This window comes from Centroberyx gerrardi, chromosome 19, assembly GCF_048128805.1.
Source record: "Centroberyx gerrardi isolate f3 chromosome 19, fCenGer3.hap1.cur.20231027, whole genome shotgun sequence".
In the NCBI taxonomy this organism is placed as follows: domain Eukaryota; kingdom Metazoa; phylum Chordata; class Actinopteri; order Beryciformes; family Berycidae; genus Centroberyx; species Centroberyx gerrardi.
In genome coordinates, this window is record NC_136015.1 from 13,074,037 (window position 1) to 13,146,125 (window position 72,089).

General features: G+C 42.1%; 1 protein-coding gene across 1 annotated transcript; it reads right to left on the reverse strand.

Moving 5' to 3' along the window:
• Positions 1 to 27,357: 27,357 nt before the first annotated feature.
• On the reverse strand, positions 27,358 to 50,923 carry triqk (triple QxxK/R motif containing). The gene is made up of 4 exons (XM_071909054.2): positions 50,763 to 50,923; positions 47,685 to 47,760; positions 38,704 to 38,789; positions 27,358 to 29,690 (listed from the first exon to the last, which is right to left on the reverse strand). The coding sequence occupies exons 2-4, from the start codon at positions 47,743 to 47,745 to the stop codon at positions 29,583 to 29,585; spliced, it is 255 nt and encodes an 84-aa protein (XP_071765155.1). The 5' UTR covers positions 47,746 to 47,760; positions 50,763 to 50,923; the 3' UTR covers positions 27,358 to 29,582.
• Between the last annotated feature and the right edge of the window lie 21,166 nt (positions 50,924 to 72,089).

Sequence of the window (72,089 nt, forward strand, 5' to 3'; positions counted from 1 at the left end):
TAGACTATCTACTAGTTAGAGCCAATATGTTTACTGCGGTCTTGCGGGATATCTCAAAAAGCGCATGTATTCAAATTGCTCTGAAACTTTAAGTTGCAATTTGGATTGCTCTTTTTTAATCCAGGATCAATGATCCCTTCTGAACTGCATTAAAGTGTTGTCCAATCAGAACAGAACTAGAAAACTCAACTGAAGTGACTCAGAAGTTAACTGAAGACAGTGAGAATCAGAATGCTGAGAATTTAAAATATGCAGGTGTGATGGTACGGGGCGTCAGCTTTATCATTCACCGGGTCTTCAGTGAGGATCAGTCGGGACCCCAGAATAACCCTTTGTCTTTCTCGCAGAACGGTCTGCATGCATGGGAAGATTTTGTACGGGCAACCCTCCCGCAGCCCCTCGCCATGAGCCATACCAGGCACGCTCCCTGCCACAATACACACATCATCTGTTACACACTCCAGGAATTGTCGAGGTGCGCAGCAGCAGGCGTCAAGCCGCAGACAAGTCATACATCTTCTGTGTTTCACTTGGAGGAAGCGGTCGGGGCAGTGGACAGCATCTGTGTTGGTGTGTGTGTGTGTGTGTGTGTCTGCTTGTGCACGCATATTTTTTCCTGCATCTGACAGTGTGTGTGTGTGTGTGTGTGTGTGTGTGTGCACATTGGTGTACCTGTGTCCATCCATGTGTGCGTCAGCCCATGTTTATCCCCGTGTCTCAGACAAAAGAGCCCATTGGTTCATGTGGAAAAAAGAGGACTTAAGAGGGGAGGAGGGGGTGCTGGATCTTATCATTCAGTGGTTTAACACTATCCAGACCGCTGCTTGCTAACTCTAGGCAGCAAATTAGGAGCTGGGAGCTGCCGACTGGGCTTGTGACAGGGACGTGATGGAGAGCAGGCGGGCTGGGCCGCTTCATGGCCTGCCTGGACCGTGATAGGAAAGGAATGCTACCCACATAGAGCTAGAATAGCTAGAGCACAGGTTCTGAAATGTGTATTGTTGGCGTACCATCACAGGTCTATATATGTGCATGCAATTTGAAAAAAGAAAAGAAAAGAATGAAAAGATACTTCATTAATGTAGGAATACTCTCTTCCCGGCCATCTGTTGCCTAAGCCAAAATGTTTTATGGGTGTGCAGTTTGTTGAGTCTATACAGTGTATTTCTATAGTTGGGTATATAGGGTTAGCTGAAAGATAGGGCTCCCAGCCTTGGATCTGTGGTCCTGGGAAGAAAGCTCACACACACACACACACACACACACACACCCACACACACACATACACACCCTGTCTGGGGGTCAAGCCAAGAGACGCCACCCCACCTCATCACAATACACACATTCATACACACAAATGTACACAAAGCACTTACACACATACAGTGCATGAACACGCATGCTTTCACACATTCACACTCACTCTCTCACACACACACACACACACACACACAAACACACGCGCTATACCTCTTCAATGTTTTTGACTTTACATTCCATACCATGACAGTCTGACCCCCCGTCGACTCCCATTTGCCCTGCTAGAACCTTGAATCTAAAGTTATTTCCCTCCTCCATCTCCCTCTCTGTGTCTGCCTCTCTTCCTCTCTCTTTCTTTTTCACTCTCTCTCTCTCTCTCTCTCTCTCTCTCTCACACACACACACACACACCTACACACACACACATACACACACACTCATACACAGACACAAATTCTAGACCTGGCATACACAGGGAGAGGCGTCTGAGTCCCTCTGTTCATTTTGGACTTGTGTCAGGTTAGAAGCCATCCTTCACTAGTCGTCTGCAAACCACAGAGCAAAACACCTTGGCTGGACTGAGGACTTTGGCAAGACGCCATCAACTTTTTCCACAGGCTGGCTCAGCTTTGAAGAATTATGGTCATCATGGCAATGCTTTCTTCTCTTCTCTAGCCTCTTCAGCTCTCCTAGTGAGGTACATTTTGTTTGTATTTTTGTGTTCTTATATTTGTATAAAACTTGTTTGTTGTCAGTTTGTTTTTCTGAGGAATCCTTTTGCTATCAACTGTTTGGTACTTGAAAGCGGTTGTCTTGAATTGAGGGCCTTCCCTTTCAAAACAGAGACAGTCAAACAATTACACCGCCCACGCCTATGTAGTAGTCAAGACGCTCTTCAGAAAATTCTGGATGTTAACTTCGGTTCATACATGCCCAGAAGAATAAAAATGCTGAAGGGATCTTATACACTCATAAAATGCTCGCACATTCAACACAATGTCCCTGAAGCTGTATTTCACACAATAAAATGTGATTTTGCTTTTGCAGTTTTCTTCTTGGTAATATACAATACAACCCAGTTTTATTTTAACAGCTTGTTCTCAAATAAGTCCGATGTATCCCTGGAGATCACACACATTCACACACACACACACGCACGCACACACACACACACACACACACACACTATAATTTCTAACACTGGTGATACGTTAATAGGGAAAGTTCCAAACTACTCTTATATTAACTTCAACTACTTTTATATTATGGCGATGAAGATGGATGACTATGGTTTTGTGAGTGCGCTGACAAATCAAGTGTGTTATATTTTATATATGGCATGAATGTTGTTTTTTAATGTTACAGTGTAGTATGTGTGTGCGTAGGTGTGTATGTACATCTGTGTGTGTGTTTGCTCAGTCAAGCAGGCTTGAAGCCAGCCGTCCCTCATGTGATCCTGTGTCTCCAGGCCTTATCAGCGGCACTTTGTCGTCCCTGCCTCCCTGTCAGTGCTGTGTGTCTGCACCACCTCTCTGTCTGATAGCCAGCAGCAGCCTAAATACACCTGCACTCTGTCACAGCGCCACTGCTAGGAACCCAGTAGTTTATTTGGCCATGTGAATTTTGAAATTAGCCTTCTGCACTTTAATAACATTGGAAATCAAAATAGAGGCCTACTGTGTTTTACTTGAATGATTACATATTTTACTTTGGTATACAAACCTTTCCAGGCTCAAAATATGCAACAGTTCTGCAAAGCTCTGTCTTTGTCTTCAAGCAAGTTAGTGATAAAAAATGTGTTTGACAAACATTGCAGTTAAATCGGTGTATAAACTGCAGTGAAAAAAATGCCTTTAAAGTACTGAGATAATCCATTGTCTGACCATGGGAACATCCACCCTTTCTTCCTGTTTGTCATTGTGTACTGTGTGTTGTTTTTGCTGCCTTTGTTAATCCATTGTATGAGAAGTACAGTAAGAAAGATCTACTGTGTTGTGCTGTACTCTACTCTACCCAAATCCAGCCCACTCTGCTCTACTCCAAGCCACCAAACGTTTATCATATTGTTCCTTGTATTTCCTTCCACTGTACCCATTGCCCTCCTCCATTCCACCACTCCTCTCTCTAATACAGTCTATATATCTTTTCTCTCCATCCCTTCATCCCACTGCTGCTCTACCTTTCAGCTCCAGACTCTGTCTGGTTTTCATCAACTGAACCCGTTGGCACCACATTGACGCCCACCAGGCGAGCTACAAGCTAGCAGCCTGCGGTGGCTGATAACCTGCCCCGAGGCTGCCCCAAGCCCAGTGCCTTTCCCTTTGGATGGAACACACGAGAACAGGCGAGAACAGAATAGAATAGAATAGAATAGAATAGAATAGAATAGAATAGAATAGAATAGAATAGAATAGAGAGCAATTCCAGTTCTCGCCTGTCCCATTTAGTCTTAGTATATCATTAGTCTTGATGAGATATAGTGGCCTAGAATTGGAGGAATAGACTTGTGACTAGGGGATGGGGGAAGGAGTAACAAACAGTGTTGAGGTGCCCTTGAGGAAGGCACTTGACCCCTAACTGCTCCACTGCAGCTGCTCATTGGCCAGCAGCAGAAGACTGTGGAGCAGGTCGCAGATGTGAATATCTGTAACCGTATGAATGTGAAGCAGAGCATTGGTGAAAAAGAGCAAGTGTGCTCAGTCAAGTTTCCCTTGGGAGGAAGCAGGGGGAGGACCCAGGTTCAAGACCAGCAGGCATCTGCCCTGCTTAAGTGTCCTTGAGTAAGACACTGAATCCCTACCAGCGCCATGGGTGCTGTCCCCTGCACTCACATCTCCCTTTGGAGGGGGCAAACAGAAAGAGAATTTCCCACAAGGGTAGTATCACATTATTAACGTATAACTGCAATACATAGCTTCCTTGCCTGTTATGGATGTGGCCTCTTTGCCCAGTATGGTATCCAGGGTGCAGCGGCCTCACGGTGCCCCTGCACCCTGGTGACAGACGAGGAACTGCCAGTTAAGGGTGACAGCCACTGATGATGGCAACAGACAGTACAGCGCCAGGGGGGCTATTTACAGGCTGCACGCCGTCATGGGTGAAGTGGTGATTGAGTGTTGTGGTGTGTCTGTGAGTGTGTGTTTGTCTTTTTGTGTGTGTCTGCGTGTGTGTGTCCGTGCGCAAAGAACAAACAAACCCTGAGGCAGGGTCAGGTATGTTGGAATGAAATTAAAGTTTAAAACAATTGCCTTAAAATAGCCGCAGGCTGCTCTCTGATGTTGCATAAACAAAGACAACCACCATACGCAGACAACTCAAGTGCACATTAATCACTGCAGGTATTTGAAAATATTGCATTTTCGAATCGATTGTTGCCTAGCTCCTCCATATACGTGTCGCTTCACATGACTTTTCACAGTCTTTGTTACTCCACTTAAGGTCTGAGATAGTGATGAACAACCAACAAACTTCCAGAAGCCACTGACAACATAATACAGCCAAAACACTTTCCACACTCCAGCGTCTCTTTAAAATCAATCATCCTCCACAAATCACACTCTCATGGTTTCCCCATCAACCTTGCGTCCAACTATTTGTCATCCTCTCATGCAAAACACTGCACCGTATAACACGACAGACAGATCTCAATAGAAGACAGAGGAACAGACACTGGAGAGTTAGATAAGTACTCTAACAGAGCTGGTGGAACAATAGTGTGGTGTCCAGGATATTGCTCTCTGCCCTCTGCACCTTCACCGGCAAATAGAAAAGGGAGTGAGAGACAGTAAGTGGTTTAAGATGTGTGTGGTGAGATGTGAGAGGAGCACGCATCTGTGTGTGGGCGGGATAGAAAGTGAGTGTGTCCGTGTGTGTGTGTGTGTGTGTTAGGAAGGATGAGTGCATACATCTGTGCTCGTTTAAGCTTCTTTCCATATATCTGTATGTGCAGATGTGCATACGTTCTGAATGTCCAGTTTGTGTTTGTGTATTTCTGTCCGTTTGAATGTGTCTGCCCACACATGTATGCGTGTGTGTGTGTGTGTCTGTGTGTGTGTGTGTGTGAGAGAGCGAGTGGCCTACATTGTGTAGGCTATGCACCAGCTGTGTGGGCCATGTGGAGGAGGATGTATCTGGGGGTCAGGAGCTGGCAGCTGGCAGGGAGGGAGGCAGTCCAGCGCTCTGTCTAGAGGCCCAGACATTAGGAGCTGCTTTAACACTGAGATGGGAACTTGTGTGTGTGTGTGTGTGTGTGTGTGTGTGCATGCATCTGTGAGAGGGCAGTTCTGTGTGTGCTTGTGAGAGAAAGAGAGAGCAAGACAAAGAATGCGAGCAGTGGTGTAAGCATGCATGTCTATCAAATCAGCTAGCACATTAACACATTAACAACAATGAAAACACACACTCCCACCACATCAGAGTGCCTGTGTGTTGACGTAGTTGCCGCACACAGCCGGCACACACACACACCCGACACCCAAACACCGTGTTGAGTTCCGGGCTGGGCGGTCATTAACACCTTTGACAGGCATCTGGTTTTCCTCTGACATCACTGATGGTTTTGACCTCTGGAGCGGCGGGGTCACGGACGGGCCGAAGCCACCGTTGTCCTCACATTCAACTTATCCGATATACAGAATAACAGAATGATGTTGCAATTAATAGTTGGTGAACGTTTCCTCGATTACATGATTTACATACTGTGAAAATCATCTGAAGAAGGCACATTGTCTCGCAAGTCAGCTGCTGTCAAAACATTAATTTAGTATTACAAGCTTTATTAAAGTCTGTAAGTGACCCAAAGATAAACAATGAGTCAACATTTTCATTTGCATAACATTACGTACATCTATAATAGAAAGACATGGTATTTGATACAGCATTTTAGTGTGTCAATATTCATAAACCTTTTACTTCAGTCATACATTCATAAAGTTTTATGAGGATATTCAAAATCAATGATACTACATTAAACACACAGATTAGCTCATAATAGCTTGTGCCATTAACTAAATTGCAGCCATGAAGGGTCAGTTTCTAGTTTCCTTCATGAAGATACAAAAATGTGTTATTAGCTTGTTATAAGAGCTTTCCAATGGCTCAAATGCTATTATACCACATTATTATTCACAGTAACTGTACCCCATAAGCGTTACCCAATATTCAGTATGTTTTAATACCTAACAAACCAAAGGCTCACTCCAATCAAACCTCTAATCATTATTGTCAGTGACTCCCAGAGGTGGATGTAATGTGTCTTGTTCCCTGATAAAGCTCCTGTGTGCTGGCAGGTCTAGAAATATGCCGCAACATCTGTGAAGCTACTCGGGGTCTTAACGTTTCACTCCCCTCCCAGCTAAAGCAAACAAGGGGAAACATATTGGGAAGGAATTAAGGGTAGATTTGAGAGGGGCTGTATTGTTAAGCCTTCACCAGCGACTTGTCTGTTTCAGTCAATGTCTACAGACGGCCTGACCTGGCAACCACTTTATGGACCTGGCAACCCCAGCCAAGATTTGTGAGGTACTGATTGCAAGGCCTGGAGGTTTCATATCTACATCTATACTGTGCTGTGTGTTGAGGGCTTCTCCATCAGGCTGTGTGTGTGTGTGTGTGTGTGTGTGTGTGTGTGTGTGTGAGAGATGGTTGTTAATGGAGAATGAAAAACGGTAGAGAATGAAAAACAGTGGCAAAGAGAGACTGAGTGTAAAAACGTGGTCAACTGAGGTCTTGAGACACAACACACACACATACACACACACACAGCGTACACGCTTCATCACCTTGCCCTAATCTTTGCCTCCTTCATCATGTACACACCAATACAGCCCCCCGCTATACGTCCCAATATAGACACACACACACTCTCAGATACATAAGGGTCTTCCACCACTAGCCCCCCTCGCTCCCAGACACACACACACTGGTAGACAGACGGACACCCGCTCATTTGTTCATTTGCTAGCTGAAAAACCGAACAGATGACGGCTTCTCCTCTCGGCGCGGCGCCGGTAGTGGTGGTGGCGGTGGCGGCGGTTGGCGGCGGTGCGCTCATCATTCCACAAAACCCCAGCCAGATGTCCCCGAGCCTGGGAAGCAGGTGGGCCGGGGCCCCCCTCTGCCGCACCGCGACGGAGCTGGCAGCTCTTCAAACCTGCTGGGTATAACCTTTAATTCACATGCTTTTCCTGGCACGGCGGGCCGAGGGGCTGCCATCTGCCCGGCCTGTTGTGGTATACAGACAGAGAGACAGAGCAAGTGAGAGCGGGAGGCAGAGAGAGAACGCGCACGAGAAAGAGTAGATATGTGTGTGTGTGTGTGTATGTGAGTGTGTGTAGGGGGGGGCAGGGAATGACCGAGTTGCCCAGAGGCCACCGCACACGAGTGCTGCTCTGGTGGTCCATCAATTTTGCCCAGCAGAAGACCTCCTCGGTCCATGAGGCACACACACACACACACACACACACACACACACACACATAATGCTGAAAGCATAAATATTTTTCATAAGACAGACAGCTATATTCAATCCAGAAATTAATATTTACTTAAAGCTAATTATTCACCATCACACATACTAACTTATAATGCCCCACCAGTATCTGGACTGAATAAACATTATGATGGAGTTTAAAATATGCCCCAATAAAATATGCCCCCAATAACGACATACAATGACATATTATTGCATCAAATATCAACACCTTGTGAGTGAATACATTATTGGTGTGTAGCTTCTCCATACAGATGCTCGCCAGATGCAGGGATTTCCACTTGAGTCAAAAACAACTTAGGTTATTTTACAGTACCGCCTTCATCTGTGAGCTAGCAGAACATTTATTGCCTTTCAGTGCACTCCATCATGGAGGAAGGGCTATATGCTGTTTTGTTCAGAACAGATGTCATTAATAATCCCAAACATAATGAAAAACAGCTGATCCCTGAGTCCTAATACAGTCAACAAACATGGCAACACTAACCCTGGAGGTGAGCTGAAAAAACAGGGCTGCATGAGATTTACACACAGGGAAAACCACATTACAATGTTAGGAAATATTGCCAGACCAAATTAACTGATATGATCTTGGGAAGAGTCAAAAAACAAATTGAAAGTGTCTTATCTCTTGATGTGGGGTAAATCTCATGGAATTGTTTTTGCGCATAGTTCCCATTTTGATTTCTCTGCATCCAGGTTGTTAAAATGTTTTGAAATGATACGAAGATGTTTGAATTGACAGGTTTGAGAAATAATGGACCATTTTATTATGAATGGAAACACTACAGTTAAGGCTCAAATTATGTTTGGGAAGGGATTAATGAAACCAAATCAAGTGCTGGACATGAAACAGAATAGTTACTGGTAAAACTTTTTAGATACCTATAATTGAATTCTTGACACAAAAAAGAATATAAGTATAAATAATATAATATATACAACCTGTACTGTCTTGAAGCATGGCTGCACACAAAAATGTAATTTACAGCATCTGAACACCACTCATCTGAAAATTATACACCACTTTACACCATGCCACCCATAAAACAGTCCACTGCCTATGACATTATCCCCATCAATTGTAGTGATAGTAATACTAAAAATATAAGATAATAAGAAGATAATATAATTGATCATTGAATGAGATTAAGATGTTGTTGCATGCATCATCATAGATTTCTACTTATGCATGGTGGCATATTGCCGTTTGAATATGCAAATCCATGTCTGGGTGTGATCTTGCACAAGACAGTTTAAACTAATTCTTGTCCCTTCCCTGCTCCTTACAGCTTCAGAGGAAAACGGAGATAAAGAGAGTGTGTGTCAGAGGAGCGGAGAAAGAGAGGAGGAAAAATAGAGTGAGTCAGATGCAGGGAATTAAATAAAGAGAAAGAATGATAAAGGCAGAGTGAAAGAGAGAATCAGAGTGTGGGGGGGGGGGTAATCAGACTGAGAGAGAGGAAAAGAGGGAACAGAGAAGATGGATGGTGAGCAATACACAGCACAAGCGAGAGATAATGAATAGTAAGAAAACGCCAGATATAGAAAAAGAGGGAGAAATGGAGAGAATAGTGAGAGAGCAAGAGAGGGGTGCTGCAGAGAGGCAGCCACAGGCCTGCTGTGCGGTGCATGGCGGAGGCTCATCATTCAGCTAATTATGATCAGGCTTTTCCCTGCAGGCACAGCAGCGCTGGAAATGGAAAGTCTTTGTTCTCCCACACCCCGATGGAAGCGATGGGGCATGGCGCCATGCAGATGAGATGTGTGTGTACATACATACACACACACACACACACACACAAACACAAGCAAGTGTGCAGCCTCATTAACACTAGAACATGCACGCACTGTGCTTACTCCCACACATACATACATACATTCTTGTGTACAGAGCTGAGAACACACACACAAACACGCACAATCACCATTCACACAGCACTTCTCTCTTAATGCGTGTTGCCAGCCGTTTATACACACCCCCCACATACACACACACACACACACACACACACACACGCACACACACACACACACACCTCCCTCCCACCCTCACTCATAATCATAATCATGCAGTGCCACACAAGTGTACACACATGAATAAATATGGACACAAGGGAGTGCACACACACACGTACACACACACACACAAAAGTGTACACAGACATATTAGATTCACCTTTTCAATAAAAATGCATACATAGGAACAGTACGATGATTGCTACATCGTTTATATCAATTGAGTGTCCCTATTGAGCAAAGTCATCCATCTCTATTATAGAACCACGTAGACTTCCTATGGAAAGACCACATGCTCCACTCGTCAACACAGGCAGCAGCACAACAGACACCATACATTACATTCCACATACTGCACAAATTCCCTTCCAATTTTTGTCTCAATGAAGGTATACTGCTGCTGGGTTATTCAAAGGGTTCAGTTTGCTGAACTTGAAATCACCACTCCATATAATCCTTAAAGTCGAGATGAAACGGCATTTCGAGAGTATCTAACTTCCGTATCGTGACGTATTTCCGAGTGAAACAGGAAAGACAGGCGGGACATAACGTTGGGAGGAATTTGATTTGAACGTTGAAAAGTGGGTGTGTCATAACACCCGAAGACACACCGAAGTACCATGCTGTTGCTAGCTAGCTAACTAATGAATCTTAGCCTCTTAGCTCTGTGCGCTAAAAGTTGAAGATTGATTGATGGGTGGATGTCATGATATTATTGGTTGAAATTAGTTACGGGCATGCTTACGTAAGCACACGGCATATTTTGTTTTACAGGAAGAAAACATGATTGAATTTTGATATAAGAATACAATGAAATTGATTTTTGGTATTTTTTTTGGCATATATTGTTAAATAGGTGCACAGTATGACCGGGGATGTGATCTAAAAGGGTTAAAAAGGCATTTTTCATTTCATCTCGTCTTTAACACAAGCTGAGGCAAAGGAGGGTCCTGCTGAAGTGTTTCCCCCATTTAGAGGGTTTCAAGATCCCCTCAGAGCGTTCTACCACTGGCATAATAGTCTCAATGTAGACACAGCAAGTTAATTGAAAGTTCATTCTAGGACACCTCAAGAATTACAAACGCTCAACACCTTTTTCAAATAGTTTTATAAAAATGCGGTGTTGGTGCTTTCATGCAAAAGGAAACACTGTGTCTGTGCACTATTTATTCTTGAAGTCTAACATTACAACCCCCAGACAGGGAGAAACATCTCTTGGCATGGCTCTGCACCACTCTCCTCCTCTCCACTCTTGTTTACAGTACAAACACATCTGCCTTTCACGCATGAGTGGCTCCTCAGAACGGTGCAACGTTAAACGATGTCCCCCTGCTCCCAGATAGAGGTGTGCATCGCACAATAATGTTCCCAAAGCTGAAAGGACTTGGCGAAAACACACAGGTTGTTTTAATGAGCCGCTTATTATTGGGAGGGAGCCTGATTGATGGTGCGTCCAATAGACATGCATAGACACGTAGATCCAGCCAACATTTCTGCAGTATATATATATACCTGTATATATATAATAGATGCATGGCAAGGATATCCAAAAGATACCCGTCTCCCAGATACAGCGATCGCCAAGACTAGCAAACCACAGTAAATTTGCTCCAAAATGCACATAAACTTCATTCCATACAAAAGAGAAGAGTTTTTACTTAAAAAATCATGAATGATGCATAGCACTACATGACATTCCCTCTCACCTTTTTAATAATTCTAGCTGCCCAGACTCCCATTACAGCTGAACCAATATGCCACAGAATGGGACACGTCTGAGAGAAGTCTTGATGGGGAAAATGATGTGCCATTACCAGGTGAATGCCTTTCGCGTAATTGTTGTGTACTGCACTTGGTTACAAGCCATTATATAAATGCCCCTTCACACTGTGCGTGCATATTGACGCAGCTATACAGGCATATTAATTCACTGCAAATGGTTTTGTTGATGGACAGATGATGAGCTTTAAGTTTTATCCTGCAGGGAAGCGATGATGGTGATATGTACAAATGTTGACTCATTCTGTCTGCACTCATTTTAAGTCACTGTGGATAGTGTCGGCTAAACAACTAAATTAATATCTGCTTAAATGATGCAAAGTGCTGAAAAATATGAAGTGACAGCAAAAATGTCATGGTCATCAGCTGCATAATGAAACAGTTAAATTAATTGAAGGAGCACACCAATGCATGCCATGCCATGTAGGTTAATAACATTATTGCGTGCAGCACAAATCTGAGTGGTGTCCTCCAGATATTTCTAGCAGTCTATTAGCAGATATTCCACAAAAGGCGATAGCAAACGCCTTTCCCGTGTCTTCTGTTCAATTTGTTTGGCCATGATGTGTGTGCAAATGATTTCTCTGTCAACCTTGAAGCGTTGCGGTTGACATCATGTTCGGGGCTGGTGGTTTGCATCAGAAAAGAACATCTTGTGCCAAGCGTTCATTTGTTATGGAAAAGATAAGAGCACATGAAAGTGTACAGAGGACGACGCAAATAAAAAAGTTCAATACTATTTCACTGAATTATCTAAATCAGAAGTCTTAAAGAATTTCATTCTAGTACAGAGACAGAATTACTTCTTAAAGTAATAATGCAGAAAAGGAGCACTGGCTCCCATGTAGCACCACTTTTACCCAAATACTGATTAGGGGTCCAAGCTTTGCAGGTGCTGGAACCATATTGTTCTTGTTAGGGTTTTTCTTCTGCATCTTATTTTTCTGCCTTAAAACAATTTGGAGTTCAGAGACTGTAAGTCCCAGAGCAACCATATTTGGTGGATAGGTTTCAAATCTCCGTCACTACTCAGCCAGAAAGAAAATTAAGATTAGACTTTCTATGAGGGCCATGTCTATGATGCATTACAAGCACATTTATAACACGTTATAATGCATTTATATTGCATATATTTATATTGATTTCATCAGATTGAGGATATTTTTTCCCCTTGATCAAATTGATTGCCTGAGCTCTTGATATGAGGACTCACCGTGTTTTCAAGCTGCGAGCAACTTGGCTGATGGATCTATCCATCTCTATTCTGACCAACTGTGGGCGGTGCGAGAGGCTCCAATCACACCTATGTAGTGATCTCATGCAGATACAAAGTTCTGAACAAGCAAATCATGTATTGCCTTTCATGACATTACATAACATTATCATTTCTGATGAGTTAACATACCTAGCAAGCAAGCGCTAAGGTAGTATTAATCGAAAATTAAAAGAAAAAAGAATTAACAGAAAAAGATGAGATTAGTGAGTTAGAATTAGATTAATGAGTTTATTTCTGTAGTCTTTCAAATTTTCAAAGTTGTAGGAAACTGGGAAGCTTTGAAGGGCTGTAATCAACTTCTCATACGTTTTGCACTTGCCAGGTGGAACTACTGTTCATGAAACAAAATCACATTTGTAGGGAAACAGGGAAGCACGGAAATCTGATTGGCTGTTGGCGGGCGATGACCGCTAAAAGTTTTCTCAGTCGACAAACTTGTTGACCATCCACACATCGGCCGAGTTTCCCTGGTCGCTCAGCTCTATAGGAATACCTACAAACATCAATGCATTTTAAAGCTGTAATAATTTAAACTACATACATCGTTTATCAACACAATATTTTGAATGGCAGCAGGATCTAGCAGTTGCAAAGAAAATATTTTCCCACAGCAAGACCTACACATTCAGTCTCTGTGTGTAGCTGATATGCTCATCCTGTATTGTGGCTTTAACAATTTCACAAAATCAACACACATTCATCAAATGCCAAATGTGGGATAACAACACCTCCTTATGCTTCCACAAAAACAAACACAGGTGTAAACTTGAGTCTAAAGAGCTAAATTTCCTTGCAAGGTACTGTCAACAATTCACACAGCCAACAGTGTGTTTCTGTGCCATTCGGCCATGCTCAGTCTGTGAGTCAATACTCTGAACCACAACAGCCAAACCAAAGGCACATTCAAGAGCAACACTATGAAGTTAAGCATCTCTTTGAGTTCATTTCGAAGAGAACCATGGCATGCTGGGAAGACTGCCATTGTGGTGGAGCGTATAGGCTCTGTTTTGGGAGACTGCAGCAGAAAGGGGCATTGTCTATGTGTGTGTGTATGTATGTGTGTGTGTGTGTGTGTGTACATGTGTGCGATGTGGGAGAGTGAGAGGATTAAGTGTTGAATAGAGTGGGCACCAGGTTTATAGAGTGTGATGACTAGGTCAGATACAAACACACAGACTCTCTCTCTCTCTCTCTCTCTCTCTCTCTCTCTCTCTCTCTCTCTCTCTAACTCTCTACCTCCTTCTCACTTTCTCCCTCCTTCTTCGAACTGTTTTCAAGCATCCAGATGCCTGGCAGAGAAGGCCAGAGGCAAGTAGGGAAGGCTGGACAGCCAAGCTGCAAGGCAACCACCCAGCAAGCCACCTGACCAACCAGCCACCCGGTCAAGCAGCCGACCAGGGAGCCATCCAACCAGTCAGCCAGCCAGTCAGCCAGTCAATGCAGGCGAGTGTCTCCCTCATGCTGCCAGTTCCCTGTTTTCTCCCAGCAGCTCCAGTGTGGGATTGTTTACAGCTCTTTTTATAGTCCAGTGAATAAGCCCTTATTTTCTCCCAATCTACTCCTGCTGGGAGAGCCAGCCCAGACAGTGGGAAGTGGCCCTGGGAAGTCGTAATTATATTTGGCAATGTGCACAGAGCCAAACACACACACACACACACACACACACACACACGCACACACACACCAACACACACACACAAGTGTTTAAACACAATCACATGCACGTACGCAAACCGGCATGTGAAAGACAGTGCGCACACACACACACACACACACACACACACACACAGCGGAAAGTGTTTGTGTGTGGTTAATACGCATCAGCACACATGCAGGATTGCACATACACCTGAATTTATACCCTTGTAAAAAATACACACACAAACACACAACTACATACCCCCTCCCACGCTCCCCCACAAAAAACCAGCATGCATATCCCTAAATGTGCTGAGACTCCTCCGCAGCCCTATAGCCTCGCTTGAACCCGCCTCTCTCTGCCTGAAACATATGTTTAACAAGCACTCCAGCCCATTTGGCTGACTCCCTCCAAGACGTGAAGAGACTCAGAGGGCTATAGTGAAAGATCATGGGATGCGTGAGGACTGCATATCTATTGCCTGATTTGGCGTATTGCCTTCCCACGAACCAATTGCTTCACAGCGAGTCCACCAATTAGAGTCACTCTTCCGTCAAGTCCCTCAAAAACAGCTTGGTTTCTTCAACTTTCTGGAGTTTTCTGCAGGTGTCTCAATAGAATCACCTGGTGCTCTTGGAAAATAAAATTATGGTTTATGTTGGGTATCATATATTTTGTCCAGAGAATCTACACTTAAAGCAGTGAAGCTGAAGGAGTATTGCAATACAATAAATCTGTGAGCTAAAATGACCTGTGATCATCTGCAAATGGGCAGAGAGTAACTGACAATACATCTATCCTGCATCCTGCATTAAAGGATAATTCCAGCGTGATTTGAGGTTTTGCTCTTTTTTTTTTTACATTTTCCATGCCTTTAATGTTAATTGTGACGGTTTTTACATGCATGTGCCACAGTTAAAGATATTTTTAAGAGTCTTCTAATTCAGTCGGTAAAGGAAATCCACCAGTGTGAATGAGAAGCCGCCAGCTGCGTTTTGAAAAGTTGCATCAGAACAGTAAAATCAGGCAATAAACATTTACACTGGGAAATAAGTTCTGTTCACTGCTTCATATTAATGAGCGCATTCGGGAATCCGGTCTCAGCTTGTAAACAAGAAGAGGCAAGATACCGCTTCCGGGTTGCTACGTGTCCGATTTCCACGTTCTCCTGGCCAAAATAAATCTTTCAACTAATAGCTAATGTTCTCTGTTCTACATACATGTTCTACATTAGGACTCGCCGTCTGTCAGTCACAACCCATTCTAGCCAACAGACAAACCAAAGCAAGACGCTTCTGTCAGCTATAGTCCGGAAAATTAAATAAAGCTAGACTTTACACAATTATTGCTTAAAATTGCCACCCTCTTCTTTACTGGGAGTAAGTCGTAATATTTAGACAGTATTTATTTAAAAATATTGACTTTGAAAAACAACTAGGGAAAAATAGCAAATATCTGTAATAAAAGCACAAGAAAACAATCTACAGTGATGTAAAACAGTAAAGGCAAAAACTCCAATGATGCTGGAATTGTCCTTTAATGTTGCAGCAGCCTTACAGCCTGTGCTATCTCAAATATAGGAAAGTGCAGTTGCTTGACAGGTTATTTTTTCCTTGTGATGGCTGAAAGGACGAAACTTGATCTCTACAAACAATTCCTCCTGGGGTGGAGCAACAGTGTGACAGTAATGCACTAGTGCATGCAGTTAAAAAAGGGACTTTACTATGATGGCTACACCTGTACATAAGCTCCCACAGAACCTGTGTTACTGTGATGGGAGATTAAACTGATTTGTCAGAAGTCGTGCGGGTGTCAAACGCTTGAGTGAGGCTCATAGTGAAATAATGGGAACAGCGGGTGGAATCGTTTTGCCTTTTTCTCCACCGGCAGTTCCAGGGGTCCTCTTAAGTGCTCTTTGTGTCTGTGCAACTTGTGTGAACGTGGCGTAATCCACTTCTATTCACACATGCAATTCAGCCTTTCAGAGTAACAACATTAAATGAGATGAATAGGCCATCAATTGCGACACAGAAAATTTGCGGCGGAGGGCAGCGCACAGCTCCAGTTGAAAATTGTTCTGCTGCTGCAATTGGGTCAAAATGGATTATATTCTCCCGCTACCTCTCTCTCATCCCTACTTTTCACTTGTATTTTTTTTTAACAAAGAGGCTTCGGTTAACATTAAGCCATAATAAACACAATCCTACGAGGAACAAATTCACAGAACCTTTTCATATTCAGCTGATGCTGATCATGGCACAATAGCTATGGGGGGAGGTTGAATGGGAGGGAGGATCATGGCTCTGCAAAGAAACCATTGGAGCTCCACAGGAATCCCATTTATCTGTGTGTGTTACTTGAATGCTGTTATCATAGCAATGTCTGCCTCTACAAATGTGAGTTAACATGGCCAACCAAGCTTGATTTTTTCCGCTATACTGTAAATGCCTCGACAACAGGTCATGGTGGTGAATAATAGAGAACAATACAGTATCAGTAACTGCCTCTGCAAAAGCAATCTGCTTCCCGAGTTAATTAAGTGGACCTTTTTATGCACAACATAACCACTACAACAACAGGTCACTGTAGCACAAAGTATTACTCATGGTGGATCATAAACAGCGTTTATGCAGCTGTGTATACCAATAGTTTAGGTTTCTACACGATTTATAGCTTTACCTGTTTATATGCGTATAAATAATCATTATAAATAACAGCACTCGCTTCACACAGCTCTCACATTTGAGTGCAGCTAAACTGTCTTAATCAAGGGAGACAACCATGAGAAACACGTATGAAAACACCCACTGTCTGCTTTTTCTGTTTTCTCTACCACTGCTCTTGCCAAGATTGCCAGTTAGCATCAATCAAAGCAACAAAGGGTCAAGCTAATTGGAATCCCATCTGTGTCAATTGATTAATGGCTGATTGCAGTGCGATGTGGATGGATTGTACATGGCATGGTCAGCTTGGCAGCTCCTCTGTATATCTCTATCAAACCCTGCAATATAGTGTACCTGAGGCCATGCACTGCAAAAAATGTCTATATTAGCAAACTAGACTAGCAACTTAGACTCAAATTGAGTGTTAAAATATTGTTTTCCTTAAAACAAAGGAAGAAATCTGCCAATAGAGACAGAGATAGTTCCATTTGTTTCCAGTTCAATTCCACTTTCGGAATTTTCTAGAAACAAGTGTCAATATCTTTAAACAAAGCAGAATAAGTCAAGCTGAACCAAACTGATTTGCAATGGAAACAAGTGAAATTATCTCACATCTCGCCACTGGAAGATTGTTTCACTTATTAAAAGAAAAATATGGTCACTCCTAGATTAAATTATAACAAGATGGATATTTTCTGCAGTGTACTGACCACAATAAATATTTGAGTGATATGTGACTGAGCACTGAGACTTGAACAGATTTGACAGCTTCCTTAGCTAATCAAATCTGGGTTTACAGTCTAATAGCACTATATGTATTAAGTATTAAGTTCAATAAGGCGATACAAGACAATGAGGCACAATCCTCTGACGTCACACAATTGTTTGGAAAGTGTACTATTTTCAAACCTGTAACCTCAAGCATTACACTTGGAAACGCTTTTGGAAAATATGACATGTTATTGTAAATGGTTACATTAGTAACTTTATAGGCCAAGTGCAGAGTTTTCTGTCACATCAAAACAATGTGATTTAAAAAACAAAATTAGATCAATTGTGTTTCAGATCAAATTATGACAAAGACTGCACTGGTAATTTTATACAGTGAGAGTGACACTACAAAGATGGCAATGATAAAAAAAAAGCCAAACCTGCAAATTAGCAGCGCATGCTAATTAGAATATTCCTCCATATGCTCTGATATTAACATTTATTTGCTGTTCTGCATCTCATTATCATCTATGACAGAAAGACATTAATAGAGAAAAGTAATTCAGGAAAGGGGACAAAACAAAAGTAGAGAATAACATGAAGTCTTGAGTTTCTAACAAAAAATAAAAATGAAAGACTTGCATATTAAAGCACCCACACACACAAACTGGAAATGCTGTGTTGTTATTACAAGGCAAATGGCGAAAATGGCTTGAGGAAAGGTGAACAAGACAGAGGGGGGAGAAAAGACAGAGAGAGAGAGAGAGAGAGAAAGAGAGAGAGAGAGAGAGAGAGAGAGAGAGAGAGAGAGAGAGAGAGAGAGAGAGAGAGAGAGAGAGAACAAAAGCATTAGCTAGTAAAATCAAGCAAAACAGGAAGCTGGAAGAGACAGAGGAGAGAAGAGGGAAGCTGAAAGGTGAGACAGATGAGGGAATGGGGAGGGACGGGGTGTGTGGGAGACAAAGGAGGGGGAGATGGATGAGCTCACCCCAGGTTGGAGGGTGAGTCAGGGGGCAAGTATGCAGGGGATGCTCCCTGATTCACCCTGGTACTGGCTAGTGACGAGGCCTGGGATCCGTCTGACTCACCCCCATTTTTACACTATCTGTGGCTGAGGGAGGAGAGGTTAGGTTAGGGCTAGGTGTGTGTGTGTGTGTGTGTGTGTGTGTGTGTGTGTGTGAGAGAGAGAGAGAGAAGGGGAGGGAATGCAGTATGATGGCAGATAGGGTATACAGTGTGTATGTGTGTTGGGGGGTAGAGGGACAACCTGGTAAACTCCCCAGTGAACCAGTACGAGCTTGAATTCACCTCACCAGACAGACAGACCACAAGCCTCTGCTTTAATGGGTCACAGGTGGCAGATAGACACGCGCATACACGCACACACACACACACACCAGCCAGGTCTATTTAGACAAGCACTCAACACCTGTAAATGATTTCCAGGGACCTCTTCGCTCTGTCTGTGTCACACTGGTCAAGGTGATGGAATGATGAGGACGAGGTGTAAGGAAGGCCAGTTATAGCTGAGCTTGTGGGAGTTTACCGAGCGCTACATTTCAGCTTCAATCTTAAGAAAACACGGGGTTGTTAGCTTTCACACAGAGATCTTAAAAACTCCTTAAGATCTCTATAGGCGGGAGAGAAGAGGCAGCGACATACCAGGAAACAAAAGCTGCGAGTTTGATTCGAGGACAACATTGTGAGTGCTGAGCCGCCACGACTCCGCAGCACATCACTTGAGAGGGAGCTTTCTGCATTTACAGCATTAATAGACTTGGAAAAGTGCCGACAGATAATAGTTATAGCCGACTACCTAGATAATAATAATAATGATCAACGTCCTCATGGCACTTTTCAAAACACAGTTACAAAGCACTTTACAAGAGAATAAATAAAAACAAGAAAAAAGGGGAAAAAAGGAATGTAAGCTAGGCAAGACACAAAAGGATACAGTAAAAAGGTTGGTCAATACAAAAGATCATTTCACAAAAGCAAGACTACAAAGTGATTTTTAAGAAGTGATTTAAAAGCCGATTGTTCCAAAGTCTTGGAGCACTGAAGCACTGATGACAAAGACTCGCAAGTATGCTCAGAGTGATGAAGCTAAACCTCCAGATTCTTTGAAAATATACTTAGAGCTGCAAGATGCAACTTTTTTTTACGTTAAAATAACAAATAAATAGGATATGCCATACATTATCAGTCTGTGACCCTGTACATGCCTAAATCCCCCCGTATGTTCGGTGATGTTTGGGCAGTTTTTGGGCATCTAGCGTTCTGCTGTGTGCTCAGCCAGCAGTGAGCAGGATGTGGTTATCAAGTGCAGGGACATCATAGCAACAACAACAATGGCGGGAAGCAGCAAGAGACGAAAGCAGCAGAAAAGACCTGTTCAAACACACAGTGAACATTGGTGTTGCTGGGGTTTTTTGTGTTGCAGATTGTCTGGATTCAAGCTGTTCTGAAGCTGAGATGGACACTGGTTCAGCTCAACAGCCAGCCATAGGGTTGTGTGTGTAAGTAATGAGACGGCCACAGGTGTGTATTCTCTAATCCATCATTAAAAGCAGGTCTGGTACCACACACACACACACACACACACACACACACACAGTGTTCTCAGACCTGTATCAAATTTAATGGCACATACCCACTGTGGTATAGGAGTTGTTCTTTAGAAAAGGTGGTATTAGGCGCCTGCCTGTGTAAATAGCACCATAGCTTTCTGTCGCGCGTGTGTGTGTGTGTGTGTGTGTGTGTGTGTGTGAGAGAGAGAGAGAGAGAGAGAGAGTGTTATGGGAGGATATTTAGAATGCAAATATCACAGGAAGTTTTTTTTTTCCTTTGGAGAGTGGACACCTGTGCAAACTGCCATGTCACTTAATGTGCCACTGTGTGTGTGTGTGTGTGTGTGTGTGTGTGTGTGTGTGTGTGTGTGTGTGTGTGTATGCTCAGCCCAGACAGCCGCCTGTCAGGTGATGTTGATTCTGTGACAACTTTTTTATACACAAATACTTCAAGGCACATCTTGATGATATTAGCAGCTTTTTAGGGTTGAGTTCCACTGGGGCCCTAGGTGTTCTGCCAGTAATTGACAACGCTATTTCTGAATTTTAAATCTCAAACGTCTTGAAGTGGATAATCTCCAAAGGATGATAATTAACTGTTTTTGCTATTAATATAAATTTTGCTCCTCTAAAAGGATACTGTTTTTCCTTGTTGAGGCAGTTTTTAAACCAAAGCCTTACAAAAGTGCCTGGCAAGCCATAAAGAAACATAATGCATTACAGTATAGTACAGTATAGTTTAGTATACTGAGTAGACTAAAGACACAAAAATACTTAAATACTCCTAATTTGCTCGTAATATCTAATGGATGCATGGCAGACAGATTAGAAAATTACAGGAAAGTATTTGAAAGTCAATATTATCTGTACTTTTAAAATTCACTTTTCAACTTGTATTATCTGAATTGTTCCTGGTTGTAACCCTGACCCATCAGGTCTGCAATGAACCTCCTCCATGTTGACTATATTGCATCATTCATCATTGCGGCCAGTGGTCGTGTGACAAGAGAAACAGCAGGACATCAGACTGACGCATCATGTGACTGAATGTAAAGTCAAACACTCATCCAGGCACTGCAACATCCAGCAGCTGGCTGCAATGAAAACAACTTTGAACACTGACCATTACCCATTGTCTCACACATGCTACCCTTTGATGGAGGATTTTCTGCCCCCATACATCTAGAATGACAGAGGCGGAGAGATAAAAATTGAAACCAGAGAGAAGTTCTTTCTGAATGGAACTCTTTCTTCCTTCAAACTCTCTCTGACTGAATGATATCTGCTCTGACCTCTAGTGACCTCTGGCTTCAGGGGACAAGGCAGAAAAGAATGAGGGAGAGAGTGGACAGTGGTGTGCAAATAGAGAGGGCAGTGTGTGCGTTTGAGAGACAGAGAGAGAGAAGAGGGAACAGGGAGAAAGAGAGAGCATGTGCGCTGGTGTCTGCTCTCCTTTTGCCCCTAGGGTACGACTCTGGTGGCTCTCCCTCCTCTAAATCAAGGAGGACAGGGCACAACCATGATCTTTGACAGCCATTAATGACCCTCTTACCACCTTGAACACGTTCCAGGGTGCTGCTCTGTCTTTCTTCTGCTCTGTCAGGGAGGCTTGCATGGGCTGGTTCTCATGCCCCGGCTAGTGGAAGCGTTCCCTAAGGACCTCCGGGAGATCACCTCGGTCGAGAAACCTCGCTCAGGTAAAGGACAAGAGGGAGAGTGAAGCTTGTTTTACAGTTTTACAGGCATGTGCAGGTAGACACTGAGTAAATCTGACCAGTACACACAAACATACTGAAAATACTCGTGTAAACTCGGACTGGTACATAAGGCTGATGTGCACACAAACACAAGCCCTCCCCTGCAAGACTCGGAGTGTGTTCTGGCTCGTTACCCCTGTGTCATGTGGTATCTTGTTTGGGTGTGCTTCACCCAGAAAGAGGGAACAAGTGAACAAGATAGAGAGATGAACAGAAAGATTGATGGCCTCCATCTTCTTGGACAATGTATCATCTGCCATCCTCACTGTTGCCAAAACACAGCGACTGCTGCTTCAGCCCGTTAAAAAGTCACTGCTAATGATGCGGGTTACACCGCTAATGTAACTAATGTGTTGTTCCTAAAGGGTCCTAAAGAGTATCCTGCCCAGGTCAGACCAATGCCTGTAAAACCTTTTTTTTGTGTAGTGGCAGACTGGCTGTTTCCACTTTGCAACTGTTCAGCATCGGATTTTAGGGTTAGGTTTAAGAAAAAAACATCATAAATTGAAACTCAAGTCAATTTATGTGTTACCTCCAGCTTCAAAGTGGTCCTTTGTTGACAAGAGTTAAGTACTTTACTGAACTACTTCTGGTGGGTGCATAGGTTAATAATATACTTCTACAAACCATTGTCCTATAAAACAGTTTTTTTTTTAAGCTATAATGGAAACAAAGCTACTAATGTATCACTTAGATGGAAGAGTTTCCCCTCTGAACTGAACTTTTTCTAGGCTAGGTACTGATTGGAGGGGCTGATTCTTGAGAGAGGAAACCACTATGCTTCTTGAATGTACCCATCCATACATGACCAGTCTCTGGAACAGTGCTTCACAGAGAGGGAGGGAGGGGGAGAGAGAGAGAGAGAGAGAGAGAGAGAGAGTCGAGATCTCCTTTCTTAGCAAAGTAAACCCACAACCTGTTGGTTTTATTCCCTCAGGTAATCCCACGCTCACTGGTGCATGGCCAAGCGCACCATTGTGGGAAACACAGCAAATCTGCTCTGTTTCTTGGAGGTCTCTCTTTGCTCACTGGGTATCACTTTGTCTTTTCCGCACATACCGAAGGTCAATGTGTGGAGTGAGATGAGCCCGGGCAAGGATATTTGAAAATGGTGTCAAATATTTGAACTACTTCAGGTACACCTGATTTATCTTCTGAGACACTTGAAACGTCTCAGAAGTAGACACATCAGCTCCAGTAATGTGTTCCTTGTTTTTTTGGCCTATTCAAAATGCAGTCATCTCTATTGACCAGGTCTAAGGGTAAGAGATGGTCGAGTGTTGACACACTGTATAGTGAATGTGGCTTGGAAAGGTATGCTTTACCGGATGCTAATCTAAACAGACAAGCCTTGCCCAAGGCTTGTATTAGCCACTGGAGCTACTTCACTGAAATTTAACTCAGTAAGCCAAGATAGCTTTTGCTGGCTTGATAAACCGCTCTCGAAAGGCAAAACAAATGCATGCCCAACACGTTCAGCCTTAGAGAATTCAACAGAAGTACCCATTAGTTACTAGCTTAATGTGCTAACAGAGTCTTCAGTGCTATCCCTTTCCATATATCTGCCACGTACAAGAGGTCTGGTTCTCAGGTGAGTCAGTCTCAAGTGGGTCCAAGTTGGATGGTTTACTCAGGGTGTTGACTCTCCTGGGAACTGAAGGATAGGATGTCAGCTGCTGCTTCCTGCTTTAGCCAGTAACAGGAACTGGCTGTGTTCCAGTGTGTGTGTGTGTGTATGTGTGTGTGTGTGTGTGTGTGTGTGTGTGTGTGGCTGTCAGACAGAGGACTGGGCAACAAGCCCAGGTGCAGCCGAGCCCAGGTGTTCCTCTATGAAGAACACAATGAGTGTGTGCAAACACGGAGGGACGGACAGGCAAATGGAGAGGGATTGGTATCAGAGAGCACACCTGTTGAGCACCTGCCCTATCCAGTCATGACACACTGGTTAGACACGGCAGTTGCAAACACACACACACTCCTACACACACACACACACACACACACACACACACTCACCCCCACACACGTAATCACCCAAACTTGCACATGCACATTTCTTTCATATCACAGATAACGTATAGCCAAAAGATAATCAAAAGCATCTGTGTTATCAATCAACAATACTAGTAAGTCATAGAGTCATAAGGCATCCTGTGTTCACATAAATTCCCAGAAACCTCAAAATTTCCAACTCTTTAAAACTTCCCCAGCACTTTCTGTCTGCCCTCTGTCGTCTAAAAGTATATCATCTTTGTCTCCTCCCCTGCTGTGTTCCCCAGTCTCTGTGTCATTAAGCAGCGCATCAGGGATTAAGAAGGCGATGGGAGGATGTGATTCGCAGCAGAATCCGCTAAGTCTGGCATTACCACACACCTCACAAAGCACGGGGGAGTTTCTAATCCACCACACAGCACAATCCTGCTAATGCATTCATATCAGACGCACAGGCAACAGAGGTGGGCCGAGAATTATACATGAAAATATTACTGTCAAGTTCAGTGTTGATGTGGTCATGTTTGTTTCTCTAGTTGAAATCTATAGATTTATTTGGCTGGTGGGTAGGGAGGTAGATCATTTGTAAGACAAAGATCTGTATGAAAAACAAAGATAAAAAGAAAATAATGAGGTTAATAAAAAGATAGAGATAACATTTTACAGAGCATTAAGTGATAAACATATGTCCTCTACAAGTTGGTTATATATGCAGTGAGGATGCATGCTTCTAAGTTTTTAACTCTCAAATTGAAATCCAATGTCATAACATTAGACCATAATAAAACAGATCATATTATTTACATCAATATATCTCAGAATAGCAGTGACTGACAACCATATATGTATATTGCACACAACAGTATTCTCCATTGCTCGTTTAATAATAATCTCCATAACATAATATAGAAGTTGAAAAGTTGCGGTATATTATCACTATTTGATAAGTCAAGTCCTATAAAAATGCATCAGCGCCACTCAGTATCAAAGAGAAATTTCAGTCCGGTAACGTCTCGGGACACACTGTCCCTCTGACCAGCGGTGTGTACATCAAAGCACCACACACTATAGAAACCTAGTTATTTTTATCATAAAACAACGGCAGAGTTGGAGAAGCAGTGACAGAAATGTAGCAAAGCGGGGAAGCAATGAGTGGGAGGAAAAAGGGAAGGTGGAGAGAGAGATAGAGAGAGAGAGAGAGAGGGAGGAGACATTATGTGTGAGACTAGCAGTACTTTGTGACATGCATCATCAGTCCTGTCTTCTCACTATATCTCCCTAATGGGAGCACCGCAGTGTGTGTGTGTGTGTGTGTGTGTGTGTGTGTGATAGGGACTGATGAGCCTCCCTGTCAGAGTGACTTACAGAGAGATGGTGTGTGTGTGTGTGTGTGTGTGTGTGTGTGTGAGAGAGAGAGAGAGAGTGTGTGTGTGTGTGTGTGTGTGTGTGTGTGTGTGTGATAGAGATAGGGACTAAATGAGCTCCTGGCGGGACTGACCCTCCTCACTTCTCACCGGTCCGTCAGAGAGACTGAGCGCTCCACTGGAGCATGGCTACAGGCACGGCGCTGAATACTGAAAACACAGACACACACAGACATACACACTCCGCAGAAAGGCAGGTGCACAAGCCTGTGTATCATAAACACAGGTTTATTGCGTGTACTCTCTCTCTCACACACACACAGACAGACAGAAAACACAGCACCAAAATACTGAGGCAAACGCCTTCTCAGAAACTACTGCAAGCTCTCTCACCACGACTTGCACAAACAAAAGGTAATGTATTATACCATTACACAAAAAATACACTGAGGTCAACGTGCAATTATTTTCACATAACGTCATGGAATGGATGGAAAACATGAGAGACTGCATGTGTTTGTTTATGTCAAAAGCAGATACCATGCAGCAGGAACCAAAGCCAAGCCTAGCATGTACTTAGTGTGTTTTCCCTACAGGCATTTGACCAACAGTCATAATTATGATTCATGTCTCAGTAAACAGCCGTACATGTATGAGAATGTTTCTTACTGCCTAATATCAGGGTGTGGGAAAATACAGCAACATTACATATTGTGTGTGTGGGTGTGTTGGTGTGTGTGTGTGTGACTTTGGGCCTTAGTATAATTACTCTTGGTGACATACCTCACATGACTAATGAGTAGGATTTGGGCGCACGGCGGCTAGCTCATTTGTCACAGGGTGGTAGGTAAGGCTTCAGTGCCTTCAACTCCAATGGAACGCTGTTAAGGTCACGCTAAACGCTAATACAATGCTAGCGCTTGATTAATTTCTTGTGTTTGACGCGCTGCGAATAGAAGTCAATGGATCACCGTCAATTAGCAGAGATGTGTGAAATGATGTGTACTGAGGTCACGACACCTTTTGTTGATGCTGTGGATTACTGTATGGTTGGAGCACTGCGCTTCAAGGTTGGGCTGAATGAAATCAATTTGCACACAGAATGTCTTCATAGACAATTATTGGAGTGGCATAGTGCAACAGCAAATGCTCACACGTCCAACTTCAACCCCGTCTAGCTTCTCACTCAATGTAAAATTCAGTACAGTCAATAGATTTTCAATGTTTTTTATCACTCATGGCTGATGAAACAACAGTGCTGTTCATAGCTTAGAAATAACCAAGCCCTCTGAGAGCAACACATTAACCACATGCCACGTTTTTTTTTTCATTAAAAACTATAAAAGTTCAAGTAACAACATAACCTACATGTAACAACTAAGTTTGAACATACATGTACTACATGGATATATAGTATACCACATTAGTTATGATAATGCAAAGGTATTATCATTTATACAGCTTGTTCAATTTTGTTGTGAATGTAGAAAATATAGCTGTTGAAATAAAGGGCTTACTTAACAGCATTTTACATTTGCAAACACAATGATCACCTTGCAACATAAAGCGTCTTAGATCTGCCCAGCCATTTGAAAATGATGGTTAATGGTTGCCGCCCCATCGCCTGTGAACCACCTGTTGTTTGTAATAAGCATGGTGAGGTGTGAATGTATGTATATATCTAGCATGAAGTCTATTTAAGAGGGTTCAGCATTTCAGGATATAAAGGTATTTTCACCAATGTAATTGTACCAAGATGTTGACACCAATGATCAATATTGTTGTTGCACACTTGTTTTTACATTTTACAGTTAACTGACATTTCATTGCAAGGAGATACATCATTTCATTTTTAAAGCAATTTAATGAAAGAAAAGTAGAATCATAAATCAATATATGACAGTATCTAATAACTGAACCATAATAGTGTATGACAAAGCATTGAGAAAAATTATTACATATAATTTAAAAGAATTCAATAATAGCACCAACCATTACATTGACTGAGAAAATTGCTAGCATCTCGTCTTTCTAAACATGGCCCTGAATAAATAAGTTGTGCTGCAGGTTTCTTTCCATTGTGCTGATGTCAGAGCCCTTGTGGCTGGTAATGGTGACCCTGTAGATAACAGGTGTCATGTATGAAGGCCTATTAGGCCAGGCTATCTATTGTTACACATTTGAGTGACTCAGTGGTGGAGGAGGGGTCTGGATGCACCAAGGCCAGATAAAACCCATTGGGTGAGGGTACACAGTATGCTTATCATAATGGCTTCTTTGACAAGTAGTCTTTTTCTAGGGGTCAGGAGGTCATGGGAGAAAAGGAAAAAAAAAAAAAGACAGAAACCAAACGCTCAAAATCTGTCTCAGATTTCCAGAATCTTACGTCAGCCATGGAACACAGTCAGGCACAGACACAAGTCTTTTTTGTTTATTTAAAAAAAAAAAAAGACTTCATGGTAAAAACAAAATTCCATCCTGTTTTTACAAAATTTAGATAAATCTTAGAAGCTCAGATAAATCATGAAAAGGACAGAAATGAGTCACATGGACATTTTAATAGATTATTTGGTATCGGTCCTCTATGTATTACACTAAAAGAAACAATATATTCATATCCAAAACACTGCATCAATTTCCTTATAGACATTGTATTGCTCTTGCTGTTAGCAGTTGGGCAAAATAGAGTAAAAGAAAACTTCCATTTGGAATAGAGAGTCATTATATTTGCATGAACAAAAATTCAAACAATAAGAAAACAGCAAATGGACTAAAACAGAAGCCAATGGCTCTGCATTCCTTTGCTACCAAAGAACCTCTGAAACAGTGGAAGCACAAGGAGTCAAACGCCTCATGGAAGGTCAACATTCTGCTACTTTCCTTGCACCTTGGTGGCCTACTGCACAAACAGCAAAGTAATGGGATAAAGAGGCATTGATAGTCCTTCATGTTCCTTTCTACAGATACATCAAGTCCTTAGGGGGACAACAATACATGCAGTTGACATGGAGGAAAATCATCAAGGTGTTCTTTATGGGAAAGATGTAGGCTACCCTCCATTCAGTCATCGCTCATCTTTGTACCTTCCATTGAAATGAAAGAACCGGATCACATTTGTAATGCTAATCCTGCCGGGCGTGGATGTGTATCTCTGTATGTATGTGTGACGGGTAGAATGTGTTGTTCTGTATTCTGCACACATGTTCAATCAGGACGAGGGCTTTGTGGATTCTAATCTCACACTTTGTGATCTCCAGATATCCGGGAGGAGAGGTGTGTGCACTGGAATGCGAGGCAAGTGATTGTCTCAATGTGACGAGAGGTTCAGCGGGAGACTTACATTTTTCTATTAGCGACGAAAACAGCGGGACGTGACTCCGCAGAATATGATTATCAGAGCCCGCTCTTGACCGCAGGTTGGAAGACTTTTGTTAGGTCAGTTTTCTTTATTGAATGTAACATTTTGTACATTTTTACACACGTGGCATTAACTTTTTCCAGCATGGGAATTATAACTCCATTCTCAAACACAGCCTCACAAACACATTATTGCTTACCACCAAAAACAAATTCATTACATTATGGATCCTGAACCATAGTATAAGACACATCAACATAATAATGACCATACAGCATCACACTGCCACAGGACTAATATTCACCAAATGAAGGGAATGGAGAAATTCAGTATAGAAAAACAGTATAAATCTCAAAAATGGCTTAAGACTTTGGTTGATTGATGCACTGTGACATTCTCCTGGAGAGGCAGCTCATCATCGCTGTCATCAACAAAGTGTGTAATAGCCTGTTTCATGAAAAAGACAGTGTCTATCACATCCAGGCTTTGACAGGGCTTCTATGTATTTTGGGGCTTTGCAGATGGCCATTAGGACACAGTCGTGTGTGTGTGTGTGTGTGTGTGTGTGTGTGTGTGTGTGTGTGTGTGTGTGTGTGTGTGTGTGTGTGTGTGTGTGTGTGTGTGTATTCACTCTACATCCGCCTCTCATCCTCATCTATTAAGTTTGGAAGCAGGATGGTCGTTGTCACAGTGTCAGCCTCATGTTAGTCCACATCCACATCCATGTTAATCTCGGTGCTCAGGTTGAGGTAGAAGAAGGCGTAGACGCAGAGCACGAAGAACAGGATCGCTGCAACGACCAGGAAGGCATCCTGAAGAAAAAAAAAAGATAAATGCCAGTTTTGAGATTTGATATCTGCTTTATCATGAATATTCTTTGTGATAATTCCAGTTGCTTCCTCACGCAGTAATATCTCAACGCCTTTGTGAGCTAATCAGCTTGTTCTTCTATTGTTCTTAACCATGTCTTGATTAAGTCTTTGTCTGAGCACTTGTCTGTCTCTATAATATTTGTACCCGAGTGGTTCTGTTGGAATGCATTTAATCTCTTTCTAGTGCCATTGCGCTTTCTATTAGTGATGTACAGTATGTGTCTTGCTGCCACATCCCTATGGTATTTCTTTTCATCTAAATTCACTGACCCTCATAAAGGCCCTTTGCTGGTTTGTCTTTGTGAATAAAAATCTATCATATATTAGCTTGTCTTGCTAAATAAAGCTGAAACATTAAAATTTTAAGTTTTGTTCATGTGCTTAAAATATAAATACAATCATAGGAAGGATATACATATATTGTCCAGGTAAGATTAAATAAAGTAAACAAGTTTTGTATTGTCACACTTCCATTTCAGTCATTAAAGTGAACTCAGAGAAATTAGTAGGGATTTTAGCACAAAGATGCAAACAGTCCAAATGAGCTCAGACCCTTTTTAAACAAACCAGGTCTCCACAGTAGGTGGTCCAGCTTTGGTTCACTCATGAGTCCTCTTGCCGGTGCACTTCATTTACAAAGTGATAACACCAAACACTCTCCGCTGATTTGAGAGGTTTACTTAGGGAAGTTGTTAACTGATGAAATGAAAGTGCAAGTCAGGTGACATTGGTGGTAAATATCTTGCAGTAAAATTAGAGAACATATAATTGCATAAAATATATGTTGAGTGTCCAATGTGCCAAGACAAGGAAAAACGTATTGTATTGGAGATGAATGATGGACTACAATAGCTGTCAATGAAAATTACCACCAATAAAAGCCATAAAAGGAGCTGACTTGTTAAGAAATATATAGATGTGAATGGAAAGTGGACTGGAGTGAACCAGAAAAGGACTGAAGTGAACCAGAAAAAGATTTGACTTCTCTGAGTTCTGAGTTAATTTTCTCTTGGTTCTTTTTGATCCACTTTAAGGGAACCAAGTTAAGTTAGTAAGTCGGGGCAATTTTTACATTGTGAGTTTCTGTGGAGAGAGAAATGCTCTAATGTGTTCCAAAGATATCCAGATGATAGGATCTTAAGATTAGGTAAACTAATCTAAACTAAAAAAAAGGAATTAAAGGATATGAATAAATATGATAAAATAAAAATAAAACATTAAAGAGAGATGTGCATCCATGGAAGCAATATCTTTCCTGTGGATGCTGCCACAGCACATTGCACACCTCTGACAGTCCCACATGAGTACAAGGCAATAGTAAACATGTCGTCCCCACAAATGATGAAGTCCCGTCTGGGCCAATCAGTAACAAATAAAGTACGTCACCTTGTTTTGAGCTGTAATTGTAGTTCCCCCATGGGCCAATCAGTGTAATTTTGAATGCTGGCATGCAGCGGTGAGATGCATTTACCCAACTTTTGTCAAAATATAAATGATCAGTGTAATACTGAAAATGTGAGAATGCAGTGGGGAAATAATATAACCTTTATTTAACTAGGAAGTCACATTGAGATTAAAACATCTTTTACAAATGAGACCTAGAAATGCATCATTACCCCAAGTTTCGGCTAGTTGACTAATATTTAGATCTATGGGGGACGAAAAATTACTATTGAACCTATCCCAATTCCAAATGGCTCATTCCATCCCCTGGACAAAGATTTTGACAACATTGTGCGGCCCAAGGAATTCATAAGACCTTTTGGATCAGGTTGTACCTTTACTGTGTAGCTCAGATAGTCCAAAAGTGATGGTATGCCTTCATTTTGTGTTTATAGTTGTGTGTATAGTTTCCAACATAGAAGGGTGGTTAGATTTACCTTCTGGCTCAATTTGCCCCACTATCCCCTACATGGGGAAACAGTATTTGAATGGTGCACAATTAAACATTTTTGTTTTGTTTTAGCTTTTCAACTGATGCAGACTAAGTGGGCACAACCTGTGGGGTAAAATCTGGACAAACCCTAACCTTCCAAAATTTATCACAATTCAGAAACCAATCGGTGAATGACTACAGCGTTACAGTCAAATGATCTCTGCTGATTTTGCCTCCAAAAAGAAAGTCAATCCTCACAGCTCTGCTGCCATTTCTACTGAGAAGTTAAACTTTCTTCAACAAAATGGCCTATTTTTTTTTTTTAGATTTTCTATTGGTTAATTGCCAAACAAATTGGAGGCTTTCCAGAGGAGTGGCATTCAACTTGAAAATGGGAATTTGGAGCACTCGTTCATTACGTGGCGCTCACACGATTACAATCTTCATCAGCTGGAGTTTCATTAGGGCCACTCAGAGTATTGAACAATGCCAGTTATTCTTTATCAAGAGAACTCATTAGCAGTAAACTTTCTAATCAACACTGGAGAGCTTGGAGAGCTTTAAAAGAGTGCAGAGTACATTCTGATTGGAGATTATTCAAAAGGAAATATTTGATTTGAACATGGAAATCAGTTTAATATGCAAACTGGGCCACAACAGGAGAGGTGTTGTCATTTGAATTCACAACATGATTCTAATCCCGCAGAAACAGGAACAATTTTAATCCCCAACATATGATTTAGATTCCTATAGATATCTACACAATTTCATATATGTGCTCGAGGGCAATGCATAGTAAACTTCCTTTTCTGGATTCTTTAAGACACATGGGAAAAGAACAATTCAATCGTTTCCAACTCAATCAATTTGTAATGTTGCAGCACATATGCTGTGACAGGCTGAGGTGGAGTAAGGTTGTGATACTGCGAGAAAATGAAAAACGGGAAAAGGGGCCAACAAGACAAGGGAGACAAGACAGAGAGAAGCATGACAGAAAACGCATAAAAAATAAAATTGACAAGTTGAGAAAACATCATTTCAGTAATTGGCATACACACAGAACACACACAGAGTGCAGTGCAAATTCAACCCACTGGCCAAATTGCAGCGAGAAAAACAGAGAGAAAGACAAAGAATGAAAAACAAGAGTTAACATTGAGAACGAGAGAGAAAACAAGTGAGAGATAAGGCTCTGCACAAACGCGGGGGCTAATAATAATTCCTCCCTGATGAAGGGGTGGGGGGTGGGGTGACTATTAAAAGGCGTCACAGCGTCCGCAGCTATCTGTGTACAAGCTGTAGTGCCTAGTCATCAGCAGCATTGGTCTTCATTAGCCTCAGCCCACATTTATCTACTTCCCGGCAGCCTCCAAACAGCTTAAAGTCCCTGCTTAATTGGAAAACTTTTAAATTTCATGCACTTTAGTTTCATATATTAACCGCCAGGCTCCCACCGCTTGATTTACTTTTCTATTCTGCCCAGGCCTCAGAGAAAAGAGAATTGTTATCAAATCACAGAGGCTTGATTGTTTTCTTTTTTCCTTGTGTTCTCTCGCAGCTTTGAAAAACATGACAAAAAAAAGTATTTGTAATTCTGTCAACAATGTCGCGAAGAAAATGTGTTGTTAAATTTGTGCCGTTGACGTGGGTGAGCATTTTGTTGCATCGGCACTGAAACAAGAAGATGCATGAAATGCATTTCAGAATGTTCTTTCTTTCCCTGCTTGGGTTTTAGCTTAGGGCTCCGAGTCGGAGAGAAACAGAACAGCTGGTTATAGTGACTCGTCTACGAAAACAAGCTGGAGAGGGGTTTTGGTGAAAGCACTTGTGCTGTAGAAGCACCTGCACCTGATTGAGATCATTGTGCTGGAGGAGAGCGGCCCACTGTGTTGACTCTTGTTTTGTCTCACAAACACAATCATGTGCACACACACATGCCACACACCCACACACCCACACACACTGCCCCTCCCCCCACATTCTGATGGAGACCCCTGGATGGAACCCAAGCACATCATCATCTTCATCATGTGGCTCTCTAAGCACCGGCGGCAGCTGCAGCACACTCGGCATGCTGGGAGCTGGGTCCCTGTCACCCTGGCGACGAGCCACGGCTCAGCAGACGTCCCCTCATCTGGTGCGCCTTTTATTCTCCTCCTGGGTTTATTTGTGTTTGTGTGTGTGTGTGTGTGTGGGTGTGTATGTGTGTAAGTGGCAGCCAGTCAGTAGAGTATGCCGTCTTACCCAAGCTTGCATTAAAAAAAACTTTAAACATTTTAGAATAATTTTCAATTTTCAATTCAATTCAATTCAATTCAATTCAATTCAATATTTGATGGCCCTAGATTCTGTGCAAATGCAGTATCCCTTCAATAAAAATGTTTCATTTTAACAGTCTCTACTGAAGTTTTACTTCTGCCGAGGAGGGGCGGTCTGAAATGGCTCCATGAGCTCATGCTATACGTGCATGCGTGTGCATGTAGCGCAGAAGAACTGAAAAGAGCCAGGGTGGCCGTCTGTCCCACTGGTCTGACTTCCTTCTGCTCCATCAGTGCCAGTTCAGTAGAAAAGTGAGCTAGACTAATGAGTAGGTCTACTATGTGATGACGATACTATGATTACAACTGAGGAACAACATGGAAATTCTATACTGATCAGTTGCACTTAACCAAAAACTGCAGGTCAGTGAAATTCCTTCTGGCTAGTCAATTGGAGCACATGTTTGACTACAGTCATGTATTGTGGTGGTTTTCTGTTGCAAGTAGTTTAGCTGATGCTCTCAGGTCTCTTTCAAATATGTCACAAAGGCTAAACTGACATACAGTATTTTGACACACACCGATATCGGTTATGTCAACCCATATCCGTATCGTCTTGTATTGGTGCCCTAACTGATTATAGCAGACTGTAATAACAGTGTATTTGGACAGTAATCAAGAGAGATATTATTATTTTGTGTTACATTGTGTAAAGGAACCTCATTTGCCTTGTGTATACCACACAGGTATTTGATACCATCCTGGCACATACAGTACAGTGCTAAGAAGAGATTCTCATTCACCAAACACCTCACTAGAGCCACTCTGCTGCAGGGAGAGATGTTCCAGCACTGGACACCACCATGGAGGCCTACCCACTATAAAACAATTATTAGCTGAAATCTCAACTCTCTCTAATTTAAAGCAATGATGAATTCAAAAACTGCAATGGTGCAGTGGCAATGTACCACTTCTTCATGCATAACTTTTGACAGAACCTTTTTTACTCTAAATCTTTGCAGAAGATTTTCAGTGTTTCTGTTTGCATCTGTACTGTATGTGGGTGGCAGAGAGACATCAGCTACAACCAAACGCTGGTACATTTGGGCTGTGGTTTGCAAGCTTGTCTCATCTAGTGTAGCAGCCACAGTGACAAATAAGCACCCATTAGGTTATATTGCATGGGTGATTAAATAAAGTGGCTGGTGAATTTTTTGATTGCTTGGTGGAGGTAAAAATTGGTTTCTCACCTTGATGCCATATCACTGTATTATCCAGGAATCAGCAAACACCAGCAAACCTTTATTGATAGCCTACACTTCTATACGTCCATGCTCATCCCTCCAATACTTTCTGTGTCGTATCATAGCCTTTAGTCACCCTGCATGACATGATCTGGCAAAGATCTGATAAAAAAATATAGGTAATTATGTAGCTGAATCTTTGTCTGCTGATTACCTTGAGTGAAGCAAACAGGGCTTTTGCATAACCAGTCAGGCTCATGGCCTATGTCGTATCTCTCTCCTGTCTCATGACTCAACATTGTAAAGTGTCCAATAAAGTAGAAATTCCATTAAAATTGCCTAATCTTAAAAAAAAAACAGGCAAATAAATGACAGGCAGGGTGGCTGTGGAGCCATTTGGATAACCTTGTATTGTGTTTTAACACAGCTGTATTGTTCCACATTGGCAGCTACTGTGTCCTTTGAAGCAGCCTACTGTAAATTAATTGTCATGAAAAGGCCATAAAAGCTACGAGTTCCCATACGCTATCTGTCAACACTCATCTGCAACTTGGAGGTGTGAATGAGCCTCATAAACCTAACGGCCAGCACAGATAGCAGATCCAACACGACTCTGCTGGGAGGCTGAAACAGACACCATGGTCTGGATCCAGGTTTTCAGCACAGCATCTCTGTTTCTCTGTCACACTGTTTGGTACTTTTTACTCACGAGTTTATCAACCATGATGCTGGTATTGAAATAATGACTGTGCCTTGTAATTAGGCTACCTCCTCCAAGACATGACAGAGAAATAACAGCTTCATGACTCAAATGTAAAATGTTATACTGGGCAAACTTGCGAGACAGCTTGCTACTTAAAGCTGAATGGAAGTCTACCTGACACTTCTCTCATGCTACTACGCGAAAGGGTCAAAGAGATGGGGTGGCATCATGAAAAGACTAAATACAATTTCTAGTAATACTTTCCTTATACTGTAGCAATTCTTGGCAACAAAAAACAATTCCTGTCTTATTTAGTCTTCCTCGCCTCCCAACATACATTCACAAATGACAGCTGGAGGATACCCAAAGTCATTATCTGTAGCCTCCATCCTCTGCCAATTCCATAAGCGTTTTTTTCAACTTTCTAGGCTCAGCGGCTAAATGAGACCCAGGGAAAACAGTGGAGAACCGAACAGAAGGCTAGTGTGCCAATTAGACAAGGCAGCAGGCTTGTTTCCTGTGCTGCAAGCTAGTGTGGTAGAGCTACTTTGATGGCACTTCTTCTCTGGGCAACCCAAGAGGAGACTTCAGCAGACTCCCTGCCAGTTTCTCCCTCTCCGCTGTACTGACCCCATGCCATCCAGCGCCCAGGGGAGCTGGAGAGGAAATAGGCACACACTTGCATGTAGGCACACACACGTTGCTTCCATAAACACACAGTGACTCAGTGTGCATAAGCACATGCACACATACAGCAGGTGGCTGGGTTCCGCCACTTCCCAGGTCAACATTTTGTGCAGCCCGACAACTGATCACTGTTCTGGGAACAGCAGTGCTCTCTCTCTCTCTCTCTCTCTCAATCTCTCCATCCTTTCCTCTGCCAGCTTACCCAGCTTGCCCCTGCCACCAGGCTAGCCCCGGGACAGCCTGCCCTGGTGGCTGCCAGATTCTCCGAGCCCGCCTGTCTGCTTGGCCCCTCCGAGATGCCAGCTGCATCTGAGACCAGCATCTCCCCTACCACAAACACATGGTGAGGAAGAGAAGAGAAGAGAAGAGAAGAGAAGAGAAGAGAAGAGAAGAGAAGAGAAGAGAAGAGAAGAGAAGAGAAGAGTCCCTACATTATCCAACAACATGCCCATATAAAAAATTATAAACCCTAGCCAAATCGTCTCTGTCACCCAAAGCTTCCAAGATTGCAAAGGGGCTTTCTACTGTCATCACAGAGCTGTGTAAAAATCACAACTTTATACAACGTTAAAAGGACTCAGTGGGGAAGCAAGCGTGACCAAATATCCATTACGTTTGGACTGAATTTCAATCGAACTCGGGGCCGAGAGGTCTAAGTCAGTTTAATATCCTCGTCCCAGAGGTATTTTTAATCCGACCTCTGAAAATTCCTCTCGTCTTGGGCGTGAAAAACCTGAATTATTCATGAGCAATATCAATATTTCAAGATATGGACTAATCTAATTGGATTAAAGACGTGCTTAATGAGGCCTTGCGTGTCTAAGAGATGCATATTTTAAAACCTGACCATTTCTCCAAGTGTTTAATCCTCGCTATTTGTGAACGCTGTCCTACAGAATTGGAAGATCATTTAGAACAATGAAAAAAAACAAGTAAGTACTATTAACATAAATATATTAACATATGATTTCTTCATCATGTGTATTGTCTGCCAATTGAAGCTTGATCACCAAGGTTATGGGCTTTTGTGATACTGTAAACAGAACCAGCTTTGAAATAAGGGAAAATAAACACATGCAAAAAACAGCACTAGACGTGGCTGAATTATATTTCCTTACAACTGATTTTTCACTTTATATAGTTTCAGATCGCTGAGTATTTCAATCTAGTCCGATGGCATCTTCAATTTCAAAAAGGATTTTGAAAGCTGCAGTGGATTCACAAGTCATTCCACTGGCGAGGGCTTGTTGAAATAGCAAAGCAAAAACTAGGAACACCCCACTCTGTATGGTCAAATGGTTAAACAGTAAAATAGTTTATTAGTAAGCCCACCCACATGAGGAAAAGCATAAACAGCAGAGGCACACTTGCCAGAGTGATAAACGCAGAGTCATCCATCTTGTCTGCACAACAGCCTCTAATCGCTGCAGTGTGACAATGCAAGGATGTTCCTCACCCCCGAGAGAGAGCAAAGCAGAGAGACGGAGAGAAGCACTTTTCTACCCTAGCAACACCTCCTCCCTCCCTTCCCCATCGCCCCCCCCCTCTATCTTTTTATCTCTTGCTTATTCATTTTCCCTTCTTTTTCTCTCTCCCTCTCCGTCTCTCCTCGTCCCTCTCCACTGCTCCATCTCCATCTCATGAATATGGAACTTGTTGAATTTAATTCCTCCAAGGAATTCCATTTGTGTTGAATGGTTGTGAATTATATCTCCTCCTTTCCATACTCAAGGTAGACTACTGTAAACCTGCTATGGAGGACTCTGACCCCATATTATCCCATTCCCTCCTTTCCCCAATGGTACTTGTGTTGCTACTTATGTGAATCTTCAAGGAACAGGATGGGCATCTGCTGGCATAGCAACAAGAGGCAGCTACTTCCAATCACATAGTTTCAGGTGGAATCCATGACACTGTTTACAATCCCAAAAGACCTAGACAAAGGTCTAAGGAGGTGGGATGAGAGTTAATTCTGAGGTATAAAGTTGTACCTATAGTGAGAGATACACTCAAACAGGCAGGTTGTTAGACAAATGAATCGAAGATGGTTGGCAGACAGACACACAAGCAGAATGACAGATGGGCCAAGACAGGCAGGCAGTCAGGCAGAAAAGCAGACAGAGTGGGAGACAGACAGAGAGACAGAAGCACTCCCAAGGAGAGAGAAAGTCCAGGCCAGTCTCACCCTAAATCCAGTAGAACTCTTCTTTGCCTCAGCCTTCAGTCGCGTGGCCTTCAGTGCCGACTTGGTCTTTTTGTAGTCCTGCTTACCTGGTAGAGAGAAGAAATTAAGGGTTCTGAAATAACATTACTGCAATAATATCTGATTGTCATTTTTGAAATTGCGCAGACATCACTATCAAAGCTGTAAACAGACAAGAGCATCCTGATTTGCTTCCCCCGGAGGAAACAATGTTTTTGCAGTTGATGATACTGTAAATATCAGTATGATGTGGAAAAACACAGTTTTTGTTGTGTCAAGTGCTCCTGGAATTCCAAAGCCAGGATCCAGCTGCAATCAGTATATTTTATTTTCACTCATATTTATTCATTAACCAAATGATAATTTGAATGTTGCAATTCATGGGACTAGTGTGTTCCTCTGATGGGGCAGTTTGAGGTCCCGTGTTTACGTGAGTAAGGCAACTCTCTGCTACTATTGGCCAGGAACATTCCAGGCTACCAATAACCAGTCCCTTGAATGGCAAAATGTAATATTGTCACATGGTTAACACGATGATATGAGAGAAAATAAACTAAGCAAATGATGGGGCTGCATTGAGGCTTTGAATTTCACCTCCACAACCAAATCTGCCCACATGTAGTGCTCTTTGTCCCTTTCTGGCCTGGGTTGTGCAGAGTTCACCTGTGCTTGGTTGCCTCCCCATGGGCTCAATTCTGAAGGGTGTATCTTGTGGGCAAACTGGCCACCTGGCAAAGCATTTGTGTGTGTGTCTGTGTGTGTGTGTGTGTGTGTGTGTGTGTGTGTGTCTGTTTCACATGAGGCAGAGCAGGCTGTCTCGGTCTAATTAGAAACAAACACACTGCAGGAAAAAGAACTTTGCTAACAATAGGGTGGAAAGGCAACAGCTTGCTGAACAGTGTGTGTGTGTCGGTGTGAGTGTGTGTGTGTATGTGTGTCACCGAGCCCAGGGTCAGCCTCAAGGTTTTCTCAGAGTTGCTGATGTGACACGCGGGGGCCACTTCAAGTTGCTACTCCCAGCCAATTAAGCCTCATTTACATCGAAACGGTGAGCAAGGGAAGGAGGAAGGGAGGGAGAGAGGAAAGAACGTGTCCTTATCAGTCTGGAACGGGTGTGGGAGAGGAAAAGAGTGAAAAATGAGATTGCGAGAGAGGTGTGTGTGTGTGTGTGTGTGTGTGAGCACATTCGCAGACAAACAGACAGGGCTGCACGCCACTGAGTATCATGTCTCCTGGGGAACAGAAGTTCTCCTCTCCTCCTTCTGGGGACAGCGATGGAGGAGAAAGGAGAGGACCATTAGCCTGGCCTTAAGCTGCTGCTCTGTCTCACTACACACACACACACAGACTTTCTCACCCCATCTCACTTTCTCGCTCCCCCCCGCCTTCTTTTCCCAGATCTCTCACTTTGACTCGATTCCTTCTTCGTGTCTCTCTTTCTCTCTACTTCCATCCCTCCTGGTCCCCGGCTCCTCCTCCATCTCCCTCTGACTCAGTGGAGGGCTAATAGAAATGGGGAGCGTGTTGCCAGGAGCAGACAGTGAGCTAGTGGGAATTCATTAGGAGGGCCACTGGATGTCTCCTCCACTTGTCAGAAAGTGGAGAGGGGAAAATTTGATTGGAGGGCGCCTCAGGTCGCTCACCATTCACAGAAATGGTGCAGGGATTTTCAGACTGCAAATGGCTGGCTGGGATAATGTAGACTACAGGAGCCTACATGAAATACTAAGATTTCCATGTCCAAGAAAAAATAGGTAGCAGCTGAATACATTTTGAATAGTGTAGAAAATGACCTGAGAAATATACACGAGACAGGCTTGATTTATCTGATCTTGCAAGTAATGTGCAGATGAGACAATTGCAGCTTAATTGGCTTCACACGGCTGCTATAAACACAGATTTGGAAAACCAATTTAATGACTGATGCATTATGACATCTGTATTTTGCAGATCTGTAAAATGTCATTTCACTATTTTTCTTTTTAAATACAAATGTCATTTGTTACATTTGTATATAAAATATACTGAAATATATGCTGGCATCTAGGATTATTTTAGGAAGCGGAAATGGCATTTGCAAAATCAATTTATTTTTCCACCGATTAGGGCAGCTTTGTGCTGTGATTAGGGATGTTAATGATTAATCGACGATCGAAATCACCGTTAATAATTTGATCGATCAAGCATATATTAATCGATAATGTACGTTCTGTGCTATTTCTCATTTTTTTCGGAAATGATTAACCGCCACAAGGGCGCAATTTAACTTTCAGCGCCTATATAGAGGAAGAAGAAAGCCAAGCAAGCGGGCGGAAGCATTACACCCGAAAAGACAACAGTGTTCATTGTAAACACATTGTAATACAAAGTTGAAATACAAACAGTTAATCAATGTATAGAAATTGATCTAAATCGCTCTGTAATGCGTCTAATGTGCGCATCACGTCATGTCTGTCATTTGGCGATGCAGTAGCTCTGTACTCAACCTGACAGTCCGAGTCAGCGTGAAAATGTATACTCTCAGTTTTGTAACCTGTAGCCACTGTTTAATCATTCTCAGTTTTAAAACCCATGCCCACGGTTTAACAATCTGTTCTATCTGTTTTGATACTCATTAGCAATCCATGCCCCTTCCTGCAGCAAAGACACCATGGATAGGCAGTGATAGCCAGAGTAATATTGGAAGTTAGGCTATTTGGCGTTGAAATTTAAAGTGTAGAATTTGTAACCTTTGGAAAAAAGAAGATTAATTAACTACTGTGGTTTACACAACACAAAAATGAATTGAATTGGATACTCAGGGGAATCTTTATCATTAAAAAAAAAGATTACATTATGGTACATGAAATTTCCTGATGAAAGGGCGCCTTATGGACTACATGTTTAAATGCACTTTTCCAAGATAGTCGTCATGCTTCTAAGTTGGTTCTGTTTTTTGTGTTCTATCACCCACCTTTCATTTTTCAGCCTGAAATGTAACCATCAGGCATTATTTTATCAGGAAAGCACAAAGCACCACATAACATAACACCTTTTTTGGATCAATTTTACAGTTACAATTTCTTTTTTGATATTTTGATATGATATTTGTTGTTCTGTACACAAATATAATAGCACTCTTTTTTCAAAGAGTGCTATTATTATGATTTTCAAATAGCTTAACCTCCACTAATTATTATTCCGGTGACACAGCTCATGTAACAAAGTTACTTTGAGGGTGTGGATTACTAATCCAACATTATTAAATCCAACACAGCTTTCAAAACAGAGTACAAATTTCCGCATTGACTTTTTTTTCCCACCAAGTGCACCAGGTGCTCCACACAGATGATTAACTAACAGATGACTAATTAATGATTAAAAAAATAAATCAACTGTCATAAGTCCTCTAGTACAAACTAGTACAAAAATATGTATCTAGTCACAAACCATGGAGGTTCAAAACTAGAAAAAGTCTTTCTCTCCATGGCCACTTTCTCTCCATCACAAAATTCAAAGTTTCCATTTAGCTGAATCCCTTGAAAAATACAGATGTTTCCAAGAGAAGAAACACTTGGAAAACAAAGTTTTTAACACTGAAATAGTATTTCCCAAAAGAAGATTCATGGATGCACCACTAACAGTTTTCTGGCTTTCAAGCCTAACGCCATTTCTTTAAAAGATATAATACATCTATTTTAATAACACATTTTTTAAGTTGTCACCAGTATTTTCTAATGAATTTTGACACATTTGTTGGGGGAGTATGTCTAATTTGCAACAAGATATAATTTGATGTATTTTTGCCCATCTCTGGTTTTAACAAGCAACAAAGCTACTGTAAGTTAATGCAAAATTTGAGCATTTACATCTCCCACAAACCACTTCCAAAACACGCACCTGTGCTGTTTTCTGTTGTGTGTGGGAAAGTGAGACTAATCTTGTTCCAAGTCTACATGGAGAGATTATGTTTCTATGCAAGATTTCATCACAACCCAATACACCCATAACCATCTGGTAGGAATCAATACTTAATTGCAGCAAAATCAAAATAATTACACCAAGTAGGAGTATGAATTGTTGATATGGAAGAGAAATGCCAGAGAATTACGCCCGGCTGTGTAAAGTATTGTAATGTTGTTGTATTACAGCACTGTACTTTTTAAAGCCTCATGTTGTCTTTCTCCTGTGGGTCTGGAGCCTGCACAAATACACACACACACACACACACACACACAGTGAGTCCCGATGATATTGCATTGGGCTTAAGAGCACTCCTATTAGTCATTGTTGTTCCACCCCCTGCTGCATCGGCACTGTAGACAGTTCCTGTCACCCATTATCTACCTGCGCTGGGCTACACACCGTCCTCCCATCCCTCGCTGCCTCTGCCTCCCACACTGAAAAGGCATCACTGTCCTCCTGTACAGCGACGACAATGCCGTGTCTCAGAGGAACATTACCCCTTGTCAGGCAGCCTCGAGCGCCCGCTGAGAGGCTCCCCTGAGTGTGCCTTTCATTGAAGTCGTCGCTGATTTCACGTCAAAAGGACAAGTGAAAACTGAAAGTGGCCCTCTCCCCCCGCGCTGCTTACGTTCCCTTGGATGTGCGTTTCAGATTTCTTCCTTGCTCGTTTGTCACTGGGTCTATCTGCAAATGCTGTTTGATTAAGAGACTGAAAGGGAATGAGTTTTCTTCTTGAGCTATTGTTCTGCTCAGCATAACGAGACAGGTAGGGGGCATTAGCTAATATTAGCTACATGTGATTGTCTGAGCACTTGACAAAGGGAGGGGGGGAAGGTCTACGATTTGTGTCACACTTTGCAATTAAAAGCCAGTGGAAACAGAACGGGGTGGGCATCAAAGAGCACTGCAGTTTGTCTGATTAAAAAGAACAAGGAAAATAGGCAGCTTTACCCTCATTTGTTTTTTTACCCGTCTGATTATACTATATGTGGACTCTAAATCCAACATTTCATCAAATATTTACATTGTATAGAGATCCAAATATTCCATGATATAATATTCAATATTCTAATGGGCTCGACAGACATGGAGCGATCAGCGACAAGAGCTTTACGAAACACAGTGACTCCCGTGTGAAGGGTCATCACAATCTCACAGCTCTATACCAAATGATTGCATCTAGCAAGCGATGGTTGCCATGGAAGCAGACCACAATCCTTCCACTTGTACCAAAAACCAAAACATCAAATGGCAAATGTAACTACTTGCGTTTTCATTTGTTATACATTTTTAAGCTACCTCTATTATCTATTATCAACTTGTAGTATATGCCTGTCAATTGCATTTCAATTTCAGCCATGGATCACGTAGTAGAAGATAACTGCTTCAGTTATTTGAACTGATTGCTAGCCACAAACTTGAGACACCCACTCTGTTACCGACAATTTCCCAAGTCGCTGCTTTTTTGTTGATGTCTCTGCAGATATGTTTCCATATGTCAAATAACTCACGGAAAATCAGCCACTGCAACATTAAGTTGTCTCTCCATGCTGCAATTACCAACACAGTATGCAAATATCACATTGAAAAACCTCCACTGGTGTTGGTCACCTCAAAAGTTGAATACTTTTTTTGCTACTCTCTGGCATCGCATCGCATGCCCGCATGTGCATGTGAACGTGCACCAGCACAAAATTTCACAAGATCGCGCATCACTACGCAAAGAAGGATCCTGCAAATCGACGCTTGTCACTCACCTTTCATTGAAAATGAATGAAACGCTTGTGATATTGCCCCCAGTATATTGAGCCCATAATATGCTGCCTTAAAAAATAAATAGTTAGAAGGGGTAAGAATCCGCATCACTGATTAGCTCTTTCAAATATGCCACTTATCCATTAAGACGTTTTTATTTAACCTGGGCCAATGTTTCTCAAACACTGGGGCGGGGACTGGAGCCTCTCCCTTGAATGCTGTTATGTGACCTGTGGCCAGGTTATCCTGTAAGGAAACAATCCATTCTGTACTATTATTATGAACTGAGTAAATCTTTGTATTAATAATGTCTCCTGATGATAGAATTATGCCATTTGTTGGTCCCCTAGACTACTGAAAATCCAGCCAATACTGTAATGTTTACAATTCTACCATACTCAAGTGTCATGGGGGCAACATGCCAACAAGCCCAGGGATGACTGTGTCAAGGGAAAACTGACATAGCCGAGGAGGTCTAGTTTGTGTGTGTATGTTTGTGTCTGTGGAGAGTAGCTGTCCTGCGTATGCACCAAATGTAGAGTGATGGGGTGATTTGGATGGACAGCCCGCCGCCCTGTCCTCTGTAAGAGCCCTGGGACAAGTCGGGCAACACATTGACAGCGTGTCTGACAGTTCCCCATGCTTTGCTTCTGTGTCTATTTGGCATGGCGGCCAAATAGTCAGTGACCACATGGTGCGGATCGCTGGCATCTGCCAGGATGCGGGGTAGCGGAACTGGAGGGCTGATGCCAGACGCACGGGAGACATTTGTGCCTTGTCGCTCGCATCACGTCAGGGGAGGAGAGGGTGGGGAGGCAAACTCTCAGGTGGCAGGGGAGAACCTAGACATACATGTACAACACACTATGACTCCAAATGGTCCATTTTTGGCTAGGATTTATGATAGTGATTTTAGGCATAGATGGTCATCTTCCACTTTTTGTCTTGAAGATATACACTACCAGCTAGTCCTTATTGCAAATCTATGTGAGATTTATAAACCTGTTATAGTATCTAAAGCTCAGTGAAGATCATCCTCCCAGATAGATAAAAGGAAAACACAGCACAGCAGTAGAGCTTGATCATATACACACCAATACAATTGGTTATTGCACATCTTACAACCACAGTGGGATCTTTCACTCACATATAAATTTCTCAAATGTAATTGCAAGAAACATCACTTTGTAGGTCTGATCTTGATCTTCCATATAATATGAAAAAAACAAAAAGCCTTCTAAGGTCAATAAGTACTGATTTGCCATCATGTATCTCCAAATTTTTGGGTGCCTTTGCTTGAGCAGAAATATTTCCCTAGTTTGTTTGGTGAATAGTGGCAATCATTACTCAAGCACGGTGACCAATGGCACTTAAAAACACTATTGCTTCTCCTTTTCCAAGGGCAGCTCAACACAGTCAATTATAACAGGCCAAATAATAGTATTTAAAAAGGGTGTGTCAACAGCGGCCCCTTGACTGCCATCCAACATGACAAAAGCACTCCAGCATAGACGACGGTCGACGGTGCAGCTCAACAACCAGCGCGGACGGCTTCTGACGGGTCGTGAATTACCCACCCTATTACGATTTCAAATTACCACGTGTGGCCCATTCCATCTCTCAGAAGACATGGCCCCATGCTATTTTTGAAGACTTCATTTCCCTCTCCGACTGCCTTTTTTTCCTCTCTCTGTTTTCCGCCTTTGCTGTTAAACAGCGGTTCGCTGAAATTGCCTGATGGCCATTCTTTTCAAATAGAAGGAAAAATGCTAGAAATTGAGGGGGTGGAAGGACGTGGAGGTAGAGAGAAGACTAAAGTGTCCCTGACCCCTGTGTTACATATTTTTGAATTGATGAGATGTGGAGAGGGAGAAAACACTAAAGCGGGAGGGAAAAAAGGAAAAAAAGGAAAAAAAGGAGATATTCTGCGCCGCTGGTAGGGGATGTGGCGGTGGGAGATGAGCTTGTTGTGTTATGTCTGTCTCTCATTTGGTGAACCTGCCGGGTTTTACACAATGGCTGGCAGTTAAGGGATATCTGTGGGCTAAATAATCCTATTTTGCTGTCACAATATGAAAAGACACGCAACTGTTGTGCTTCTTTATGAGACTCCAGCCCTTGTAGCTCGGTAGAGTAAACAAGATAGAGAAATTACTCAATAGGCTATCATGCCCCAGAGAAAGACAAATATTGCTATCGGTGTCAGTTTGACAATGACATCTTTTTTTTCCTTTATACAAATAACATGAAAATAAACATCCGCAGATAATGTTGCTGCATAGAATTACAAATTCTTTAGCAATGACCAACAACATGACACTTATTCCTGCATCTTACAAGACTACTTAGTCACACTGCATGTGCATAATATGGCAGCCTTGGGATCTGAAGTACAAGCTGTAGGCCTATGAGTAAAACACGGCTTCCCTTTGTGTTTGCTTCTGTCATAGCTGTTCACAATTTTCCAGCTTTGCCATTGGCGACCTTTTGGTTTCGCTCCACAAGAAAACAAAAACAAAAAAACATGATCTGAGCCGTGATGTTCAAGCAACCACAGCTGGCATGCTAAAGGGGACCAAACTCATGATTGATACCAACCATATTGTCTTAGTTAGGTCTTTGTGATGTAAGGGGAAAGATGGGGAAACAAAATACCCCCGGATTAGAGTGGTATTAAACTTTGACAAAACAGCTTCTGACATGATATCAAAGGGGCAGTTTTTTAAGCGTGGAATTCACTGTCCGTCAGTAACATGACCTCAAATGCTGCTCGTTCGCATCCTCCCTAAGCATAATTACTTCCAGGCCTTGTATCCTGGCTCTCATCCAGTGAGTCTGGTTTTAGTTCACATTCAATCCAATACAAATGGAATGGAAATGTTTCCAGGACTATGCAAAAAGATGCTGCTAATTCTTGCATGGCCAATGTTGATCAAGGTCCTCAAAAGAGATGGGTTGTTAGGCAGTTTGAGAGATATGTGAAACCACTGGAGAATTGGACAATGCAACACACTATCATGTGTGACTCATAAAGTAAGGCATTAGCTTGTTCCCATGAAAGAACACTAAGTTGAATACTAAGCTGTGGTGAGATAGCTTACATCAAGCAAACAAAACAATCAAAACACAGAGCCCAGTTATCAAAAACACACCCTGAACTAAAATAATAGAATAAGCTACTCTTCTATTTCTTTGCCTCTGGGTAGAAGGTAGCCAAGGTAAGTAGCCAAGGCTCAGTAGGGGAGGGAGGGAGTCTCACTTACCAATCTGTTTTCGATACTGATCAACTGGTAAGTTGGTCGCACTGGCATCCTTCTTCCCCATCCTTACTTCCTCGACCTGAGAGGAAACGAGAAGAAAAAGAACCTTCTAAGTGAGAGAGATTTCGCAGCTGAAACTGGGTCTCAATGTTACACCTAATCATTTAGTTTAATCAAATACAGATATGATGCCATTCCTGTTACCGTAGACTGAGATAACCTGTGAAATTTGCAGGATGGATTCAGGTTAATTCACAATCATATATACAGGGGAGTAGTCAGTTTTGATCAGGCAGATGGTTTATCTTTCACATGCATCTGCTAGACATAATTAAATGAATTCTCACCACCTTCCATGTGTGTTACGTTCACAGTATGTGCACTTCCTATCCATCTCATTTAGCCTAACAACATTTCCCTTCACACCACGAGCTCTCTTTGATTACCTTGACAGCTCACGGGGAAGATAAAAAGAAAAAAGAGCAAGGAAAAGTATAAATAATATTACTGGGTTCTGCATGCGCGCGAGTGTGTGTCTATGCCTGTGTAAGAGAATGAATGCCAGTCTGTGTGTCTGTGCATGTATGTATAAGTCAGTGTGTATGTGCATGTACATTCACACACATACATAACTTATCTGTGTGACACTTTTCTTAACAAAGTTGCAAAGTGCTAAAACTGGATGCGTGCGTTTCTTGCATCCATCCAATGTTCTTGTTTCCCAGTGAGCACTCTGCTCTAAATTCTGCCCAGGCTCCCTCACAACACTGCATCAATCAATACCGTAGCCTTTTGTTTAAAATAGTGGAAAAAGCGAGTATGAGTCAAAGGGCAGGCCTGTGCTTTCTGATGATATTGAAACCCTTCTGACCTATTCTCTGGCTGAAAGACTTGAGCAGAACGACCTTGGGCCCACCCATCTGCTTTAACAAATAATCCTCAGCATTCTGCACAAGACATCAGCCGAGACCTGCAGGTTCTAATGAAAATGATTATCATAAAAGGAAGAGAAAAGTGTGTTTGCGTGTGATAGAGACAGCTAGAGAGTGTAGTAGAGAAAACGTGTGCGCAGGTGCACACAGGGGAAAACAGAGAGACAGAGAGGAAAAAGAAAAAGTATCTATGCGCATCCGAGAAGAACAAGAGAGTGGTGGAGAGTCTAGAGGTGTGGCCGGGGAATAGAAGAGAGAGACTGAATTAGCATGTTCAAGAAGCGTGGCTGGCTGCCTGTGCTGACTGATACCTTCTCCTGGGAGACTGCTGCCTTGGGAGCCCTGAATTTTACCTTACTCTAAAAACACTATTTTCAGCTACATTTCAAACACCGTTACTGCCAGCGCAGAAAGAGGATGTATGCACAGCTATTGTTCTCCGGTGGTTGGAAACCAAAGAGTCAGCAAATTAAAAAAAAAAAAAAAAGGAAGCAAGAAGAGGACAAAAGGAAGAGAGGAAATTGTCCTAATGTAATGTTTACAATAGGACAAAGTAGGCTCTCAGGGTTGCAGGCTATTTTGCACTGCAGCACCACTGCTCACACTGGAGAGATGCTGTATACCCACATTGCTCACAGCAACACATTTGAAGCCTCCATCATCACCCACGGCGATTCCACTCTGAAATTCCTACAGACTACAAAACTTTTCATCTGTGGGTGTGGGGGGAAAACACAGGCTCAGCTATGGGAGAAGAGAAATGTTGGAAGCCTAATGCTGAAATGACTGCTCTTCTTCATTAGCATTTTGCTGTATTATTGTGTCTTAAGCTTAAGCTATGTGCATGAAGTACACTACCAGTCATACGCATTGTTCTTTATTTTTACTATTTTCCACATTTTAGAATAATAGTAAAGACATAAAAACTATGAAATAACACAAATGGAATTATGCAGTGAGCAAAAAAGTGTTAAATCAAAACTATCTTATATTTTAGATTCTTCGAAGTAGTCGCCCTTTGCCTTGATGGAAAGGCAAAGGCTTTGGAAAGAAATTCATACAGTGGCATCAAGTTCACTATTTATACTTGTCTAAAAAACAAATTCCAAGCGTTTAAGTATAAGCCTTTAGATCAAAATGGCTTTAATCAGGTGCGTCCAAACTTTTGACTGGTAGTGTTTGTACAAGGCTGATGTGGCTGATTTGGTCCTTTACAGTACATATTTGGCATAATCTAAATCTATACTAAAACTACGCCTGGCCAGTATGTATCACAGATTTTATTTTGGGGCGGCCGGGTGGCCTACTGCTTAGTGAGGTCAATCCCCTAACCAGAAGACCCAGTCATTCCTGCTGCAGTATCCTTGAGAAAGGCACTAATACACTACTGGGGCGCCTAACTAGCTGGCAGTCCATGTATCACTACTAGAGGGTGAAGAGTGAATTTACCCCCTTGAATAAAGTGCATCAGTCAAAAAAGTTGTCAGTTTTTTTATTTGCTATCCTCCTACATAATTAAATTTCACTCTAATATCTATCTATCTATCCATCTATCTATCTCCTAATAGGTGTGGGAGTTGGTTTTACGGTCTCTACTTTGTGACCCAAAATACCCACTGTAAAGGCAAACTGCACAGATAGAGGGATAGGGAAACCAGGGATAATGTATGCAAAATGGTTTCCCTGAATAGAGAAGGTATGTTCATGCTGACAAATCAGGAGCATATTAATCTAAGTAATCTTAAAGTGAAAATAATTAAATGCAGCTTTTACAGCAGGTTAGTTTTTATCTATGGAATTATGAGCTATTATACATTACGTCTATCTGTCAGCATTGTGAGAAATTATAGGTCTACTGTAGTTTGAAACCAGCTGCAGCTAATGACAAGTTAAGGTTTCTGAATATCAACGAAGATGTCATGCATTTGTACAAGGCTTTTCATCTGTCTGCACTGCTAATAGGGATTAGGGACGCTAAAGTTTGCAGGATTAATGTAGGTAAAGCTCATAATGCAACTTTGTGTTTAATTCATTTGAAATACACAAAGCAAATGAATAGGTTATATCATACAACGCTATATAACGTTAAAAGCAATCCAGTGGAGCTGCAACTGCAACCTCCATTCATTACATTCACGAAGATACTTACACTGTACTTGTTTCCTTCGAGAATACGACGCTTACTAGAGGTGTTTCTGCATTATGAAACGCCTGGCTGCTGTATGTGGACACGCAGGACGAAAGAGTTGACGGCTTTTTATTGTACTTTGCTCCAAATTTCTCCAGAATGCCAACACATCACGTCTTCAATTGCCAGTTCCTGGTTTACACGTCAGCGTCGATGACAGACAAGCCTTTCGTCCATTCAGAGACGAATGTTTGTCGAGTTGACCAATAGCACGCACACGAGGCGGGACTTACAGACAAAAACATTAGACAAGCACGTGATGCGTTGACAACCGGGACTCTCCCACCCATCCCGAGCCTGAGGGACATATTGCATTTACAAATAGGGCAGATAAATCGGTAGTTCCTCAAATTACAAAAGTAAGCCTTCAGTAAATCTTCAGTAAATGCACTAACAGCTTCTTTCGGCTGCAAGGCACAGAATCAACAACAGAGCATCACACTAATACAGTGGATCTTTTGCACACCTGAGTGTTATTGTAACGTGCAAAAACATGAAAAGACTCCTGCACCCAGTTATCCTCTCTGGCAATTAAAACATTAAATCATTTCATTTGATGAAGACATATTGTTCTATCTATTAAAAGGCAATACCAACAGCTTGACATGTTGGCCTTACATCATTCTTGCCTTGACAGAGTAAGGAAAGAGTGACATATCCTTGTATGATAAAAATAGTGGCATTGTGCTTTAACAATTAGGGGAAGTAACAGCCGACCTCATCAAAGCAGACACAATCTCACTCCTCGCTGTTCTTTTCTGTTTCATCAGTCATCTACATTTTTTCTTTGTTTACTGTGTAGAATTTTATTTCCCCCCTAATTGCATCTAGCCTCATTGCTGCCTGGGGCTTTGTGCAGATTATGGGTAGACTTGCCACCGCTTGTAACTTATTGAAGTTTAAAATGATTTTCCGCTCTCCCATGGGCAGCCCATTTGCATGCCACACAGCAGTAACTAATAGATGTAATCTGCCCATAATGTGCCTGCGTTATGCTTTACTTTCTATGAGGCTGACATCGATAGTAAGCACTTTAACACTGCCCTTTGATGGAAGTACAAGTGTTCAAATAACATTTGTCAATTCAGATTTTTTTTTTGGTCCTGAGAAATATTGCCGGGGAGGCAGGAAACTATGCTGCATATTCAACTAAAAGGCTCATGTGTGACACTGAAATTACATGAAAATACTCTTTCTGCTGCCTCCTGGAAGTTATTAGTTATTAGGTCTGTACTTTAACTCACTAGGATTTCATGCTTTATAAACCCATATAATTTACCTATGTGCTAGCGCAAGAGCTGCTAAAACAGCTATGACAGTTATGTTAGAACTGTTAACAAATAGCCTCGATAAGAAGCCTGAAAATGTTGTCTTAATATGGCCATCAAAAGCAGCATGAGTGTAGTTAATGCAGAGCTCAAATGTTCTCTTGTTATACTAAACGTGTGTGATTAATTTCTCCCGTTGAGTGAAACAAACCAACGTGCTGTGCCTGTCACATTGATAGATATGGAAAGCATTAGCATCAACTGCTAATGGGAATGAAAACTAGGCAGGATGGATTTGCCTGATGAACAGTTGCAGTGTATGGGCTGTGCACATCACTGAAACGTATAGATAACACTTTCCAATGAACAGGAACATGCGAATGAATTTCCCCCAGGGCCTGTTAGAGTCAGGTGAAAAATGTAGACTTAATGCTCTTTGCCAAATTGAATCTAAATTCAGCTGTATGCATGGCTGATGTTTTGAGTGACCGCACCACAATTAGAGACAATAAACAGTAGAGTTCAAACTTGTCAGTTTTCATAACCTGATCCTCTAGTTTCAAAGATCTATCTGTCTGTCTGTCTGGCTGCCTCTCTGTCTTTCTATCCCTCATTTCTTTTCTATCTCTCCCTCCCGTCTCTCTCTTTGAACCCCTCTCTCTTACACTCAGTCACTCTCTCTGTATCTCTCTCTCTCTCTCTTTCTCCCTTTCTCTCAGGCAGTTAGACGGCCCTTAATTGCCAGACATTAAAAAGAATGCTAGAGAAGAAGAAGAATCCCCTGGGGCCATTGGCAGGCTAAATGGCAGCACTGCCGCCATCGCCTCCTCCTAGATGCCGCAATGAAGACGTGTCAACATAATCTCGGGCAATTTGCAGTCATCATCAGGGGGACTGATTAATTTTGCGACCGCGCGTGTCAGGCAAGTCTGTTGCAAACAGCAAAATTGTCTCCCTGCATTTTAGTATATTAGTTTTAATGTTTCAATGCAAGGCGGTGCTCAGCGAACAGCCGAACAAAATGTATTCAGATGGGTGCGGACATTAATCCACCTGGTTAAAATGTTGTTTAATGTTGATAATAGACCTGTTTTCCATCAAGGCTACCTTAAGTGTCACATGGTGGCGTTGCTGTGAAGCTCATCTTTTGTTAAGTCTGAAGCAGTGCCCATCAAGATCACCTTAATAGATTTACTATCAAAGGAGCTTTTCATAATTGAACTGAAATAACATTTCATAAAACATTCAGGTTTACACTCCCATGAATCAAAATTCACTGGCCCATCCCACCACACACACACACACACACACACACACACACTAAATTCTGTCAATTGAATTCTTACAGGCCGAAGTTGAGTGTTCCCTTTTCATTTCCATCCTCAGCCATATTACCGGTTTGGAGGAGAAGACACAATTCTTTCTCCTGTTTAATATTCTTATCTCGCTTTCCCCGCAACGCCTGCAGTGTGCGGTGAATTCTCTCCCCCTCTCTATCTCCCAGCCCCAGAGTTCCCTCTCATTGACGGGGAAACTGTATCAGCACTGATACAGAGTGAAATGAATTTGGGGTTTATGAAACGCGGGGCCCTCATATAATAAAAAAAAAAAAAAAAAAAGTCCCACAGACCTAGAGAGATAAGTTATCGCACAATGGAATTTGTCCCGTTTCGCTCCAGTCATTATCCTGTATCGGAGCGCAGGAACTCTGATGGCTGGGAGTTCTCCTCTAGTGTGTGCGGAGGGTTAGCTGTACGTGTCGGGATATCATGGTTGGACATCCCTTTGTGATCCGCGGCAGATGGCAAAGACTCCAGGAGAATGGCACGCGATGGAGGTCCAGGTAGAAAACTGATGGAGCTGAAAAAGAAACATGAGCAACTTATATTTCCCTTTCCTGCTGTTTTTCTGTCTTGTCAAATGTTATCATACTGACACAGAACAAAAATAATATTATGTGATTATTGTCTACTGCTGACGGAGCTGACATCAGAGTTAGTAAATTGTTTTTGTTTTGTTTTTTGTTATTTTGTTTGTTTTTAGGTGAGATTTCTGTATAAACTCCAGGGAGGAGGTTTATCTCACCTGACCAGAATGATTGTATCTCTTCCTTCTGTGTCTCTATATTTATATATATTTCTATTTTATCACTGTGATTTTTAATCACTCTGCTTCTACATTTTATCACTGTGCAAATAAAATAAACTGAAAGCATAACTCTGGCTATATTCAACTTGGACCCTGTTTTCCCATAATTTTCCATCTGATCGATTCTGACCAAAATCTCATTAGTTGCTTCACTATAGAGCTACTTGCGTCTTGCTTGCACAGGTACAAGCCGCTACAATACAGTCCCATTAGGGTCAATGGATACTCAAAATAATCCACCTTCCGTCTTCTTCAACATTAAATATTAATGCTCCACTCTGTAATGAGACATGTATATATTTCATTCTCAGTTCCTCCATGACCTTTTGTATTACTTTACACAGCGGTGTGTATAGACAGGCAGCCGCAGCCGGACAAGAAAGAGTAAATGAGGTAGTGCTGGAGCAACGGTCAAGGTAGCAGCAAACCTGTCATTTTAATTTACATCATTTTACTGACATGTTTCAATACAGAGTGATCAATCAATGTGTTGGAAAGGACATGCTTTGGGTGCTTTTGGGGTTGATGTTTGTCCATTGGCACTCAGACAAGCAAGATCTAAGTAGTGGAGCAATTGATGAGATTTTGGTCAGAATCGATCAGTACGATGGAACAAGATAGGGAAAATAGGTTTCAGGTTGAAAATGGCCGGAGTCATGCTTTAAATATGAAACATCTGCACAGAATGCCTAAACTCTATCCACCACCAGAGATGAACTGCAGCTTTGTACATGTTTGCTCTCCCTGATCCACAGTCAACTGCATGACAGTTCCCCTCCTTTTGAGTACAGATGTTGCATCGGCTTACCAGGACAAACTCTGCCGACCAGAGCGCAGCATCTGCCCCGGTCTCCCTGATGCAGTGCCGGCCTGTCTGTCCCCCAGCTGTGCGAGGTGACTGCCCACACTGAGTTTTAGTGTTTATACAGGTGCTGCAGCTGGGTCTCGGCTAGGTCCCCCCTTGGACACACTGCAGACTGGCTGACTGGGCTTGAGTATTTCTTTTCACTGTTTACACTGGCAAGTCAGGCCCGGGCCCTGCTGAGAGCTATTCTTGAGGTACTTAATTTTTGTGACTTTGACTCATGCAACGACCCACACGTGCACAGACACAGACACAGACACAGACACACACACACACTAACTGACTGACTCACTCAGTAAAACACCCATAAAAATACACATCACATGCACACACAACCATCCACATAGTCCTATACTCTGCTAACCAAATTTGGTACACCCCACCAGTACCCCGCCTAGTTGCCGGGAGACAGCTGCAGAGTTCTGACATGTTAATTTCAGCCCCGAGTTGACCCCCAGCTAATTATCCTTCAACTCCGTAAACACTAGTAGCACCAGTTAACACCAATTAATGGCCACTAATCATTGCCAGATGCTGCACCATGAGTAATTTGCCCCACTTCCTACACTTGCACTTACAATTTCACACATTCACATGTTTCTGGATCTGGTTTGTTGAACCCTCGCTCAGACTATTAACCATGCAGGTTTGTGCAGCATTGATTTATTTCTCTCTCTTTCTCTTTCTTTCACATACAATTATCCAAACACATTAAAATTTTGGATTGTTTCATGCTTTTCACAGGTAATAATCAAATAGTTCCATGACCTGAAAATAGTCCATGGCACAGAAAAATTTGGTCATCATTGTTAATATTTAATTTAATATTCACTATAACATGTTTTAAAATGCATGGCCCATCTTCAACCCAGCTAAACATCAATAACTTTTGTGAAAGAATGGTTTTGTCTAACATTAAGTTGTGGCTAAATTTTGCCGATGCTATTACCATAAAAACAAACTACGTATTCAGATTTCCCCTGACTGCCAATCTTCAGGCCAAAGAAACATCTGACAATCTGACAGCAAAGATGACAAAAAGATGCAAATTATTTCAAAATCATTCACTGTACTGTGCATGCATTTCTCTCTCTCTCTCACACACACACACACACACACGCACGCACATGCACATACAGAAAATCACACAGCATAGTTAAGTATTACAGAAACACCTTTTACCAGAATCCAAAACAAAATAATCTTTGAGTAGCACATAGTCAAAAGCGTTTTTCTCTCTCATTTTCTGTCTGCTCCAACATTATTCTTGATTGCTGCTTCATTGTTTGTATTGATTAGTCGAGTGTGTACTGCTTGCTGTCTTGCCTGCCAACTGTACCGTTGCCAAGGGAAAGTGTGAACGAACCTCTGCCAGCACCAGGCTCCTCCGGCAACAGCTGTGCCACATATGCTGCCGATCAATATAAACAAACATGGCCTCCCTGCACCAGGGACACGGATTGACAGGTATGATTCATCTTCTGTACCACTGGTGGGAGGTGCAAGTAATAATAAGCAGAGATAGATCTTTTCCCATTGCGGCAAGACCGCTGGGGTTAGTAAGGGTAGGTCGGAGAGATCATTCGCCCCCCAAGGAAACTGGCAGGGTTCCCCACATAACCCCTCGCAGTTTTGCTGAGGATTAGAGCAGCATGAATCCACCAGGGCTGTAATTTGTGGCATTCCGTACACAGAGTGATGCAGCGAAGATGAATGGGGAGCGGGCACGGATCATTGGTGCCGTGCCAGTCGCGCTGCAACTGAGCATATTCAACACAGACAGTGGGGAAGATCACAGTATCCAAGTGATTCACTACACACTGTTTTTTAATAAGTACTTTGTAAGCTGCACCCATTTCAGCATATGATCGCTTCATCAAGTGAACGTGGCACGGTATTTGATGCAGCTCACCCTCAAAATAATGATGAAATCGCCGTGCAAGCACCATTTAAGGATTCTGGTCGCTGTGCTACGGTCCTCTGTGGCCACATGACAAGGGTTCAGTGTTTTACAGCAGCTTGTACATCACTTGAGCATGCCATTGTCTCAGAGGCACAGCCGAAGACACGGGCCACGGAGGACAATAGCTGCACAGAGCGAGTATGACGCCCTCTTGATGAAGAGTAATGGCTTGAAACAATATTTCCCCAAGGAGTAGAATTGAAATCTGAACACTGTGATATGGTTTCATCGCCATGCAATTTGGAGATGTCAGAACAGTTTTACTGGGGCCAACACTGCGTGAAGTAGCAAGGCGCAGCCACGGGAGGAATGGGTAACATACACAGAGCCATGTTTTCATAGGCTGTTTCAAATCTTGCGACATCTCATGGTGAAGGGTGCATTGACATAGTTGCAAAGCGTAAAACATAAAAACAAGGTAAAGTGATGAGCCCGTAATTTTTATAGATATGTCCAATGTGAACGCTCCTAATGTTTAATGAAGCAATTTATCCGCGATATCTGGTATGAACCCTCTATGGTGAAAATAGTGATAAATTATACAGTCAACAGTCGAGATTATTACAGTAAGATATCAAGGCACCATGTATTAGTCATACATATTGTACTTAGACCAAGTATTCTTGCTGTGAGTTTACGATCTTTAGTTCTTTAACCTGTCAATATGCAAAGTGTTAACTAAAATGCATTGCAACTCATCCGTACTAGAATAGACATTGCCTAAATATGAATATTGAAACATCCCAGACAATGTTTTTTCACACTTGTTTTGATGACCCTCCATGATGTTTTTTTTTTCCTTAACTACATGTATCACCCACTACAGCCCTATCCCCAAATGGTAATTAAACAAACTTTAATTAAGTTCTAAAAATTTGATACTCTTAAAAATCAGATATTTCAAAACGCACTGTCTCCCCGAGCTAAGATTACTGGAATAATTAATAATAAAATGTCTTCAATCAGAGCTACTGATATGGAGCTACTTAATAATCAGAGTTGATATTTAGATAAGGGTTGATTGGTTCATTTAAATCAGGCCCATTGTGCGGTGCCGTCATTAACAAGACCATGACTCTGTTGGAAACCTCCATCACGCAGCCTGTCAAAAGTCACTGCTGACAGTTCCCTCTGGCAGCCTGCTTGCTTCCCTCCATGACGTCACCACTGCTGCAGGGTAGAAGTCAAGAGAAGCCGAGACACACGTTTACTGAAGGTCATTATTGTTTAGTTAAGTATTGGTTTGAATCAGAAACTTGCCTTGCCAGGCAAAAAGGGAAATGCAATGTTTGCAATGTTAACAAGAAATGTTCAAAAGAAATGTCCTGGCACTGTGCCTTGGAGGTATGCTGATAACATTCCACCAAAACAAGTGTCAAAATCCAGCACTAATGCAACTGCAGCCAAGGCCATGGCAACAGCCTTTTCCTTTCTTATTCTTTGACTAGAGCTGCACAGCTGTGGAGATAATTTATTTGTTTACTTTATTTACCAGTCAATTACATTTTAATGTGACTCGCCTAATGTCCGCATTCTGTCTTCAGATGTGGCCCATGTAATGACTGTGATAGATAAAAGACAGTTTAATTACAAAAAGGCCCTAATTGTCTACATGCAAAGCCTCCATTACGGGAGCCTTGAATCTATACCATCATCGAGAGGGAATGAGGCTAATTTGGTGTCTTTTTCTGATGGTGGATATTACAGCTTTATAAAAACACGAGGTAAATGTTGCCTATGGGGGCATGAGCGATGACAACATGAAAGAATGATAGGTAGAAATTCCAAAATGGCTACCAAAGGGAAAATTGGAGGGATATTAGAGGGAATCTTTGAGCTCGCCCCTGTGTCTCAAAACTTCCATAGCTGAGATAACATGATGAAGATGTAATGGACGTTTTATGGCAACAGCAGCTGCACTCCTTTCCCTTTCCTAGTAACATTCATACAGCAGCCACCCACACAGTTATCATTCTGTCCTGCACACAATCACTGGAGAGAAGTCGCTAACAGGAAATAGAATATTCTGGTCATTCCTAGCAGTTGTCATGGTGTATTTTAGTCCCTGTGTGATGCCATTCATTACTGCCCTGTCAGAACTCTCACGACTCGGGGCTCAACAGCTAATTGAGATGACATTTCCAAATACACACACGCTGCCACGAGAGATAGGCAGTTATAGTGACACATGAACACACACACACACACACACACACACACACACACACACACACACTCACACACAACACAAATAATGACATGAAACCTTTTTCAGAGGTTATGCCAAGATGGCACCGAGTGAGTGGACGCTTGGTGCGGCGGGTCCTGCACTCTTTTCTACTATTCCATTTTTTTATATTTTCCCCAGCACTCAATGCATGCTTAAACGTAATATCAGATTCATTTTACAACCAGACTTGGAAAGTATGCTGTCGTACATGGAGGAGTAGTTGATCGGCCTTAGACCGGCTGCTGGGTGTTGTGCCAAAATCCCCTAAAAAAAATTTCCCCTGGCTGTGTGTCCTCATCTTGTCCTCAGTTTGTGTTGTTGTTTTGCCACTGCACAAGACATTATCGAGGGGGAAATGTGCTTAAATGGCAACTACACTAAGTTATAGCCTGACCTTATGAAAGGATTATAGTAGGGAAACACATGAAAACTTGCATGTTGGAATTCACACACCTGTGTCCTAAGTTTAATTCTAAAAACCATACAGCTTTCATCATAAAAACCTCAATTATGTAGAGTTATACTTGTTATGATTCCTAGTGAGGTATACTTTATCACCTTTAAGTATTTATCATGAGATTTTGCATCATATTGGATAGGGTTAGTTAGAAGTTGGCAGCCTACTAGACCAATACGTTCTGTTCTCATGGAGAGAACGTCTCGCCAGCCTCTATTAAAAAGTCTGAGAAGTTAATGTTGCCTTATTTATCAAAGCAAACGATACGTATATGTAAATATATACAATATATATAAAGATGAAAACTCATTACTCAACCTTGTGATATATAACAACTTTATTAACTTAATTTGCAAGTATTGTATTGTGCCGGTTAGATTATAAATAATGTCATGTTTTACAAATTTGCTAAGGATATAAAATACTGGTGCGAAGAGACGATGTAGCATCATCAAATACGTTTATGTCTCCTGCTACCATGATGATGTATCGACAGCCTTCCTCCGCCCTACTTAGCGCTGAGCGCTGCCCAGATCGCTCGTCATGTGTGGGCGCGCTAATGTGCTTCACAGAGACATGGCTACAGGGCAATACACCAGACAGCCACACACTGCAGGGGCTTCAGCTTGTGCGGGCACACAGAGGGAAACAGAGTGGTAAGAGGGAAGGAGGGCGTCCGTGTAGCCCAATGCTTATCAGTTTAATTTTCAAATAAAAAATAAAAAATAGAAAAGCAAAAATTTGGTGTCGGTTTCTAAAGTGCACATTTTTGGCTCTTGGATAAATGCAAAAATCGTAATTTTTGGCTTGTTTTTAAAATGTTCTATTTCTTTTGCTTGAAAAATGAAAATAGAAAAATTGATCTTGCACACAAATCTGAGATATTTTTCATATTAAAACATGCCACAGGTTAATTGGCACAGGGGATACAGGAGCAAGGGCTGGACCCCATCGTCCTGCCTCACTTTTTGTCCATCGCCTCCAGTCTCATATGTCACATTTGCAAAATGTGGTATGATTGTATTTTATTTGACCAAAAAATGCACTGGAAATTTATTTCTATTGGGGTTTTATATCCTTGGTCAGCAGCTCAATAGCTTGTGCCTGTAAACATTTACAGATATGGACTTGTGGAAGGCTCTCAGTAGTAGTAAGAGTGCAAACCGGTGCTATCATAACACTGGATGTCATCTGAGACAAGAAAGCTCTGTAGTCCCATAAATGTGACTCCGGTTAGTTCAAAATGCAGCTGCAGAATCTGAAGCTACAACTTTTATGTATGGTCACATTTAGGGCTGCACGATTATGGCTAAAATGATAATCACGATTATTTTGCTCGATATTGTGATCACGATTATTTATCATGATTATTCATCCATTTTGTTTTATTGCACTTGAGCATTTTAAGTTAACCGAAATGCCTTCACATTCATAATGTATTTTATAAACCTATAAATAAAATAACATTTAAATGTACAAATCTTTGAACCTGTGATTCCGGTGCACCGGGTCCGTTGTTTTTTTTTCCGGGACCATCACCTCTGTAGCCTTAGTTTTTGGGCATTTGTATTCTAAGACACTTATTTTGTAAGAAGTCTATTTGGGTGTTTGTGGGCTTTTATTTTGAAGTTTCCCATAAGGACCCGCGGGAGAATTAGTGTAAATAAGGAAGTAGTACGTTTGCCTGTGTACTGCGTCTCTGGTCGGAGATTAAAAAGGAAATATTTTACCCCGTAACCCGTGCTTCATTGTATACTACACTTGGATCCAAGCTAATGGAAGAGTTTATACGCACTTTGAAAGGTCAGCGGCAAACTGGGTCAAAATTCAAGTAATTTGAGTTTTGATTACATTGACTAACTGTTGCAGCCCTACACCAGAGCAAGCTAAACCCAGCGTGAATAATCGCCCGCGGCCACAATCAATTAATTGTGGAAGCCAATATCGACATCGCGATTAATATACGATTAATTGTGCAGCCCTAGTCACATTATTCCTTTACTGTTATGCCTTCACTGCTTACTGTTAAATGGAGCACAGTGTATTAAGCACTAGTTTTAACATACAAATAACTGCTCAAACTATTGCCCACATGCTGTGCTGCTACCAACCCACACAAAGTAAAGTTCACAGGATTCTGGTTTACTGGTCATTCCAACAATCAACAACTCTGCAGGCAGGAGGGCCTTCTTCTCATACAGAGATCTATACTGTGGACTAGTCTGCCTTCTCTGGAGAGGGAATAAGATGCTCTCAATGTTTAAATCCAGGCTAAAAATACACTTGCTCACTGTTGCCTTGCCACCATCCTAATCCCCATTTTCTCTCCTTCCCCGTGTGTCTCCTGGGGCCTTGTACCCTAACATCCACCAACACCAGTGTCCTCCTGCTCTGCCACTCCCCGCTCCACACACACACACGCATGCACGCACACGCATGCACGCACACGCACACACACACACACACACACACACACACACACACGGAAGATTGGACTTAAATAAATGTAACCCACAGAGGAATCCACAAAAATGCACACAAATATTCTACTATCCACAAACATACATTTTTTGTGTTTTGGAAACCAAAATAAATCCAAATAAATATAAAACGATTTGCAAAAACATAAAGCTATCTTTAAATACAAACACAAATACAAATATGTTTTACAAATATATTCAAATTTACAAATGCATGTTTTTATTGTTGCCATTCAAACACATTTTCACAGCAGAATTTTGCATACAAATTTGTGGAACATTTTTTTTGTGTACCACATGACATTGTCACCTTGGGGAGAGATGAAGCTGATTGGGCCGAACGCACTGCAGCGGTGGCTCTGATTGGTTAGTTTCTCCATGTGACATGAATTGGGAAGGAGCAGAGAGTTGTATAGCTACTTTAGCAGGGTTTTTGTGACTTATATAACTTACTAGTTCTTAATGTATGCTTAGGTACCTTGTCAGCTCTGGTAACAAACTGCTAAATAACACATTCCTAGGGTTTACCGCACTTACAAACTATTTATGTTATGCAATATCAGCACTAATGGCAGTATTGATTTAGTAGTCAAAATTCTACAAACAGAACAAACAACCAAACTTTTATTTATGCTGAGCTAACGTTGCCAATAGACCCTATATGTTCCAGGCAGCCAGCCAGAGACGAGGCAACAGCTCCTGCCTGGATGAGCCACGCCTGCAGGCACCATGGGTCCCGACTGCCGCAGTCACATCTCAAAATGCTTTAAAGAAAACTTGCATTTCTGGGCCCAAGTTGTTGTTTGGTGGTGTATTTTTCTTATGTCCGTGGACAATTCACCAAACGTAGATGACGTGACTTTTTTTCCAGTGATATTTCAAAAATTCAGCTATCTAAAACATCAACAGTAAATGTCAGGTTTTGGTGTCAGTCCCTCAGAATCAAAGAGCAATAAGGGCTTCTTCTGGCACCATTTTGCACCAACGTTTAGCAATCTTACAGGGAGAAATCCATCATAGAAGAGGCAGAGAGACCAATTTCTGGGGACAGGGAGAAAGTTAAGTCTGTCTGGAGGGAGCTTAAGAGGAGAATTAAGGACGGAAAGAACACCTACCGGGAGAGGATGGAAACAAACTGCTGCAAAACAGTGTGAAGGAGGTGTGGAGGCTGTCACTTTCCCCTAAGAATCAAATTTGACTATGAATTGACTGATGAGTCAAATTCCACTGAAATTCGAATATTAATGGTAAAATTTACATAATATTGATACAGGGGCGCAGTGAACAGACAATGCGTTCTAAACAGATAGAGGTTGCCTTTTACTGAGGGGAATCCAAATATGTTCCAGACTTGGCTTGGAGGAGTAGTTAGGAGGAGGAGTAGTAATCTTCTTGTCATGCAGGTTGGGTGTTTTCCGCCATGATGCCGCTAGCGAGCATGTGTGTGCTGACAAGGACACACAGTGTCATGGATGCAAAGCACCCTACACAGTTCAGCAGTGTTGCAGAGAGGAGGCGAGTGAATGATCCTGGTTCAGAGTGTCGTCACATTGCCATGCCTCCTAAAGGCCGCTAGGGGTCAGATAGGATAACGGTGAGTGAGTGAGTGAGTGAGTGAGTGAGTGAGTGAGTGAGTGAGTGAGTGAGTGAGTGAGATGGTGAGGTGAGAGTGACAGAGAATGAGTCTGTGAAGCCAAGGCATGGGGAGCCAGCGATGCGTTCAGTTCAATCGGCTGTAAAAATAAATAAATTCGGTTTTTGGCACATTCGATGGGCAGGACAGCATTCAAATCTGTCATGATTTTTTGACATTCGACTGAAATTCAAATATTAAAATTCGTTCTGACAGCCTTAGTGTGGAGTGGGATGAGAAGGATCACAGATTACACACATTTTACTGTAAATTCACAAACTGCTCTCTTCATATTCTCATATCTAACGTGTTAAACGCTTTGCTTTCTTAAAATTCTTATATCCTTCTAATGTGTTATACGTTGCATAAACCTTGATATTAAAGAATTTTTCACTCGTCTCACACTGCATATGTTTCACATCTTTGGAATATACATATCTCATCTTAAAATTGTTGAGTGCATTTTTTTTAATACCTCCATTTGCTATATTCTTATTTATATTCTTCTTCTTGTGCTGTATGCCGTTACTATTGTTGCACCAACATCCCAATTTCCCCACAGGCATGCACAGGGCGGCTAATCGGGACAACCGTGAAGAATCCCAGTGGGCCAGGGAGGATGTGGGCCAGGCGGATGCCTCAGGATGTAATAATTTTATAAATTGACCAACTTGACTTGCTGCGTGGCCCGACCGCTGTCGGTCTGTGTGGTGGGTTTTGCTGTGTGTCAGACTGGCAGTGGCACACATACATGGTGATGATGATGATGATAATGATGAGGAGGAGATCTTAATTTGTTACCTATGAGGAATCCTGTGAAACATGAAATAATAGTAATACTATACTAAGTGTTCTAACTATGAAAAGAATATTCAGTTTTACATAATTTGAGTGTATTAGGTGCACATTCTTTTTGAATTCAAAGCAGAAAATGGACAATGAATCTCACATGTGCTTTTTCATTTGAGTCCATCTTAAGTTTGAGGTAAGGGAAAACTGGCTTTAGCCTACATGATGAGGGGCAAGTTAGCAGCTTACACACTAAAGGTCAGTATGAGCTGCGAAAAATGTATGGTGGTAACATGACCGACAATGTGGTAAGTGACCACTTTTCTGGGCTTTCTGTTTTTGTAGAGCTTTTTGGAGCCCACAGAATAATAAATATAAAGATCATACACACACTTGTGCAGAATCAGAAACACACACACACACACACACACACAAATGCATCACTAGTTCCATCTCCCAGTGCTGTCAAGACCCAATGGTCTTCCCATCTGTGCTGTGGCCTGATGTCTTGTCTGTCTCAGGCGATCCCCACAGAGATCCAAACCCACAGTCTGTGTGCCTCTGACTCACCCAGGAAATGACCTCACTACATGGGAAGTAACCTCCCACCCCCCTGGCTCCATGACCTCAGTACTAACAACGGGCCGTAACAGTTCACGCCCCGGAGAGCCGAGCGTGGCACACTTTTTATGCTGCCAACACAGTAAGGGTTATTGCAGTTATTTCATCGTTAGAAAAGCAAAACGTAGCCTGCTTTGTTTTCAGATCATTAATACACGTGTGCACATTTAGAGCTGACAGTCCCAAGGACAGATCTTCTTTTGTTCCATTTTTGTCAGGTATAAACAGTAGGAAAACATTTCATTTGTTATTGGCTGAGGGTGCTGAATAATGATTTGATTAAAGCACACACACACACACACACAGACACACACACAGACACACACACACACGCGCACTGTCCTCAAAACCTGGGAGACATCGCACATGAAAGGTGCTCAACATCAGAGGGAGTCAAATTGGCCTTGGCTGGGAGGATTGGTCCAATCAACCTCCAACCGTATAATTAGTAATTAGATTGGGATTAGAGTCAACTCCGAGTGGAGGAGCGTGGCCAATTCAAATCAGCATATGAAATGTGATTAAATTAATAAGAGAAAAATTGAAATATTAATGTCCTTTTTTTCCACTGGGTCTCAGTTTGATTTGTTTGAACTTTGGTTAATTATGGACTCACAGAGAGTAAAAGATTGTTGGCTATTTTTTTAAATAATCTTTATTTTATTGTACATTGTAGGAATCAAGTGGATCTTATTCAGAGTAACTCCCAATAAACTGTACAGTAACAGTAGAATAGGTGAACATTTATATATTACATAGTTGAACATTTATATATTACATAGTTGAACATTTATATATTACAGTGTTACAGTTTATGGATCAAATCTGATACTGTTCTACATTAGTTCCACATTATTTTCATGTCACATCCCGATGTTAGGAATTCATTTTCATATTGTCCTATCACCAGTGAGCTAAGCTTACCCAACCCAATTTTCTGAAAAGAATATACACTAGTCAGTCCATGTTCAACAATCCATCTCCAGCCCAAAATAATCCCTTGCCAGCTGATTATTTGGAGGAGGTAGCAGGTAATGGTGCTGCCTCCAGCCCCCGAGGGCCTGTCCTTCCCTGAGATTGTCTAACTTCTCAGACATGTCATGGAAAACTCCTGCTCACCTTGAATGTTCACACTTCTGTTTTCCAAAGTTTGAGAGAGCCGTGGAGGTCAGAATAGACTTCCTGGACTAATGGCCTTGCGGTGGGAACAGGAGTCGGTGCTCGCTGCGCAGAGGGACAGAGTCACAGAAGTCCTTTTGATTCAAGCCATGGGAGCCCCAGATAATTCATAATCAGTCTCCTTTTCAGCTCTCCAATTGAATAATTTTATTCTTTCAAGGATTTTATTTTATTGTATTTCAATTTCTGTCAAACATTTGAGTGGAGTGACCATTTGTGTCAAAAGTTTCCTGCGCGATGGGTGCTTAGGCATTAAAAGGATTAATTCTTAACAATATGCCTGTCATTATGATTTGGATTTTTTAAAAGATTTAATAAGCATTGTGATCAAAGGGGTTCTTATGTGAAGCTGACAACCATTCATTTCAAAAGGGCAGGTAGTCCACCTTGCCTATTAAGGCCCAATTTAAAATTTCTCCTATTGCCATTATTTAAGCTTACACCGCTCAGTTTGGACATGCAAAGAAAAACGTACACTTGAGACCGGGCTTCAAAACAAAATTACCCATCTACCCACCGTACCTCTTCACTTTTCTGGCATTAAAAAGTTTAATAACTCATTGTGTGACTTCGGATTCTGCTTTATTTGCATGTAAACCTGTGTGAGACAGCGCTGTGTGTAGGCTTTTGAGCATGTATGAAAAATTCAGCTCCAACAAGCCATGTGTGAAGGGAGGGAGTTAAATATTGAAGAGATAGGAGGATCTCACAAAGCTCTGTTGTAATGTGCAGACCTTGCTGTGTGTTTCAACGACGGGGAATGGCAGACTTTTACCAATAGGCCAGGTGTGTTTTACAGAAAAACAACATCCGTGGGTAATGGTTGTGATGGGGGGGGATTGACAGTGAGAAAAGGGAATGGTAGAGAGGTATAGAGAGACAGAGACAGTGTGTGCATGTGCAAGCGTGTAAATGTGTCTGCTGTGGTGTGAGTCTGCCTCCCCTGGCTCTGCCCACAGCTCCTTGCCTTGCCCTCAGCTAACTTCATCTGCTCTAACCTGACTTGATATCGTATCTTAGCTGAAACAGGGCGGCAGTTCGCTCCAAATAAGTTCACTGGGCAAAGACAAGTGTGACGTGGTGGTAAGGAAAGGAGAAGCAGACAACGCCACCTTGGGAATTTCACCCAAGGAAATATCACAGATAGGAGACTAAATACTCAAAGTAGTATGCATAGGTTCATCCACTAAGACAGAGACGCATTTCCAAATTTAAAAAAAAAAAAAAGTAATTTATTAAGATTCAAAAAGGGAGACTGGGAGGAGCTGGGGAAGAAAGGGGTTATGAAATGAATGAAATAAGAGTGCCATAAACCATTATGTCAGCAGTAGAAAAATAGACAGTTTATTCAATGACACAATACCTTCTTTTAATCAAACTACTTCCAGTCTCTGGATAAAACTAGGACAATTATTAAAACTACAGTAAGATAGTAGAGCACTAGAGTGGGTGAGGGCCGCTGAAGCAGGGGTAGACTAGGAGGGCGGAAGCCCAGGGGGTGCAATACTCGCTCGTGTAACCACAGCAAAATCAAGCTACAAGGTGCCCAGTGCTTGTACTCAGCATGCAGTGAAGGGACCGGACTAACCCCCACCAGGGCGGCACTCAGCTCCACTGTAGAATCCCACTAAAATCTCCTAAAACACATGCCCCAGGGGGAAATACACCAGTTGGTTCACAGACAATTACAACTCGTACGTTGGTAAGCAGCACTAAGAACGATAGAACTCAGGCAAAACAGCAGCGGTGGCAGGGACCTATAAAGAGACATAACATTAGTAAGGTTCCATGCCAACCATAGACCGAAAATTACCTCAGGCACTTGAAGCACCCTACTTACCAAGTTTAACTTTCATGGGCCGATTACAATCAGAGTCGCACCTCGCTGAATGCCCGTCTGCTACTACCCAGAGCAGACATGGGGAATGGCCACCATCAGGAAAGCTAAGCGTCCACAAAGAAAACAGGTTAAAGGAATTAAAACCACAAAACATGCTAAGGGCCATGTAGCATGACACTAGCTCCCTATACCTACCTCAAAGTGAGAAATGAAACACAAAGACCACAGCAGGGAGAAACATTGAGAAGAAGTGCCTGCAGCTACCAAACTAGCTCCTATTTATACTACCTGCATTGATTGAAAGATTGCTAGTGGGAGGAGTTGTCATTACCATATGGATCCTACTAGGGATGCAGTGGAATCCAGTCAGGAACAGTGCTCCCTGCTAAAAAAAGCAATTAGCAAGTTGTCAGAATAATGGGAAAGCTTTTTTATTCCCTGCAATTTGATGGGACAGTAATTCAGTGATTGTCTGTTAACAGCATGGCACGTTATAACACATGTTAGTAGCATTTGATCATTTTAGAATTTATTGTCATCACTTTCTATTACATACCACCTAATTCAAGGGGCTAAAATTTCCAAGGAACTCAAGGAATCACCACTATCAGATACTGAAATCAGCCAAAAAACAAAAAAACCTGGTGAATATTAAAATGTAAATAACAAAGCATTTTCAGTATGTAATTTAATTTATACTGATGTTTTGATCACAGCACCAGAAGATGTGTGTCATTCTCATTTAAATAGATAAGAGCTCTCATGCCAGCCCATTGTGCGCTATATTTACTGAGAGAGAGAGATTCTTGGCAAAGGCATCCACTATGTTTTATTAATGAAGCTGCTTGTACTACAGAGGGAGGGGTAGAAAAACTCGCACACACCGCTGGCGGCACTTGATCACTCAGTGCATTAAAATGTATGATACAAGGGAGTTAGTGAGACGGTTATCTATGAGGAAAAAAAGAGAAATAAATATTGAAACATCTTTATGAAATATTAACACCAACACAAACAATGAAAGTAACTAAGGGATTTAGGAGTGGCCAAAAAAGCCCGCAGGGGATAAATTTTCAAAGGCAGCGAGGCTGTATACAGTCTTTCAGGCATTTTTCACTAAGGGGGAATAGGAGCAATTTTCTGAAGCATCTGAGATGAACCGCTTCACAGCGTGAGAAAATAAACATTTCTTTGAGATCACAGGTTTCCCCTCGGAGAAGTGAATCCTGTGTTTTTTTAATGCATCATTGGGAGACAGAGAGGGGGAAAAGAGAGCCGTGTATTAAATATGATGACTCTTGAGGTGTTTGATTTGTGGTTGAAGCATCTTTTGATGTCATTTTCACCTAAAAGAGCGCTTGTGAGCGGAGGGGATTTTCTTCTGATGGGCAGGTTTGTCATGCAGTTCTCTTATCGTTGTTTCCATCTCTTGCGCTGGAACCGTTTTCATCTGATCCTTTGATTTGCTTGTTGTCTTAATGTTTCCTCTTGTATTGATAAAGCAGGGTTTGTGCTAATGTTTACTTTGTTGCTAGTATATTTGAGAATATGCACCTCATCCCCATCCATTACTCCATCCAGTCAATATTTAAATAAATGAAAACATTCACACGTTCCTCTTCAACAGGTCCGTGCTGCTTGTGTTTGTGGAATGAGTTTGCAATATATTCCTAAGAGTGAACTGAAAGAAAACTTGGCTTCTGTTCAGGTTCTGGTTTTCTTTGCTAAAAGGCTCACACTTCTTGCTCTCCTCTCTGTGTTTTAGTTTCTGGAAGGTAGTTGTTGACTTGCATACTAGTTGATACTGTTGCACTGATCGTGCTGGCAAAAAATACATGGAATACTGAGATCCTCCTGGGATTGGAGAGGGCAAGACAAGTATAACCTCCACAGACTCCCTCTCACTGCAGGAGAAAGACAATGCCAGAATGCCGATTGATATGCTTTTGATGTCTGTTCTATGTTTCGGGAGCAGAGTTATCAACCGTGGCGAGATTGCAGAGGGAAAAGTTCTCTTTTGGGAGAAAGACGTCTGAAAGATACAACAAGTCATGCATTTAAAACTAAACCGATGTGATATGCTGCACAAGTGTGGCAGTGTAGCAGTGTGATACCGCACCTTTTTACTGAGATGAATGACAACCCTTTTCTGAATTCTCCGAGTTGCACGACCAGTTCCTCAGGTTCAGTTTACTATGTGTTTGTTCTTTTTCAAAGTTTCCTCAGCATTGCTCAAGTGTTACCATACTGTATCTCATTCACATACGATATTCGCATCTCAACTGTGTTGTTTTCACCATCTTGCTCGTTCTAGGCCACCTCCCAAGTCACAAGGGAATGGAAAGTTTCCACAAAAGAAGAACAGGGTCTGTTAAAAATCTTTTTTTTTTTTTTCCCCTCTTTAGGTAAAAATGTCTAGGTGTCCTTCCTGGGCTTGTGCACAGGAGCTAACAACTGTCTCTAACACTGGCAGTGAGAATGTCTCACTTTGAGCAGAAAGACATACTGTAGTGCCACTCCAGACTCCAAAACCTCCAATTCTTTCTGCCTCCTTTGACCAAAGCCTCCTTGCCAGCTGAATAAACCTGAAAAAAAGTTCAAAAGAATTTGTAAGCATCAGCTCATTATCTACTAAGAGTTTTTATTTGCTTCTTTGTCTACAATACCTCTTTCTCCCTATTTATATGGATTTTTTTCCCCCTTATACTTTCTTTTCTTTTCCTCTGTGAACCTTCTCTGCCCTTGTCTGTTTATTCTTCATGTTCACCCCCCACCCTTCCCTCTTGGTCATGTGTTTATTGCAGGGTGGCTCTGTTGGTAATTGGTCACTGGCCACCCAGCGATCCTTCCCTTACCATTGGCCACCTAACCACACCAATACAATAGCAGTGACACACACCAGCAGTGACAGGAGTCCTGCTGGGTGGCAGAGCTGCAACATAGCAAGGTATCTGTGTTACTCCATGTTATAGTGTTGTAGTGGGAATGGTGGGCATCCAAGTTTGCAGCAGTTGATCACAGAATAATTCAAGGCAGATCTCCATAGAATGCATCCATGCAGTATGAACACAACGGCCTTCGCCACTATGGCAAAATAAAGATTAAATCAAGTTGCGGCAAAAGCCTGATGTGATGAAAGATGACAGCAAAATAAAGGATTATAAGTTTCTGCGACTCAGTGGAGGTCTTCGTGGCTCTGAATTTAATTGAAGTTCTGATAGCATCCATCATTTTAATTGGATCAAATGTGAGGTAAATAAGACCACGCTGTCCTATTAAGGAACCGATCGCTGGTTTGGTGGTAGACACACACACATGCACACACATAAGGGAAAATCATACAGTTAAGCTTTAGAGAAACACTCTACAGAAAGAAAAAGAGAAGATACATAATTTTATGAGTCAAGAAGAGAGACAAAAAGCAAAAAATAAGGCAACAGCATGATACCTACTTCTCCCAGGTCATACCTCCTCCTCTCCTCTCCTCTCCTCCTCCCTTCTTCTTCCTTCCAATCCAATCCACCCAACCCACCTCCACCCCTCTGCCATTTCAGTACCAGGCACTCAGGTGGGAGCCTGAGGGATGGCGAGAAACGTGTGTGTGTGTGTGTGTGTGTGTGTGTGTGTGTGTGTGTGTGTGTGTGCATGCGTAGGAGTCCACAGCTGCATGGCGCGTCTGCTTCCCCTGCCTGTAGACATGCTGCCATTCATCGCCTCATTACCATGGAGGAGAGGAGCAGAGGATGGGTGGAGGTAGCCTGCACAGACTGCAATCAGCTCTCTTTGGCTGTTTTTTATGTACTGCATATCACATT

Coding starts and splice junctions, on each gene's coding strand:
- triqk (XM_071909054.2), bottom strand. CDS start 47,745: ATGGGGAAGAAGGATGCCAGTGCGACCAACTTACCAGTTGATCAGTAT. Junction 38,790..47,684: donor TCAGTATCGAAAACAGATTG/GTAAGTGAGACT, acceptor TCTCTCTACCAG/GTAAGCAGGACTACAAAAAG. Junction 29,691..38,703: donor AGAGTTCTACTGGATTTAGG/GTGAGACTGGCC, acceptor TTTTTTCTTCAG/GATGCCTTCCTGGTCGTTGC.